Consider the following 71829-nt stretch of genomic DNA (forward strand, 5'->3'; position numbering starts at 1 on the left):
TGCAAATAGGAAGTCGGAAGTTCTACTATTGATGTAGTCGATGGCCGAGCAGACCTATCCGCGGCATAAAAAGGAAAAGAAGTAGACAACCAGGCAGGCCCAGTCACGGTCATAACAGGAACAGATTCCAAAGAAGAAGTAGCCTTCCTCTTACGAAATGCAGTAGGACGAGCCCTCGGTCTCCTCGAAGATCCTCGTACTGAAAAAGGAAGATTAAAAGATTGTCACTTCCTATACAAAACTATAACGAGCAAGCGACCATGAGGATATATATATATATATATATATATATATATATATATATATATATATATATATATATATATATATATAGATAACTCACTGGTCGCGGAAGATGCAGGCCCGAACTTCTTGAGAAAGGCCGGCCATTCATGAATCCCCATTGTGTGAGGCAGAACCTGGCTGACCCAGTCATGAATGTCCGACCAAAGGAGGGGGCGTAGTCTCAACTGCATGAAGAAGGGACGGAATGTCAGACTATGACTAAAACATGCAAAACAAATGCTTGACAAAAAAGAGATACTTACGGGCGTAATTCCAAGTCTGAGGGAATCTGCTCGCGTTGGCCACCACGTCCTCGGTTTTGATGCAAAAGTAGTTGAGCCAGAACTGACGATTTTCCTTGTCGTCCATCTTCACCACCAGATATTAACTTCCTCGATGGCGAAGGTGCAACATCGTCCCCCTATAAAAACTAGGGGCGAAGCGATGCATCAGGTGGCAGAGTGTGACCCCGACCCCGTCCAACTCCGCATATTTCGTAAACATGCGGATAAGCTTGTAGATGTATGGAGAGATTTGGGGCAGGCAAATGACATAATAGTGGCAAAATTCCTCCGCTAACGGGAGAAGAGGAAAGGAATAACCGACGTAGAAAAGATACATATAGAACGCGCAATACCCAAGGTGATGTATTTGTACCACATCGCGCTCCGCTGGGATCAGATCAATATGGGTGGGAATTTTGAACTTTGCCCTAAGCTTAGCGAGATTGACCTCTCTCATCGCTAATTCCGAGATCTCAGGGTCGTTCTCAGGCGTCTTCGAAAAGTCGGACGCAATTTTTTCACTACGAGAGATTATATCCTCCACTGTAGGAAAATTCTCATCTTCAATGGCAAATAAAACACTATCATCATGAGGAGGCATACACACTGCCAAAGGGATAGGGTCGGTTGCCATGTCATAACCAGAGGGTACATTAACCATATTTTTGAGAGAAGATGTTTTAAGTACAGAAGGGTTGGAAGCAACTGGAATCACCAGAATCAAGGGAGTGGATACGCAATAACGAAGTAAAAAGAAGACAAGGATTCGATATGAAGAATAGAGAAGAAGACACAGGGATTCGATGTTAAGAATATGCAAAACACAAACGAGTGGTCTCATGTCCTTATTTATAAGAGTTCAAGCGTCATGACCAAGAAATCAGGCCATCATTACCCAGTGCAGGTATCGAAATGGCATGGGCATGAGAAACAACGCAAAGCAACGGAAAAATACGCCATAATGACGCATGATGTCATGACGTCATTCTGAAACGATACGACCCCAAAGGTTGCGGCTCACGAAAGGTCATGTTGTCACCTCGTCCGAAACACCACTGCTCGACTTGCTCGCCCCATTTTTCCAACCACGATAAACAGAGTCCGCTCATCAAGGCCGTCTGGGGTCGGCCTTAATAAGCGGAGAAACTAACTTATAGGCTAAAATCTGCCCTAAGGATATTTAGCGTAATACGACATTAAGGAAAGAGTCAGTCGAAGTCGACCAGGAAGCAGCAAGATTCATGGTCGAGATGTCAACCATGATCGAGGTCGAGCATTGTGTAAAGAATAGTAACGACTAGTATTCAAAATAGAATATTAGAGAGAATATTCTGTTGAATATTCTATGCACTTATACTATTAGGGTTTGCTAGGGATATGTGTCAAATATACAAGGGAAAAAGAAAAAGGAAGAGTGAGATGTAATATTCATTTGATAAGAACACTTTTTAGAAGAAGATTCTCTCTCCCTTATAAAAATACAAAGATTACCTTTTTAACAAGATTTTGGATCATATTATTCCATAACTTTCCACCATATCCGAGGATTAATCAAGCAAATCTTGGATCTATCTGTCATTCATCATTGTCAGGAGAAACATTCGTCAAATCCATCAATTATTGGGTGAATCATTCCTCTTATTTACTTAAATATCATTTATTATTATTTATTTCTAGTTACACCTCCATTATAAGAACACTTTTCAGAAGAAGCCCTCTCTCTTGTAAAAATATAAAGATTACATTTTTAACAAGATTCTTGCTCATATTATTCCACAACTTTCCACCATATCCGATGATTGATCAAGCAAATCTTGGATCTATCTGTCATTCATCATTGTCAGAAAAAACATTCATCAAATCCATCTATTATTGGGTGAATCATTCCTCTTATTTACTTAAATATCATTTATTGTTATTTATTGCTAGTTACACCTCCATTATTGCTCACACTTTAAGAATATTTTGTACTTATTGTTACCAACCCTTTACGGGATCTGTCTCCTTGTCCCACACGTTTTCAAGATTTGCATCTAGAGTTATTATCTTTAACTGGATTTAACTCATTATTACTTAAATTTAATAGTTTAACCGAAAATTACACTTTTTGATCAAACAAGTTACTGAAGGCATATTTAGCATATTTTGGTAACAACATGGGTAGATTTAATTATCCCAACTATTAACATATGACAATTTTTAAATCATATCGCTAAAGTTTTAAGAAGAAATTTGATCAGTTTCCCTATTTATATTCTTACAGTAAGTCTTCCTTTATAGATAGAGTCAATTGAACTTTTGGCAACAACATGGTATGATAGGGTGGATGATTTCCTCCCCTTTTAATTTGAAAAGTTGAAGTAGAGGAAATCACTTGAGAATATAGTTCAATTCATTTCGTTATTTTGAGACGGTATTGTTGAAGGAAGCAGAGTTTCTTCGTTCTCCTTTAGGTCAAATTAGTTCTTACTCGTTTTAAAAAAAAAAACTAGTTTCTATTGCACGTGTATCTTTTGTTAAAGTATAAAGCTAAAAAATAAATATTGTAATACATAAAAAATAGAATAAAAAGAGAAACATGTAACTTTGCGGACCACTGAATCAACCTTGTTAAAATTGTAGCAATCCTTGTTTTCTTGTTATGGGTAATTTTGTTTCATAAAAGAGGACATAAATATTACCAATCGTGTTTGGTTGCCATTTTTGAGTTCCATATAGGAAACTTGTCAAATTTTTCTGATCGAAGGGTGATCATATAAGAGTAAATGTGCAATGAACAATACAAAAGAACCCAATATACACAATCCTCAACTCGCCTCCCTGACCCTATCTTATCCAGTTTCTTGCATTTTATATTGTTCTTTTTACTCATACAAGAACAGTACTACAATTTTGAAAGATCAAAGGAAATGTAGGAGAGTTCTTGACATTTATTCTAATTAGCAAATATAATATACATACAAATTGTACCTGATTTTTCTCCTCCACCACATTTTATCCTTGCATCAATGTAATCTTGACTTTTCGAACAATCACGCAAGAATCTAAATTACTTCTAACTTTTTAGCCCCGAACATGACTGATTTGTTTCACCTTTTCTTGATAAAAACAAATGTTCTTGCATCAATATATATAGTGGTTTGGGCAAATTAAAGCCGAAACAAAAAGATAAACCTAGTATATGTATGGACAGTTTCTAATTTGCATTTAATAAATGCATTGGTCTTGTATTGAATTAGTCGAATGAATTTAGGCTCTAACAATAACACCTACAATAACTATAGGTAGATGGAACAATTTTCTCATATTACATTCACTTTTTTTAATTTAAAAGTAATCATTTAATGAAGGGTTTTTCTTATTCAAGGACAAAAAGGATCGACTAACTTTTGAGGGATATTTTAATAATTTAATTTTTAACTTGGGGTTTCATACTTATAATATATATATATATATATATATATATATATATATATATATGGGATATGGGAAAAGGTTACGACTTTTAACTTGGGGTTTCATACTTATAATATATATATATATATATATATATATATATATATATATATATATATATATATATATATATATATATATATGATATGAGTAGGTCGGATATATGATGATATATTTATTCCTCGAACGTAAAAAAGGAATACTACTAACAAATAAGTGAAAAATGGCAAAAGGGCCAAATATACCCCTCTACTTTTATCTATTGTCTATATTTAACCTTCATTATACTATCGGGCCAAATTTACCCGTACCGTTATACTATCAGGCCAAATTTACCCCTACAATCAGCAAACTTATAAAAATACCCTTTGATCTGTTAAGTAATCCAAAATCTCCCAAATTTCTTTTATTTAAATCACTTGTTGTTCTTCTTGATCAACTATTTCTAAAATAATTAGTATTTACCTGCTTTCTAAATTAGAGGAAAAAATATTAATAATACAATCGAATAAACAAAGTATAGTAAATTAAAAAATCCTAATTAGGTAATTTTTCTAAATTATAAAAGTATTTACAACATCCCAATTTTAATGAATTCGTTACACCAAATGTATGGAGACTTTGCAAGTATTAGTGATTGAATATGAAGTTCCTCGGAGACTTTACATTGTCTAATTCAACTTTGCTTTAATTAAATACCCACACATTGTGCACTCTTAAGTTAGTCGATCGAACTTTATACTAACGAGACAATGACAAAATATATTTGAATATACATGTACATACATAATGATCAGCTGCATATAATACACAATAAATAGATCCACTAAATTCTACGGTGTGTATATGATTGAAAAATAAATAAAATTCTAAACCAATTTTATTTATTACAAGAAGAGAAATGGGTGCATTGGTAATTAAAAAAAATTATGAATAATTTGTATAGTTTAGTAACTTTAGCATTCACATCAATAGTAATTTTTGAAAATAATAAAGCAAGAAGAACAACAAGTGATTTAAATAAAAAGAATTTGGGCGGATTACTTAACAGATCAAGGAGTATTTTTAAAAGTTTAGTGATTGTAGAGGTAAATTTGGCCCGATAGTATAATGATAGAGGTAAATTTGGTCCGATAATATAATGGAGGTTAAATGTAGATAATATATGAAATTAGTACCGATAATATAAAAATTTGGGACATAAGAAAAATGGGCCCCAGCTGGCACGCCAGGTGATGTAACAATGGACGACAGCTGTGCACGCTTTCTTCCCGCACCGGCAAATCAACAAAATCAAACAAACTTTTTAAGACATCGGCACTTCCGCCCACCATTTCTTCTCCGGCATTTTCACATCTCTTTTCACTAACCGTTTCATCGCCGACGATGTCACGTTTTCTATCAAATAGGGGAGAAACTCAACCACAAAAGGTTCGTTTCGATGACGACACGATTCCCGACGACGGCGAAGTGGGTGGAACTTTGAAGTTGAGGATCTCCGATAGCAACGTCACGGAAGATCAAGAGCCTTTTATGGGAGTCAAAGTCCGTAGAAAAGCATCCATTCTTAGAGATTATGTGGGTGATTATCTTGACGTGCCTTCTCGACCTTATCTCATGAAAATTCTCGAGAAGCAAGGTATTCTAAGATTCTCTTGATTTTATTTTTGGTTATTGTTTCGATTGAATACAAAGCTGTGTTAATTTTGGGGGTTTTAATTTAATCTCAATGCGTTAAGTTTGAGCTTTTATCTTTGACTTGATGTGACCTGTGCTTATGTACTGAATATCAGCCGCATGTTTCTTGCTAAGACCTGTTCTTTGTTAACCTTGTACTGAATATGTGCCTGATACAGCTCGTTTACAGAGTTTAAGGAGCTGAGAAAATCCAAAAATCTGATTTACATCATCCACAAAGTTTAAGGAGCTGCATAGGTTGAGACTTTTTTTCTCACATTGTCCTGTGTAATATAGGCCTCCTGTTAAAGTATCAAACTGAAGCATGCTATGTTCTCTGCATATTTGATTTTTCTGAGTAAATTCTATTGCCAATCTTCAGTTATGCTGTTCCTATTTATAAGGAGTCTTAACATTTTAAACACAGTATCTTCTAGTTCTTGCAACCTCTATTGCCTGCCTTCACATCACACTATTTATGTTCATCAAGTTCGAATACCTGATTTGCTTAGAAGGCTGTCAAAAACTATCTTGGTGGAAGTTATCTTCACTCTCAAGACAACAGGTTCTAAAGGAGATGAATATTCAGGGCTCTTGTATATGATAACTTGGATATGTCTATGTTATTATGTGGAATTTCTTCGGAGTTGGATGATATATCTGTTGGAAAATCAACAAAAACATTATGTCCAATCTACGGTTAACATTTGAACGAAACATAACACAAACTTTTTCATACAGGCCACCAAAACCCCATGTTTGTCCCTGTGTCAAAGAGTAGGTGAAAACTTTAATTCTAGGCCATTCTTTAGCAAGTTATGCATGAGAGTAGTCGATAGTACCCACAGTATTATGAAATCAGCTTAGCTTCTTGTGTGATGAGCTTAGCTCCTAGATAGGTAACCAATTAGACTCAGAGTGCAGCTTCAGCTGCAAAAATTAGCCAACCTGTGTAATTTAATGTGAGAGAATACTGCTTCTTGTGCCCCTTATCAGATTTAACTTGGTGGAATTGATTCTTGTGGATCCTCCATTTTACATATTAAAAATTCTCATTTAGGTTGATCTGTTTGCCTATTGCAGGTGACAAAAAGGTTCTATTTGCAGACAAAGTTCTGAAGTTTACAGGCTCAGGGAAGATGAAGCAGCGGATTCTCCTTATAACTGATTTCGCCGTCTACATTGTAGACCCAGATTGTGGTGCACTTAAAAGGCGGATTGCCCTGGCAGCTGTTGAGAAGCTCTGTCTGAGTGAATTAAGTGATAATTTCTTTGCAATTATTATCCCGACTGAGTATGATCTGCTCATGGCCAGTACACGGAAGACAGAAGTAGTAACAACCTTAGTAGAAGCTACCAAGAGTCAATCTGACTATGAACTTGATGTTCTCTTCTCTAATAGGTAACTTCAATGGTGCAGTGTCATTTTCTAATTCATATTTGAAGTCTAAATTATTCTTTTAGTTGTATCTCCTAATTAGACAAACTTTGGAGTTGCAATGTGGACAGACATCTCCAGATATTGTTATAGATTCTTAGGGCAGTGTTGTTGAAGAAGTGTGGATGATGGGGTCAAGGTTTCTATAGTATGGGATAAAGATTGAAGACTTAGAATGTCTGCCTCAATTTTAGGACCTGCTCATATCCCAGCAAATAACTGTCCACCCTACTATGAATGCTCTCAATAGTTTCTGGTATATCGCTTCTAGACCACTAATATGTCAAACTATCATGATTGTAGATGCTGACCTTCCAATTTGCTTTCTCTAATCAAGCACTTTCAGTTGTGACCATCTAAGAAACAATGTACGATGTAGACCCTTTTTTAACGTTTTAGATAAAATATATTGAGTTTCTCGAGGATGATACATGGGAAAACTGAATCATATGATGAATCTTAAATCAAAGGAGCACCTTTGTAGGTGATGGAAAGGTTGAAATTGCTTGTTCTGGACACAGAAAAAGGAAAAGGGTGTGGGGTCGGACGGGGTTGGAACTATGTTATCACATGATTAGAGGTAGATTAGCATTCTATTGTCTCTAGGCATCCGGTGGGAACTTGTATATCTTTACTTGACACTGAGATGCTTTCTTGTTTGAAATTTTGGTGCTAAAAATTGTGATATTATACACATTTGAATTAACACAGATTTCATATGACATGATCAGTCTAGCATTTGGGCTATGTAATGTTTGTTGCTCGTGATTATTTATTTTGTCTTGAGCACACATGGTGCTTCTTTTCCTCCACCTCTACCTTGGATCTTTTTTGTCATTTCCATCCCCTTAGGTTTTCTTCCTTCAATTACTTAATACTTATATTGTTTCTTATCTTAATCTTGTAGGTTTGAGTACAATGCATCTTCTGTACTCATTAAAGAAGTTCAATTTGAGGAAGTTGAAGGTTGGTTATGGTTTTACAACATTTTTTGTATTCTTTCTGTGTTACTAGCTTTTTCTGCAAATTGTGGTTGGGCTTAATTTGGCAATTGAACTAGTATTTCTCTTGCTGAGTGTATTTTTCCTTCTCAATTTCAGGGGGTGTGAAAACAAGAATTTTGCGGAAATGAGCAACCCTTAGCGTGTAATGGTGTGAGAACATCAACTGCTCACTAGCATGCCTGCAAATGTGTCTTGCTATTTGACGAAGGAGGAGCCGGTTGTATCATTCAATGTGGAAAGGTGATCGATTTTTACTTATCAGAGAACAGAAAAGTAAAAGGGACAAAATGTATTATTTTTATCATATGAGCTAGTTTCATTGCTCTAGCTATGCATGCCCGTCCATTTATATAGCTTGTTGCCGTGTTGTAAAGCTGTAGAAGTTTTCTCCTTTTCGTTTATTTTCTTTTTATACTCTCCAACTTTAGTTTGTAATATTGTAAATTTTCCAATATATAAGATGAGACTGTTTGGTGGCTATAATAGTTGGAAAGCACTAAGTTATTCAGAAGTTTCTGCACCTAAGGGTAAGATTGACTTAAACCGTATAAAACATCGAAGGAGGAAACGACCAATGTGGATTTCTCATATTACAGTAACAAGACAGCCCATGTATTTATAATAAATAATGCTGGCAAGTTGATATTTTAAAAGACAAAAGGTGGAGTGCTCTGGACATAGAAGCCTTCTTTACGGCACAGCAATGACTAATGTGGAATTTAATGACTACATTTTTATACGTTTTAGTATTCTGAAGTCTGCGCAACCATGTGCAAATAAATTCCATCACAAAAATTGTGCCTATTTGACTTGTATTCTCAAAATTATTTTCTGGTTATTTAAATATGTGATTATTCGCTAATTTATCTTAAAAAAGCAACTCTGCTGAAATAATACGGTCATAATGTCTACCATCTCTATTTACTAATACTAAATAGGATTCGTTTGGTTTAAAGAGCAACCTCACAAGTAACAACCCCATACAGTTTGGTATCTGCGTTATTTCACCAATAATTTTTACTTGTCAAAGGACAAAATGACGAGGAGCATGGTTTTGTTGCTCTAGTTTTTCCTGCATATACATTAATCTGGCTGTTGTTGCTTTGTTGTAAATCTTTTTAAGTCTTCACCAATTTTTGCACTCCAACTATTCTTTGTAATATTGCGATTTGCCCGATCATAGGAGATTCTTTGGTTGCTGACTTCAAAAATCTTGAATACGTAATATATACTCAAGGCACATGTTATATACGGACAGAAATTGTATAAACATCGAAGATGAAATGACCGTTATGGCTTTAATATAATGCAGTAACTAGGAAGCCTATTCGTAGTAAATAGTGTACGATCAACCTTTATCATCTATTGCAACTGGGGATTTCAGTACTGCAAAAATGGCCCTGCTCCAAATGTAGAACGGACCACATGCAAGTTGATGTTTAAAGAGAAAAGTAATGACCACTACAGAGATAGAGCAGAGCAGGATTTTCTCTAAGGAGATCAAAATATAAAGAAGTAAATATACGAAGAAGCCAAAGAGATTTAATAAATAGTATATATACATTTAAAACAAATTTGAACTATGTAAATAGTGTGATTTTTCGGCCAAGAGGTGTCAATCAACTCCCTTGGACAAGGGTAGCTCCGCCCCTGAGTAGAAGACTATTTTTGCGACCCAGCAATTACTACTATGGAACTGTAATACAATGTAGCATCAACCAGTTCACATATTATGAAGTCTCCCCTACCATGTGCAAATTCATTCCATTACAGCTCAAAGGTACCTGGTGGAGTATATTTTCCTGTTTGGTTAGTATTATCAAAATTATGACTGATTGATTAAGTAATGATTGATTGATAATTGATTAAAATAATCAATGCTTTTCAAGTACAAACACTTTGGTATTAGCATAAAAATTAGTACTAATTTTCTTGTATTAACTAGACCTAATTAAGTGATTGAATCAGTTATCTTGAAATAATCCAAATCAAACAGAACTGTATACTTTCTGGAAACAAGCTTACTAGGAGAAGATCAAGTAGAGAGAAATTAACTATTTAGCATCACAATTCAATTTGGTAGCTGAAACAATATTTGGCAGAAGCTCAAGAAAGGAAATCTAAGATGGAAAAAAAACTCAAAGAATTACCAGCCATGTCTTTAAACTCGTAACAAAGAAACAATGGACGATAGACAACAGTAACTAATCTCTAAATAACAAGAAATATCAGTGTATAACCGAAGACGACCTTATTTCAGTCATCGGCGGAGTCAGGTTGGGAGTAGAACCTTCAGAGGATGGCCGAGTCCCTGTATTCACTCTTCTAACACCCTCTACCATCTTTACTACTTGTGGCATTTTTGGTCTCTGGTCTGGCATTCTGGCTACACAGGACAAACCTATTTGTAACATCTCTACCATTTCTTCTTCTATATTAGGATACTTCAAAAGCTCCACGTCGAATACCTCTGCAGTCCACTCCTCACGAACGACAGAATGTACCCATCTGACTAAGTGGACAACCTCATTCGTACCTGTGGCGTGTATAGGCGACTTTCCAGTGAGAAGTTCAAGCAATAGGACTCCAAAGCTGTAGACATCGGAGGCTTGGGACACTTTTCTTGAGTCTGTAACTTCTGGGGGTTGATAACCTGCAGCCCGCATGACTGGTGGAACAAGTGGACTCATTATAGTTGCCAAGCCAAGATCAGAAATACAACCGAACCCATGGGAGTTGAGGAATATGTTTGAGGATTTTATGTTCCCGTGGACAAGCTTTCCACTAGACTGTCCGTGTATATGAGCAATGCCTCTAGCTGCACCAATGGCAATTCGTAGTCGGCTATCCCAGTCTAGAGGAATCCGATCAGCAGACCTCTTTGCTGCAATTGAAAAGTGCATTAGATATATACTGATAGGAATACTTGAAGGAACCAAATCTTATTGGCGATTATTTATGATAAAAATGAAATTATGAAATCTCATTTGTCTTCTTTATACTCTTCTTCAAATCTACATACTATGTGGTGCAAGGGATTCCCAACATCTCGTAGAGAAAGAGTATGTAATGTAGAATTCGAATAAGAGTATATGACTTTCACCTAAGACACCATCCACCTAACAAAGATGAGTATGCCAAAGCAAAGTTCTCCCCAGGGCATTATTTCACTGATATAAGCCAATAGCGAAAACCTCTCGACGAACATGATATTCTTGAATTTTGACGAGTTAAAACCAAAGTTGCACTTAAACTGGACCTAAAAATGGCAATTAATATTATGACATTAGGACGCTTATGCTGTCCTATAAGCTATTGACAATAAAAACTATCAATGAGGACTATGACAGCAGATACTCCATCCTAATGGATTCAGTGCTAATTGGTATTACAGCTAGAATTAGCCAGCAAGCAGGGCAAAATGCTGAAAAATTGCAATGCTGCACAAGACACATCATGCCTAGAAATGATATGAATTATCTTTTTGGTCCTGATAATCAATTCTCTAGGGATTGGTTCAAGAACCCAAAAAAAAAAAAAAAAATAGTAGTAGAAGGTGCGTGATTAGCATACCATGCAGCATTAAAGATGCACTCCCTTGGCTGTAAAAATCATAGACCATGAGCTTCTCTTCCTTGGAATAGTAGTATGCCCTCAGTGGAGCCACATTCTCGTGCCTGATATTGCCAACAACCTCCATCTGCTGCTCAAAATCTTTTCTTCCGACACTCTCCTTCAACCTCTTCACCACAACTGTTGTAGAATCCTCCAAAGCTGCCTTATATGCAGTGCCAAATGTTCCCTTTCCAAGCACCTCCGCTGAAGCTCTCAACAGATCTTCAAGGTCAAATGCAAGATTACAACCCTCAAAGAATACAAGATTCCGTTCTCCATGTTGACTGCTGGAAGCTCCTTTCCAGACCGACGCTTCTTTCTTGACTGATTTCTCTATGGTCCCATTTTTACCCTCTTTCTTCGAATATTGCATAATCAGCACTGCAGCTATTACCAAGAAACCTAAAACACATCCTCCAATTACGATCCCAAGTATTGCAGGTTCACGGAGTTTTAAAGATTTCTTTTTTGGCTGGACAGTTGGAGGAGGAACTGGAGGAAGTGAAGGTGATGGATTTGAAGGAGAAAGCCGGTTACCAGCAAAAGCCGAACCAGGAAACCTTTGAAGAGAATTGGGGACATTTCCAGTGAAGTCATTGTTGGATAGATCTAATAGTTGTAAACTAGGAAGATTGAGATCAGGAATATTGCCAGAGAGTGAATTATTAGCAAGAACCAAAGCAGTCAAATGAGTCAAGTTTGAAACTGAAGAAGGTATACTCCCACTAAAATCATTATATGACAAATCCAAAACCGAAAGGCTTTTCCAAGCAGAAAAATCAGCAGGCAATGAACCACTAATATTATTGGACTGAAGATACAGAGAAGTCAAATCTCCAAGGTTTGCAAACTCAGAAGGGAAAGGTCCACTAAGACTATTAGACCTCAAACTCAAGATCTGAAGAGCAGATAAGCGGCTTAGAGTGTTTACAGGAATCGAGCCGCGGAATCCAACTCCAGGTAATCTAACTGCTATAATTCTTGAATTATCATGATTGCAAGTGACTCCGGTCCAAGAATTGCAAGCAGAAGTTTGCACATCCCAATTCAGATAGCGAGAGTGGTTAATATTATCAAGGAAATCAAGAAGCGCTTCTTTGTCTTCAAATGGTTCACTGCTCGCTAACCAGAATAGAGTTGAGCAGAATAAAACTGACAAGAAATGGAACTTTGTGCCCATCTTTTCCTCCTCTAAACTAAATTACAAAAGCATCAACTACTAGTAACGGCCCCCCTTCATTTCTCTATCTGAAGATATAGAAGAAACGGAATCAGAGTTAGAAACGGCATAATGTTCATTATTCAGTATAAATAATTACCATTAAAAATCAGAGAACCGTTTTTTAGCCATAAATGCATGTTTATAAGGTAACTAATGTTACGTAGACACTTAAAAGACTAGTTTTTTGGTCAACCAAAGCAAATTAATAGAGAATATAGCTAGAGAAAAGCAAGAGTTTGGTACAATTTCTGCCCACATTTACTGACTAATAACTCTTCTTCAACTTTTTTTCCCGAGTCTTCTATTTGAGCTGCTAGAAAAAGAAAAAAGGAACTAACAGGCATTTTGTGTTCTTCACCTATGTCCAAGCATAGACACATAAAAAAGATACTAGAATTTTCAATGTTTCTTGATCTTAAAGCAAAGAATGCAGAATTTGAAATGTCGGTAATAACAAAAGAACATTGGAATGAACCTGAATATCAATACCGATGTTGCCAAATAGCATCACACGGCGAGTAATTCCTTCTCAGATAGATTCCCCACAAAATTCAGCCAAGATCAGAACTTGAATAGCAGTTATCAAATTTAGCTTTATTGGGAAAAAAAATCAAACAGCTGGAAGAGTAAACGGAAAGGAAGGAGTAGATGAAGGGTACAGTAGAGGAAAATGATGGAAGTAAATGGTGCAATTAGTAGCTTTGGGCAGAGGAGGAGAAAATGATTAAATGAGAACTGAGGAGGGGGGGAGTGGGTGAAAGGAGACAGAACAATAAATGATTGAGAGCAGTTTGAAGAAGAAAGCAAAAAAGCAAGCAACCAACAAATAAAGAATTTGGTTTTGCAAAGAAGCGAAAAGAGTGGGAAATGCACGTGCAGACAAAAGCGGAACTACTGTATGAACAAGTTATTAACACACAAGTAACTACTCACATTTCTTGAATTTACTACTATACAGTATACAATACTGATAGTCTAGAAAAAAGGAAGAAAAGGGATTAAGGGGGCTAAAGAAGAGGGAAGTTGGGGGGGGGGGGGGGCAGTGCACGTGGTTCCAGTGGGGCAGGGAACACCAGAACAGCATTATCCACCATTTCCGCCATTTTTAAGCTGCTCGCTCAATAAAGAAACACACCTTACAAATGAGAAAATTAAAGGAAACTTACCAATCTTTAATCACGTCCCCCATGTTAGTAAAATCCAATTGGGTGAAGCTTTATTAGGTGAAGAGAGTGGAATACTGCACTTTCACATGACTCATAACTTACTCTTAGGTGATTTCTTGGTTCTCATAAGACATTTCATTTTCTTTGTGACAAACATATCTTATGTAAAAAAAATATTACTACTACTTAATTGGCAAATGGTTTAGTGGCCCTGTTTAATTTATAAAAGAATAAAAATACAAGTGTAAAAGTTTTTCTATTTCAGACAATCAAACAACCCCAGAAAAATTAGACCCATAATGTAACGTTAGTAAACATTTAGAGAAAGGTATATTTTTAGCCACTCCTAAAAAATAATAGTCAATATAATATATATATATATATATATATATATATATATATATATATTATACATTTTTTGGTTAGCAAATAGCTAGTAATTTAATTTGATTAATCAATTTTATATTTTACCAAAAAATTTACGTATCATCTTTACTGAATTGATATGTGTGTGGGCAGCTGGTCTCGTTTTGGCATATCCCCCCCCCCCCCCCCAAAAAAAAATAGTCGGTCCTACATCCTGTTAAATGTATTAACAAACAGTTCATACATTAGTTGAAATGCATGGTTCGAACACTACTACTATATTAGAACGGTAGAACCTTTTTTGTTAATTTTCTACTACTTAATACAACAATTTAAGTGCATTTTTAGTTCTTCCCTAAATTAGTTTAAAGTGCACTAAGCAGGCACTAAACAAATATGTTTACGCGACACCTCATTTTCTGCATATTCGTTGGCCTACCTTTGACAATCGGGCATGTCCCACAAACAATATGTGACATGTATATAGGATGGTGAAGAATAAGAAAATAGAAACAATTGACTTTTAGTTTTTAATTCCCACGCTTCCTTTCCCTTTGTCGTTTATATATAGGTAACACTGACTGATGGAAATAAAGCTTTAAGGATACATTTTTCAGTTTATTTTAATTTTACGGTTTTCTGCTGGTTGCCACTTACTAAAAGAAGGGTTTCATGACATAATTTTGATAATTAGTTCCCATACAAAAACAAATATTTGTCAATTATTAATGTCTGAAAACGAAATACTAGTACTGTACAAAGGCAAGAATCCTAAAGCAAAGTGAAAACAGGTTGAATAGGCCAATCGGCTGTAGAAAGCAAATAATTAAGATTTTATGTTTATAAGTTTGTTTACCCTTAAAAATGGATAACAATTAAATTTATACGCGGTTTTAAGGATACGTGCACTAATTCAATACAAGTGATTAATGACGTTAGATAAAACAAATAAAAGATATAGTAATTAGCCAAACCAGCGATGATAGTGAGTCCGAGCTCGGTTAAAGGCTTAACAAAGAACATGCCTTCGGTTCCGAGCTTGCATTTATGAAGAACTTATGAAGGAAAACAAGAACTTTGAATAACTTTTAGAAAGAGAGAGAACATAAGTATATTGCCTTGGTATGTGTGTTACAGTGTCCCTAATGAATAATTAGATTCCCCTTTATATAGTAGGGGAGTTTTACCCTAGGTACAATTCTAAGAAAGGCAAAAATCTTTCTTTTCGCTAGTCACTGATTTTCTGCCGATACGGGTCGAGATTCGCGCCGTGATATCCGGTTTGGGCACGAATATCACTGCCATTTACTAATCGTGTGCGGTCGTTTGGTAATGCTCTCCGAGGTCGTGGGACTGGAACCGGACCAGGGGCACGTGGTCTCCAAAGCTCCGAGGCCAGGTGCTTTGCTCGGGCCCTGATACGAGAGGCTCGGGGCTTTGATTCTGATTTCTTATAGTCACGTCCTTACTCTGTTTGCCTCACCGGAAAATCGGGGTGCTCATTAGACTTGGTTTTACCCGTATACAGATAGTCCCCTCATTTCTTAAAAAGTAAGTTTGTCGAAACGATGGGAAACGATAAATGTTCTCCGGCTCCTTTCTCCGTACGTTACGATGAAGGAGCCGAAACGTCCCATCAGTCGCGTCGTTCTGACTTCGGATACGTGTCGCTCATCGACTGGTTGCCCCCGAATGCAAAGCGTCACATGTTTCCCTATAAAAGCTTCCATCCTTTGCTCTTATCCTACTTTTCGACCAAGCTTTTACCTTCGAGCTTTCCAGCTATCACCAAACTTCTTCCAAATCTTCATATCTTCATCCTTTTCTTCAACTTTCATAGTGATTTTTCAGGTTTTTACCTAGATTTCCCTCAAATCTTCATACTCTGTTCTTAATCCTTCAAATTCGTCTTCTTTTTTAAAATTATCAAATTTCCCAGATAACTATGGCTAAAACATCCAAATGTGTTCCTCAACAAGTCGCCTCTTCATCTTTCCAACTGATCGCTGGTATTGAGGCGGCTACTCCTGAAGTAGTTGCCCTAGAAACGGCTTCTCCCGATGTGGTTGCCGACGAACCGACCCCCGAGCCTCCCTTGAAAGTGTTTATTCCCGGGGAGCTGCTCAATTGCAGGCGACTTTAAGGTCGAGAAACCCTCATGCAAATAGGACCAGGGTGAAGAAGCATCAAGGTACATATGCTCCGCAACCGAAGACGTTCTTCCCATGGTCCGAAAGGACTGCAATTGGAAAGGCAAGGATGTGGTAGTCCCCGGGCCCGAGGACGCCATTACTACCCATATGGAGGGGTATTTAAGTGTTTACACTTACCCCTTCATATTGGGCCCCGGTGGACCCGATTGTTCTGAATTTTTGCAAGAGGTACGAGGTGTGTCTCAGGCAAATCCACCCATCTCTATGAGGATCGTGATCCTCCTTAGCTACTTTGTGAACAAGAACGAGTCTCGTCGGTTCACGATCGATCATTTACTTCGTCTATATAGTCCCCGAATATTTTGAGGGGGACTAATCAAGTTTACTCGCCGGGCCAGCAAGGCTCCCTTTTCGAGCATTGACGAAAATCGAGACCGGGGCTGGCAGGGATGCTTCGTTCGGGTGAAGACCGAAGACTTGATTCCCCCTGAGTTCATGTCTTTCTCTGAAAAGTGAAACGAATCTCATAAGTGCTGTCTTTTTTTTTATTTTATATTTTTTAATTATTATTATTATTTCTCCCTTCTCATTCATACTTGCAGTTGTGCAGCTGTCGCCCGGGTTCCAAATGCAGTCCCCCGGCTAAAGGAATGGATCGAGGGCATCTGTACACATATGACATACTCTGAACGCGCATGGCGCAGTCTTTCGAAAGGCCGATGGGAGGCCCGTTCTCATGGTAAGGCCTCTCTCTGAATAGTTAATACTATGCTTCTAACTTTCACCATACTGATTTTCCTTCCCCTTTGTTGTTATAGGTTTTCCTAAGACCACCAAACTTAGGCCTTTGGAAGGGGGAGAGGAAACATTCGGGCTCCCCAGGCCCTGAGGCGAAGAAACCAAATAAGAGGGTGGCTCGCAAGCCCATGAAGAGCTCTAGCTCCCGGGTGCCAGACTCTAATTCTCTTCTCCGGCTCAGGGACGAGCCGGAGTAAGATCTCATTTTTGTCACCCACGGGACGACCCTTCCATTGGGTAACAGGCATCCGATGGGGAGACTCGTGAGGCTGACCTCCCTCAGACTCGAGAGGTCGATATGGAGACCCGGGGTGGGACTCTTCAAGATACCGGTTCCACTCCGAAGGAAGCGCCCGGTATAATAGAGATTTCGGGGACGCCCTCCTACACCGAGTCCATGCTCGAGGAGGCCCAAGTGAGAAAGGAGAAGTCCAATGAAGGGGTCCACGGTGCGGACGATCCCTTTATTTCTTTTTTGACGGTGTGGACTCGTCCGCTTTGGAAGATTTCTCCGGGATGAGCGACCTGGAAGTTCCGAAGAAGGACACATCCACGGAAGCTGGCGGATCGAGTTCGATCCCGAAATTGATCAACCAGTTCCCTGCTCCGAGTGTGGAACCCGGTCGTAAGAGATCGGTTGTTCTGATAGTCCAGGAGGATGCCCGTGTCCTGTATGCTCCCATAGGATAGCTAGCTACCTCCGATGCCTAGTGACCGAGAAGGACCAGGAAAAAATGAATGAGGTGAACGTGTCGTGCCTTTTCAATGAGGCGCAGCAAGCACTGAACCGGGTAAGGCATCATTACGTTCCTTTGAACTTTACTTAGGTTTTGATATTTCTCACATTTTTCATATTTTTACAGGCCTCGATACTTCATCATGAGAGCTTTCTTCGGTACCGGGTCGAGGTCAATCAGCTCGAGCTCAAGGTCATGGAGCTTGCCCAGAAAAGGGAGATGTACAAGCTTCTCAGCGAGCAACAAGAAGGGGTCATTAAGAACCTTCAGGCCAAGCTGGATGCGGCTTAGAAAGAAGCATCGGTCGTAAGGCGGGAGCACGCCGACTTGGTTGAAAAGGTAAAGGTATTTGAAGTTAGAAACAAAAAACCGGTCGTAGTGGCTAACGACAATACCCCGCAGGTTCAGCAGAAGATCAACCAGATTGACCAACTCCGAAAGGAGATGGAGAAAATCCAAGTGGTGGCCGAGAGGTGGAAAAACAAGATGGATATGCTGGCCTCGGAGAAGGAAACTGCCAAGGCGAAACTTTCTTCGGTAGAGGTTCAACTTCGGGTGGCGAAGAAGAAAGGTGATAAATGGGCTCAACTAAATGAGGATCTCCAAATACAGTTGGGCTCGGCCATCGCTGTATGGGATGTCCTTGGTAAGGAGCTCGAAGCAATGAGGTTCTAGTTGGAGACAACATCGGCGAACGCTGACGAGATGGTGGCTCAATACAAGGCTGATGTCTAAGTAGCCGAGGCCCGCCTGAAGACTACTGCTGAGTACATAAGGCGGCTATCTCAAATAGAGACCCTCGAGGAAATCCATGCCCGAGGCTTTGACCTGTCTGCCGAGATCGAGGAGGCAAAAAGTCTTGAAGCCGAGGTGAAGAAGGTAGTTGAACCTGAAGGTGAGGAGGTCTTTGAGGGATTCGAAGAATTCGAAGGCCCCGATGGTTCTGGTGACGAATCGGGCTCCGGTGAAGATCAGGCGTGAATGCCTTAGGATTTTTAAATTTTTGTGTTTTGTACATATTTTTTGTTTATTTCGAGGCCATTTTTGTTGGGCCTTTGTAAAGATATTCCGGAATATATAAAAAAAATCCTATTTTGGCAATTTCAACCTTTTTAGCATCTTTTCACAATTTCCATTTTTGCAAATATTTTTGATGCCTTAACATAGAATCAAATGTAGTAATAGGTCGTCTATTTTTCAGAGGTCCAAATAGAACCCGACCTTGACACAAACTTTTGTCTGCTCGAAGCTTTGAAAACTTGGAGTGACCAGAAGTTTTCCAAAAATATTTAAGTGTTCTTAGACGATGCTTTTGCCAAGGGTAACCTTTTGGCAGGTTTTGAATATTTATTGAAGGCCTTACATTTTGATTACGGGCTTCGGACGTCTCTGAGTCGATTTTTAGGGCGGCCGTAGCCTTTTAGGTTTAGGCACTACCTAATAGGTTTTGTGCCTCCAGGTTTTGATAACCCGAGCTGCCCAAACTTATTTCGGACGACAGTCCCCGAGTGGGGGTAGCCCTTGGGCACGGATAGGGGTAGCCCTTGGGCTTGATATTCCCCGGGTAGGGATAGCCCTTATGATCGATGCTTTAAGAGGAAAAAATATATACTAACAAAGTAGAAACTTTCTTTTATTTCTGTGTGTAAAGTACAAGATTGAAAAACATGTAAAAACTTGTATTATGGCTAAGGTGACCTACGAGGGCACGATTTATTTGACCGTTTGGCCCTTACAATAAATCCTAACCACCAAGCCTAGGCTGTTAAGCATAGAGTTTCCTTCTTTCCTTGCTAAGAAGCTTGACCCGAGGGTGATGGCCCCTAGTATTCGAGGTCGATTTTGATAGGGCTCAGATAATGTTAATGAGACCATTGACTCCGATTTAAAATCGGTCTTCGATTCTAAGTTAGCACAATTTATTGTTTTCTCGTTAAAAACCTTGCCGGAAAACCCATTTGGGACAAAACCAGTTTAAGGGGAAAAGAGTGCAACGCGTGCTTTCATATCTAATAGTCACATTCTCCTTTGGTTATTTCCTGCAAGTGTTTGTCCGATTCGCAATATTATAAAAAGGCGAATGAGATTGTACCTTAGCAGTAGTACCGCTTTAAGTGGGTCACGTTCCAGTTGTTCGGTAGCTATACACCATTTCCTGCTTCGAGTTTGTATGAGCCTTTACCGGTAATACCGATAACTCGATATGGTCCTTCCCAATTCGGCCCTAGCTTCCCTTCGTTCGGGTTCCGAGTGTGCAGTGTTACTTTTCTTAACACCAAGTCTCCGATATTGAAGTGTCAAAGGTTTTCTCTTTGGTTGTAATACCTTTCTATCCGCTGTTTCTGGCCGGCCGACCGGACTAGGGAGGCCTCGCACCGTTCATCCAGTAGGCCTCACCATTTGATTCTTCGGTCGCATATCGGAACCTGAGGCTTGGTTCTCCTACTTCGACCGGTATTAGTGCTCTAGTGCCGTAGACCAATGAAAATGGAGTGGCCCCGGTACTAGATTTAGAGGTTGTACGATATGCCCACAAGACTTCTGGCATAATTTTCTTCCATTTCCCTTTGGCATCAGTCAAACTTTTCTTTAGGTTTTGAAGTATGGTCTTATTTGTTGATTCTGCCTGTCCGTTCCCACTAGGGTGATAGGGTGTTGACAAGATCTTTTTGATCTTATGGTATTCAATTTTTTTTACCTTGCGCCGATGAACTGCTTCCCGTTATCACACACTATTTCGACTGGTATTCTGAACCGGCATATTATGTGGTCCCAAATGAAGTCGAAGACTTCTTTTTCCCGGACCTTCTTGAACGCTTGAGCATGGACTCACTTAGAAAAATAATCGATCATAAACAGTATGAATTGAGCCGTATCGGGTGCCCACGGCAGGGGACCGACAATGTTTATTCCCCTCTTCATGAACGACCAAGGTGACAATACTGAATGTAGTAGTTCTCCGGGCTGATGGATCATCGGTGCATGCCTCTGACAGTCGTCGCATTTTCGTACAAAGTTTTGCATCTTTCTCCATGTCGATCCAGTAATAGGCGGCTTTGAGTATCTTACGAACCAAAGATTCTGCCCCCGAATGGTTTCCCTAGGTGCCTTCGTGAACTTCCCTCAAAACATATTCAGCGTCTCCCGGCCCCAAGCATATGGTGAGCGGGCCATCGAACGTTCTTCTGAACAGAGTACCCTCGGGCAGGCTGAACCTGGCCGCCTTCGTGCATAGAGCTCTCGATTCTTTAGGATCCCAGGGCAACTTCCTAGTCTTCAAGTAGTCTATATACTTATTTTTCCAATCCCAAGTTAAAATTGTTGAGTTTATTTCGGCGTGCCCTTCTTCTACTACCGATTTTATGAGTTGTACGATTGTTCCTGAGTTGAATTCATCGTAATTAACCGATGACCCAAAGTTAGCTAGAGCATCGTCCTTGCTATTTTGATCTCGGGGTACATGTTGTAGGGTCCATTCCTTGAATTGATACAGCGTTACCTGTAATTTGTCTAAATACCTTCGCATTTATTCATCTTTTACTTTGAACGTCCCATTGACTTGATTTACCACAAGGAGGGAGTTGTACTTAGCTTCGACCAACTCGCCCCTCAGGCTTTTCGCTAATTTGAGACATGCAATCACTGCCTCATACTCGGCCTCATTGTTAGTCAATTTCACAGTTCTAATAGATTGCCTAACTATATTACCCGTAGGCGGCTTCAACACGATGCCGAGTTCGGACCCCTTTGCATTCGAGGCACCATCCGTAAAGAGGGTCCAGATTCCCGAGGGAGTCCCCGAGGTTAACAACAATTCCTTTTTGACTTCGGGTATTAAGGCTGGTGTAAAGTCAGCCACAAAGTCTACCAAAATTTGTGATTTGATGGCAGTTTGGGGTTGATATTCGATATTGTACCGCTAATTTCTACGCCCCATTTGGCCAACCGGCCCAAGAGCTCGATTTTGTGCATTATGTTCCTTAGTGGGTAAAAAGTTACAACTCATATGAGGTGGTATTGAAAATACGACTTTAACTTTCTGGAGGCGCTTAGCAAAGCAAACACCAATTTTTCTAGGTGAGAATACCTTGTTTCGACCTTGCCTAGAGTTATACTAACATAATAGATAGAAAATTGCATACCTTCCTCTTCCTGTACTAGGACTCCACTTACCGCTACATTGGATACCGCTAAGTACAAATACAACTGCTCGTCCACCTTCGTAGTATAGAGCAAGGGTGGACTCGAAAGGTACCGTTTGAGTTCTTCCAAGGCTTGTTGGAATTCCGGGGTCCAAGAAAAGTTATTCTTCTTCTTATTCAATAATGAGAAGAACCGACGGCTCTTATCGGAAGACCTCGATATGAACCGGCCTAGGGCGGCTAAGCGCCCGGTTAGCCTCTGAACGACCTTGGCACTGTCCACCACGGTGATGTCTTCTATAGCTTTGATTTTATTGGGATTGATATCAATCCCTTAGTTGGACACCATAAATCCAAGGAACTTCCCGGATCCGACCCCGACTGCGCATTTCTCTGGGTTCAACTTCATATTATATTTCTTCAGTATGTTGAAGGTTTCCTGCAAAATTTTCAAATGGCCCTCTGCTCGCAGGGACTTAACTAACATGTTGTCAATATAAACTTTCATTGATTTTCCTATTCGTTCTTCGAACATTCGGTTTACTAGGCGTTGATAAGTGACACCGTCATTTTTAGTCCGAACGACACTACGTTATTAACAATAGGTGCCGAATTTAGTGATAAAGGAAGTTTTTTCGCCCGGGTCCATCCGGATTTGGTTGTACTCGGAATAGGCATCGAGAAAGTTGAGTATCTCGTGACCGGCTACCGCATCGATCATGCGATAGATGTTAGGCAAAGGAAATGAGTCCTTGGGGCACGCCTTGTTCAAATCTTTGTAATCTACGCACATTCTTAATTTATTTTCCTATTTAGGCACTACCATTACGTTAGCCAACCAATCCGGGTACTTAACTTCCCGAATGGATCATATTTTAAGGTTTTTGGATACCTTGTCTTTGATGATTACATGCTTGACTTCGGACTGAGGCCTCCTCTTCTATTTAATCGGGTGGAACTTCAGATCCAAGATTAACTTATGCGTGGTTATTTCTGGCGGGATCCCTGTCATATCAAGGTGGGACCAAGCGAAACAATTTATGTTAGCTCTAAGGAATTTAATGAGTTTTTCCCTGAGCTCGGGAGTTAACCATGTGCCCAAGTATACCTTTCGATCGGGCAAGTGTTCGATCAATATGACTTGCTCCAGCTCCTCGATCGTTGATTTGGTGGCATCGGAATCGTCAGGGGGTGATGAACGACATAGGAACTCCGTAATCATCATTCTCGTCTTCTTATTGCTTCTCCGGTTCGGTCGAGGCCGATGTCGGTGATTGCTATTTAGTTTTTCCTTCCTAACCGGCTCCGAGTTCTTTGATGTCGAGAGTGTGGACATCGGGATCACCTCATCGACCGTGAATATTTCTTTTGCGGCCGGCTGCTATCCTTAAATCGTCTTGATCCTTCCCGGTATAGGGAACTTCAGTGCGTGGTATAGTGTCGAGGGTATTACCATCATGTTGTGAATCCATGGCATTCCTAATAGAGCATTATATCTCATATCCCCTTCAATCACATAGAACTTCATTTCCTGAATGGTCCAGGCGGTGTTCACCGGCAGGGTTATCTCCCCTTTAGTAGTTTCGCATGCCATGTTGAATCCGTTTAAAACCCGCACTGCAGGCACTATTTGGTCTTGTAGACCCAGCTATTCTACGACCCTCGATATGATGATATTGGCCGAGCTACCTGGATCAATTAACACACGCTTAACTCGAGATTTATTTATGATTACAGATATTACCAGTGCATCATTATGCGGTTGCACGATGCTTTCAGCGTCCTCATCATTGAAAAAGATGGTTCCCTCCGATATATAATCTCAAATTTGTTTTTCCCTTGTAATGGACACCTTAGTGCGCTTTAGTATTGGCCCTTGGGGGACGTCGACTCCACTAATGATCATGTTAATGACGTGTTGAGGTTCCTCTTATTTGGTCTGTTTGTTGGAGTCCCTATTACTGAAGTGAATTTTGGCTCGATCACTCAGAAATTCCCGGAGGTGCCCGTTATTAAATAATCGGGCCACTTATTTTCTTAGTTGTCGGCAGTCCTCGGTCCTGTGACCGTAAATGCCATGATACTTACACATCAGGTTATGGTCTCTTTGGGCATGGTCGGACTGCAATGGCCGAGGCCACTTGATATCTTTGATGCGCCCAATGACGATACGATGTTGGCAGTATCGACACTGAAGTTATATTCTAATATTCTTGATGCCTCCCTGGCCCTGAGTAGCCTGTAGAACCCGTTTTTACTCATGAGTCCCCGGCTATTGTGGACCCGATCGCTCCTTTTTTCATTCCTCGCAGTGTTACACCCGGATCTGCTACACATTCGATCTCCGCTATACGGTTGGTACCGATCTCTGTTCGGTGTTGGTTCATGATCGACGACTCTTTTAGACCTGTCATTAGTTCTGATGGGATAAATGGACCCGGAGGGGGCCCCTAGCTGACCATCCCCAACTCTAATTTTCAATTGGTACCTGCTATGGACATCATCCCAAGTTACCGCTGGGTACTTTATCAAATTTTGTTTTAGCTGTTGTAAAGCCAATGAGCTTTGGGGGATGAGTCCTTGAGTGAACACTTGAACTGCCCAATCGTCGGCAATAGGAGGCAGGTCCATTCATTCCATTTGAAACCTCGACATGAATTCCCTGAGCATTTCTGTATCTCTTTGTTTACTTTGAAAAGGTCTGATTTTCTGGTCTCTACCTTGATGGCCCCGGCATAAGCTTTTACGAAGGCATCTGTAAGCATAGAAAACTAATTAATGAAATTAGGGGGTAAGTTGGGATACCATATCATTGCTTCTTTCGACAGGGTTTCTCCGAACTTTTCAACAAAACCGACTCGATTTCGTCATCTTCTAAGTCGTTTCCCTTGATGGAACACGTGTAGGAGGCCACGTGTTCATTTGGATCCGTGGTTCCATTATACTTTGGAATTTCGGGCATAGGGAACTTCTTCGAGATTGGTTTTGTTGTCGCGCTCAGAGGGAAAAGTTTCTGGACAAATTTCTTGAAATCCAGGCCTTTCAATATCGGGAGTGCTCCTCAGATTTGATCAACTCTGGAGTTATAGGTCTCCACTTTTTGGTCGATGGCTTTAATATTTTTTTCCCCTGATTCCACTCGCTTTGTTAGTTCCACAAGCATCTTCATTATTTCGGGGTTTGTCCCGTGTTCAACTTTACCCGGCCTTTCCGTGGTTTGTTCATTCCTTCGGGCGTTTTCCGGGATGGTTTGGGCTCAACTCTACTCAGGGCGCGAGTTTGGTTCTGCAGCTGGGTTATCGCCGCCTGTTGAGCTTGTAACATTTCGAAGATCACCCGCAAATTGATCCCATCACCTTTACCGTCATGTGTACTCCTGGCTATTGATTGGACTCCTCCGCGAGCGCTGTTCTTGGGGTCGATCGGCAGGTTTGCATCGATTGTCACATGTGAGTTGGCATCGATTGGGTCCGCAACCGGGACTCTGTTGGGGTCAACAGGGGCACCTCGTTGTTAGGCACTATATTGTTGTTTTCACCAAGGTGGCCAGGCTCAGCATTAACGTTCAAGTGAGTATATTGAGAGTTTGACATTCTTAAGTTGACCTGAAATTAAAATCTCAAAGAACAAGCGTAAAACAGAGTGCGTTATGGAAATTTATACCAAATTACCACTATTATCCTTAGTCTCATGGTGGGCGCCAAACTGTTTACCCTTAAAAATGGATAACAATTGAATTTATACGCGATTTTAAGGATATGTGGACTAATTCAATACAAGTGATTAATGATGTTAGATAAAACAAACAAAAGATATAGTAAATAGCCAAACTAATGATGATAGTGAGTCCGAGCTCGGTTAAAGGCTTAACAAAGAACCTGCTTTCGGTTCCGAGCTTGCACTTATGAAGAACTTATCAACGAAAACAAGAACTTTGAATAACTTTTAGAAACAGAGAGAACATAAGTATATTGCCTTGGTATGCGTGTTACAGTGTCCCTAATGAATAATTCGCTTTCCCTCTATATAGTAGGGGAGTTTTACCCTAGGTACAATTCTAAGAAAGGTAAAAATCTTCCTTTTCGCTAGTCACTGATTTTCTGCCGGTACGGGCCGAGATTTGCGTCGTGATATCCGGTTGGGCACGGATATCACTGCCCTTTGTTAATCGTGTGCGGTCATTTGGTAATGCTCTCCGAGGTCGTGGGACTCGAACCGGACCCGGGGCACGTGGTCTCCATGGCTCCGAGGGCAGGTGTTTTGCTCGGGCCCTGATACGAGAGGCTCATGGCTTTGATTCCGATTCCTTACACTCACGTCCTCGCTCTGTTTGCCTCATCGGAAAATCTGGGTGCTCATTAGACTCGGTTTTATCCATATACAAAGTTAAACATTATTTTTTCCGAGGACACATATTCAAGTGTAATAACAATTAACACTTGCATGTTACGTTGTTGGCTTATAATAATCTCACTGAGTCAATTGTCAAAAGACTGAGAGAGTACTATGCACAGAGATTATTTTATGTTGCGTGTTGTTCCAAAAATAGGTGAAAAGAAATTCCGAAAACGTTTTTCAAACATCAGGACGAAGAGTTTTTCTGCATAAAATTAATGTAAATGTGTGTTAATTTCAGCTTTTACAAAAATTGAAAAACTTTTCTCTAATAATATTTGCTTAAAATTTTTCCAATATTGAATGTTTTTTCGAGGAAAAAAATTCAAATACTTCTAGAGGCAAATGTCATTGTTAACGTAGCCCTTGTTACCTACTAAAGTATATATGCCGACCATGACGACTGGAAGCCACAGATAATTACTATACTACAAATGATTAAGCTGAAGGAAAAAAAGAAAGGAGACAGGAGGATATATATATATATATATATATATATATATATATATATATATATATATATATATATATATATATATATATAAAACTTAAATTCTTAAACCTCTTCTGTTGCTTCGGTACATTATATATTGAATTCATATTTACTGTTAGGAAAAGTAATAATACATATTCCATATAGCTAGTACTTTGCTCCTTAGAGAGAGGAGAACTTGCATGCATAAGTACTCTCATAAAATCCCACTGGCTGCCTATTGTTTAATTTAATCAACCATGTCAGAACATTTCATTTTCGTTTGTCATCTTAGGCTTTTTCTATGGTTAATAATCATAACTGATGACATTAGTGCTATACTGCTATATATTATTTAATAATTCATTTTATAATATGGTGGTCAGACATCAAATGCATGTTACAGCTAATTGACGAAGGACAATATTTAGTTTATTGTTCTTCACATTCATTGCCTTAATTAACTATCTGTGCTTCTTGATTGATTGTGGTTCCAGCTACGCCAGTCTCTTCAATTATTAAGGGTTTGTTTTAATACTCAATATACATGACGGTCAAATAAAAAAAAAAAGGTACTTCTTCTAAGATGGATAAATATATTTAAGATAATAGTTATAATGCCTTGTGTTAAAAGAACCGAGCTTAAACAGACACAGAGTCAGGATTTGAAAATTATGGGTTTAGTATTCTAATTATTTTAAGTTATTTGGTTCTAAATTAATAATTTGTTCATAATTCAATAATTTTTTAAGACAAATACAAGATTTAAACAAAAGTTACAGGGTTCAACCGAACCCGTATTTGAAGGACTAGCTTCGACTCTAAGCTTAAACTAAAATACGTATCCAATTAGTATTATTTTTCTCTCGAATTTAGTCATATATCTGCAGCCATTTTTCATAATCTACTTCTAAAGCTAAACCTCTCATTCTTTGGAAATAAAGAGAAGCCTTTAGATGAGAATACAAAAAGAAAAAGAGTACGGTGAACCGATTAATCAACAATATAAAAACATTGCTTCTTCTTTCCATCAAATCAGAGTGGCGCAGCGGAAGCGTGGTGGGCCCATAACCCACAGGTCCCAGGATCGAAACCTGGCTCTGATATGAGTTGGCTTCCACTGTATCTTTTCTTTCCTGAAATTCTCTGTCTTTACGACGTCACTTCGCTCTGGCCGAAAATTTGAGACAAATACGAAAAAAGAGAAGGAGATTACTACTCCATAATTATATTGTTTTCCAGCAAAAAAAAATTCTTATGAAAATAGATGAGATAATTGAACGAGAAGGAGAAGATAAATAAAAAGATGGTGAAAACTCAGGAAGTCCAAGAAATCGATACGAACTAAATCCTAGACTCATAACAGGCCATTAGACCACAAAATATCGCGATAAATCAAACAGATCCCTCTTCTCTGCAACTGTACGTTATCTCCTCCATTGATAATTCGTCTCTTCACTTCTCCATGTGAGTTTTTTTCTTTATTTCTCGTCTACTTTTTCTTCATATCTATTCCCTCCCTTTCGATTTCTGTTTCGTTATTCAAAAATGGTGAAAATCAACACTGTAGACTGTCGAAGAATTTCATTTCCGTGGAACTTTCAGCTGGTTACTAAAATTATCGAGTTCAATCTTGTCAATTCATTTTCTATGGCAACTGCAACTAATAATTTCATCTTTTACTTGGAAATTGAACTATCGGATGAAGTTCTAATGGTGATTATTTAGCAATTACTTTACTGATTTATGCTGTATCCGTTCTTCTTAATTTAACTGAATTGCTATTGCTTGTTTAGGTTTGTATAGCCCCGCTCTACTGTGAGGCGCCTCCATAACTAGTAAGTCACTGGAACTATGGGTTTCATTCATGCCTTTGTTATTTCAATTTATGTTAATCTATGAAATGTTAATTTAGTTAATTCAGACCTTACCATCGGGTTATTTTAGAGAGAGCTTGGAGTAAACTACTCCAGATAACTCGTCTTCCCTAAATAAAAGTAAAATAAAAATAAAAATTATCCGCAGTGTTGTCAAAGGCTCATTTGAGCGCGCTTAAGCCCTGAAGCTCAAAAAAGCTCACGGCATGCGCTTCGCCTCACTTAGGTTGCACTCTGTGTAGGCAAGGCACTAAGGCATGCGCCTCATTGCCCATAAATTCCATCTTGAGTAAAGTGGTACAAAACAATAAATATATTTGGCAAAAAGGTATCTTAATTGTTATGGAAATCATTATGAATGAAATCCTTAATTATTTCTTGCATTACACATATATTTTTATTTTTTTGTCGTCGCGCCTTTTTTAACTAAAGCTCACACTTCAATCGCGCTTTGCGCTTAAAGCTCTGATAGACCTGGAGTGCTTTTTAACACTTTTCGCAAATAATCCGTTGTTTAAGGCACAATTACCTTGCTTCGTTCACTAATTGCAGAATTCAAGTGGCTTTTTTGCTTCTTGAAAGTAATGCAGTAGTACAGAATTTAACCATCGGAAGTTATCTTTTTTGTTACAATGTTGTACCTGATATAAAGTAGAATAAAAAGGGTTTAGAGCTCTAGAAGAAGAAAAGAAGAAACTAAAGCTTTATATAGCTCTTACGTCTTTTTTGGCCTGACTTGGAAAGGGAATGAAACATGATTATGAACGGCAGATAAACTCGTTAATAAGAATAATTAGTAGTATGATGAAATTGGAAAAAAAAGGGGAGTATGTAGTCTTAAAAAGATTAGGGTTGATTTCGTTGTTGGTTTAATTTGTCACTAGGTGGAAACAAACCATCTACTCTAGATTGCTTTTTGAATATTTGTGTCGCTTGCGTTAAGCTTACAGTTCTATAAAGCATAGGTGAACTAGTCTTTTTGAAAGCTTAGTAGTTGTGCGGCCTATCACGTTTCCACTTGATCGTGCAAGTCTATACAATAATCTTTAATGGTAGTTTTATGTTAAGCCTAAATTTCTTTAACTTAAGAAATATTTGTCATTTATTAAAAAGAAATCGTGAAAAATTGTTTTCCTTTTTTAATTAGAGTTTCTTAAATTTAATGTATGATAAATATTGTACATGTTAGTCACTCTGAAGCATCTAAAATTGCAAAAAATGTTTTAGTTATGAGTAGTCATATTGTGGTAGGTAAGTTTACTGGATGTCAATTGCAGTTTCCCACTACAATGTCGCAGATCTAGTAAATGTTGGAAGTACTGCAAATGAGATGTTGACAATCAAGGACATCTCAAAAATTCTACATCACAAATGTTGTCCTTTTGAGCTTGTTATTGAGGAATGCAAATGGTATACATATATCCAACCCCAAAGATACTAAAAATGAAAAAGAGAGAAAGAAAAAGGAGTATAAAAAGCTTATTGTCATTCACCACTGTTGGTGTTATATATACCACTTAAAAGTAATATAGTGCCAAATTGAAAGGGAACAAAAGTTTAAATAAAAGGGATAACTACAACTCTTGACCAAGAGACAACAAACTGATGTTTTTTTTTTGGTTGGTACACCATATTATTAGAAGGAATTTAGTTGATCAGTTTAACAAAATAGAAACCTAGCTTTAATTTGGGGATTTTGAGTGGAACCACTTTAGTTTCCTTCCTTTTGTCTTTTTACAGAGATTGAAATTCGATAATAGCGCTTTCACATAATTGATCAGTGGTAAAACCACCGTGTGATTCTCTTGTGCTGCTTTTCCAACTTAAATACTGGCACTTTTTAACAGAATGGCGATTGTAAATAGTTGAGTTTTTTTTATAAAGTTGAGGTTTTTAAAAAGTATATTGGTATATGATTGAAGCCTATGCAAACGCATTACGCTTTGCTAGCGAATTAAGATACATCCTTGTTGCATGAGTTGAAGATGATTGACATATAGTAGGTAGCATTTGTTTGAGCTTATCATTATTAACTAACAAGATATATATCTACCTTAATAGCAGATTAACACTTGACTTTATCATTGCATTCATTTCAAATTGTTAAAGAGATTTCCTAAATGACAATTTTGTTTCATTATTGTGCACCATATACAGTCTTTCTTTATCCCCACTTGTGGGATCACATTGAGTATGTTGTTGTTGTTATTGACTACAATCTTTCTTTATGTTAAGAGGGGAAAAGATAATAGAATGAATAAGAAAAACCATCTAGGATGAGTCATAAAATTATCTAACCGATATTTTTTTCTGGCAGTGGTTCGAGAAAAAGATGTCTGTTGGGAATATGCGGAGAAGTTAGACGGAAATAAAGTGAGATGTAAATTCTGTCTTAGAATTCTCAACGGTGGCATTAGTAGGTTAAAGCACCACTTATCCAGACTTCCCAGTAAAGGTGTGAATCCATGTACTAAGGTGAGAGATGATGTTACTGACAGGGTAAGGGCAATAGTAGCATCAAAGGATGAGGCAAAGGAAACTCCTAGTACTAAAAAGCATAAGCTCATTGAGGCTAAATCTCTTGTAAATATTTCTCCAGAAAAACCCCTTTTGTCTGTGGAACCAATAACTCCAATTGCAAGAACTTTTCCACCAATTGGGCAGGCTATCTCTTCACCTGGAAATAACCAAGAAAATGCGGAGAGAAGTATTGCATTGTTCTTTTTTGAGAACAAAATTGACTTCGGTGTTGCAAGATCTTCCTCTTACCATCAAATGATTGAGGCAGTAGGGAAGTGTGGCAGTGGGTTTTTAGGTCCTTCTCCTGAAACTCTGAAAGCAACATGGTTGGAGAGGATCAAGTCTGAAGTAAGCTTACAGTCAAAAGATGTTGAGAAAGAGTGGGCAATGACAGGTTGCACTTTAATTGCAGAAACATGGACAGATAACAAAATGAAAGCTTTGATCAACTTCTTGGTTTCATCACCCTCCAGGACTATTTTCTACAAATCTGTAGATGCATCTTCATATTTTAAGAATCTAAAATGCCTCTCTGAGTTGTTTGATTCAATCATTCAAGAATTTGGCCCAGAGAATATTGTGCAAGTAATTGTGGATAATACACTTTGCTGCACTGGTATAGTGAACCATATTTTGCAGAACTATGGGAGTGTTTTTGTGTCCCCTTGTGCTTCACAGTGTATAAACACAATCTTAGACGAGTTTTCGAAATTAGATTGGGTATATAGATGCATTTTACAGGCGCAATCAATCTCGAAGTTTATATACAATAATTCCTCATTGCTTGTTCTCATGAAAAAGTTCACTCTAGGACAAGAGATCATCAAGACTGGTATCACAAAGTCCGTTTCACACTTTCTCTCCTTACAATGTCTACTGAAGCATAGGTCAAGATTGAAACTTATGTTTAACAGTCCAGAGTTTGCTGCCAATTCTGCTTATACAAATAAACCGCAAAGCATTAATTGTATTGGAATTCTCGATGACAATGACTTTTGGAGGACAGCTGAAGAGTGTGTTGCTATTTCTGAGCCCTTTCTCAAAGTAATGAGGGAAGTATCTGGAGGAAAGCCAGCTGTGGGCTCTATATATGAACTATTGACCAGAGCAAAGGAGTCAATACGGACATACTATATTATGGATGAAACAAAGTGCACGACATTTTTGGATATAGTAGATAAGAAATGGCAGAATAACCTCCACTCTCCTCTGCATTCAGCAGCTGCCTTTTTGAATCCTAGCATCCAATACAACACAGAAGTCAAGTTTCTTGGGTCAATAAAAGAAGATTTTTTCAGAGTGCTGGAGAAGCTATTACCGACTCCCGAATTGAGGCGAGATATCACCACTCAAATCCTTTCATTTACAAGGGCATCAGGAATGTTTGGTTGTAATCTGGCAAAGGAGGCAATTGATACTGTTCCTCCAGGTATGACTGAAGCTTTAGATTCAAATGTTTTGTGCATCCCCAGTACATATACTTAAATTGAAGCGATCCTAAGAAAATTCTTGTCCGTTCATTCTTCTTTCTTCTCCTTGAGATAGTAGGAAAGCTGGCTAGCACCTTCTTCTAAATTGACATGTCATAGGTCACGTAGTGATATCCTGCATTGGCAGAAAAATAATTCCTATTAGACTAATGGGTTCCTTTGGTGTTCCCTGGAGATCTCTCTCCCTTTATTTTTGTGGACTTAGGTGGAATGGGTATAACCTATTTGAGACCCTTTGGGTTTGCCCAGTTGGTTTGGAGGGCGGTCATCCACACGGATGACCTGGGATCGAATCCCCCTCAATGCCTTCTGGGTTGAGCCTGTCGCACATGGCTTGCCTAGTGCGGATTACCTCCCCTGTGTCTGTGTGGTTTGCAGGCTATTACACAGGGGGAAGTTTACCCAGTGCGCACCAAGTGTAGCGGCTGCGGGTTTCCCTCTTAACAAAAAATAAAAAATAAAATAAAATATGGGTATAGCCTATTTGCTTATGTTACTTTTTACTGGCATAGAGATCTTTATTTCCAAAAGGTATAAATGCTTTTTAAATTCCTCTTGGAAAGGTGAAAAACTCGAAATTTTGTTGCATTATTCTGACCAACTATAGAAAAAGTAAAAGAAGAGAAATGAAAGATGTGTGATATTTCTTTTGTATCTTTCATGTGGTATCCACTCAGGCACTCACAACTAGAGAGAACCTTATCAGAACTCAGAAGGAGATCATAAATCCTATTTCTCTTGGCCTTGCAGAATAGGTTTTCTTTTTCAAAAGTTTCACTTGTATTTCCTTCATTTTACTTACACCTGGAAGTTTCATTAGTTGCCTATATGATTTTCAAGAAAAAAAATGATATTTCCAACGAAAGCTTTTCTTTTAAGCTTCGTGCAACTGCAACTCGTAGACTCCATTTTGGATATAGACCTGAAAAGATTATAGAATATAGTGTTCTAAATGCTCTTCTCCTATAAAATGAACTCTCTTTTTCTTCCCTTTAGCATGGAGAAAATGATGGTTGCAACACATGGTCAAAATGCGGAAACCCAGTAATATCTGGTCATTAGAACTTGCAAGTGTTCTGGGATTCAATTTCTAATTAGTGTTTTTATAGTGTTGTGAAGGTTCGAGACTAGATTTTAAGTTTTTCTTTTCCTGAAAGTTCTAGGCTTCAGAGTTAAGAGTACTAAAATTAGTTCCAGACTCTAGTTTGAGCCTTAAGTTATATCTGGATAAAGCAGTAGTGTTGCAAGCTGATCTTTTGAGTTATCTATAAACTAGTTTGAGTTTGGTTTTTTGTCTGAATACTTTGCGATCTAGTTAGATCTACTACCTTACAAGAAAATAAGAAAGAGAGGCACCAGCTTTAAGAATCAGTCATGAAGGTCATTTAACGTTTCATGTTTAATTTAAGCAAAATCCAATGTGAGATTTAAAATTGTTAGAAACAACTAAGCTATTGTTGCCTGTGCTTGTTGTGCTTGCTACCTCCTAAGTTAAGTAAAACCATGAGCTAATAAAAGGAGATGTACTTGGGTTTTTATTTCTCATTTATTAAAAGAAATAAAAAAGAGATGTACTTGAACGGCAATTCTGCCTCGAAATACATACCTATCACTTCCTGCAAGACTAAACATTCAGGAAGCAATGAAGTCAGTGGAACTTTTGAACCTAAAAGTTGTAAAAAAACATTAATGACTCGGTAGATATTAACTGGTAGTAAGACTTCCATAAGACTGGCTTAAAATACTGACTAAGCTGAAATTATGTCTAGTTGATCGCTAACCTTGAGTCAAGTCTCCTCTGAATGCATCAATTGTATGTACTTTCTCCAGCATGTCGTAAATGACTTGAACTGTTCTGTTATAATTTTCTATCATCTTGCTTGCATCTCAATTCATAGATTCATGCTGTCAGAAAAATGACTGCTGCCGACACTTCATGCTTTTTATACAAGCTTTCGTCATTGCCTAACTAACTCTCAATGGACTGATACGAAGGAAATGCATTGTAGGTATTTGGTGGGAACAGTACGGTGATGCTGCTCCTACGTTGCAGAGAGTCGCCATTAGAATACTTAGCCAGGTATGCAGTACATTCACTTTTGAACGACATTGGAGCACATTTCAACAAATCCACTCTGAGAGGCGCAATAAGATTGATAAGGAAACCCTTCTGGACCTTGTTTACATAAACTATAATCTGAAGTTAGCACGGTATTTGGTTTCTAAACCTACCGAGGAGGATCCCCTCCAACTTGATGACATAGATATGACATCTGAGTGGGTAGAAGAGGTGGATAATCCTAGTCCAACTCAGTGGCTTGATAGATTTGGTTCTCTGGATGGAAATGACTTGAACACACGACAGTTTACCGCTGCAATATTTGGTGCTAGTGACCACATATTTGGTTTATGACCAGGTTGTCGTCCACCCCCAACGTGCAGGGATTTAGTCGTCATAATGTAGTGTCTTGGAATCGTGTGGTACTTTTAGCTCTTCTTTTTTCATGTAAAAACGTAGTTAGGAGTAGTGCAAGTAGCTGTTCTGATAGGCCATCTAAACGCCATTCCTACCCAGAAATAGAGGGGGATGGTAGTTGGTAAACTGGCCATGTATGTTACATACATTAGTGTATACATTGTGCAGTACGTGAGAAAGGTGTTCCGTTTATCCTCTATCGAAATATTTGGGTAGTCAGGGAAATCTAATTATACTTTTGACACCCCTTTGGAATAAGTTGCAACAAAGGTCCTATCAGACACATGGGAGACCAAACTACTGTTTCCTTGTGGATGCCCAGAACATTTGCGCCAAGTTCTGTAAATTTTCGGCTAAGTCTACCAACGCAAAAGGGAAGGCAAGCCAACTGTCTTATATGAAAGTTTACTGGCTCCGAAGTTGAATTGGTATCGTGTTTGGACAAAGCACGGCAATAGTAATTAAAAAGCTAACTAGAATGCCAGGACGCAAAATTGACATGGGAGAAGAATAACCTCTACCAGCCTACTTCGCTTATTGCAACCTTGCAGCTATCATATCAATGCCAAACATCACTTATCTAAAGTTAATAGGACTTATCAGAAAATATCTATCTGCACAAGCATAAAATACATTTACAATGACATTATAATGTACTGACACCTTCATTACATTCTCAAAAAATTTATTTTATTTTTACAGAAGACGTGATCATAAAAACTATTATGATGAATTGCCAATCAAATGAGATATCGCCTTGTCTGTATCGTTGTCATTCAATAGTAAGGCATCTGCAACACTGTTTGGTGAGAATCCCATCTCTTCTTTCAAGCGAGTATATCTCTCGGCAAATTCCTTGACCTGATTAGTTGATGAAAATGTTAGAAAAAGCTAATGAACGGTCACATTTACTATAGACAAGTGCTCCTTAATGCTAGTGGTCAAATTTTTGTATAACACTTCCTTGTTCACTTCAACATTCTACAATCTCGGTCGCAAATTAAATGTCATGTTTGGCCATTCAAAAACTAAAATTCAATTTTTGTTAACATTACTGTCGAAGTGGTTTTATGATGGAAAAAGATGCATCAAGTTGTACCTTCATGCAGTTTTAAATATCTAATTCTCTTTACAAAACATAATGTAATCATTTTCCAATTTCAATATAAAAATTAGTTAACTTGACCGTCGATGAATTAAATTTGAAATTTGACTTAAACGGGAAGAAAATAAGAAATGGAAGTCTTTGTAGAGAAATGTCTTCACAAACTTAATTTAAAGTAAGTTTTGTAGATAAGCTAATTTGACCGTGCTCCTAGTGCTACATGCAGGCATAGAAATGTAAGAGAAGCATATAAAAGATATGTATACCTTGATCGGGTTGTCTCCATAATTTGCAACCGCTATGGCCACAGCCTCTCTGTTGAAACCAAATGAAGTGTATTTGTTTATAACAGAATCTCCAGTGGATCCCTATATTCAAGTAAGAAAAGACTCATTCAAATATCAACAAAAATTAAGTCTCTGTTGATGAGCACCAAATCAGAAATCACATTGAGTAAACTGCAAAATATTTGATGTATTACACATTCCCAAACAAAGCACATGATGTGCTCTTGGCAATCAATACTTGATGTTATATGTGTGTGTGCGCGCGCGCACATACACATATATTTAACGATGCTAACTACCTTTGTTCATAGATTTAATATTTGACATCCTAAAAATGTCAAAATATAAATGACATGTTTAGAGACATGAATTTTTCCTCCTTTGCAGTATATAAACCATATTTGGATCCACAAATTCAAAATGAGGGATCCAACTTGCGGATTTACTTGTTACGCTAATTCCTAGAAAGGAAAAGGACAAACTTATTCTTTCTTAGGTCAAGTAAGCTATGCATAATAGAATATGTTGTTTAAAGAATAATCCTCACCGTAGGAAGGTGTTAGGTAGTTAGTGTATGTAACTTCAATGTTCCACATTGGTTAGTAGGTATTATGTATTGTGTAAAGTCTGTATAAGATAATTAAAGTTACTCATCTTGATAATACTTTCCCTTGCCTTCATTTCTCACAGAAGGATTTAACCACGTTGAAAACTTAAAAGTAGTCTACCTGAGCCAAGGAAAAGGAAGTACAAGAACCAACACTTGCACCATTATCCTCAAGCTTAATTGTGGTAAACAGGGCAGAACAGTAGCATTGCTTATTAGCATCTCCTCAATTATCCAGGAGTCCAACCCAGAGAAAGAGCCTGAACAGATATTAAAATAACGCCAGATTTGTCGCCAACTATGAACTGAATGACTGGAAGCCGCATCTCATAATCTTCAGTTTCAATGTAGACTAGGAATACGTAAAGATATGTCATTGGAAGTAATTTCCTACTCTAAAAAAAATAAAAGAGTTACATCTTAAAGATTCAGCTCTTTTTTTCAAATTTGGACCTTCCTGGAAGCAGCAGTGCCACAATCACATTTTGTAAGATCAAGTGATGATAAAAAGAGACTAAAACATCTCAAGGCTCAAACTACTTTACATATTTGACTACCTCCACCATATGCCAGAGTACAGGTGTCTAACTTTTGTATATTTCTTTCGCTTGTTGATGAGCTTTTTAATCTCTATAGTTTAAGACCAAATTAAATAAAATAGATAGCAATAGAAATCCCCCAATTAAGATGTTAGTCTTATGACCCAGCCACTGCCCTAGCAGTTAAATATAGAAATGCATATGGGTGCAAACCAAAGAAGTACTCTCTCTGTTTTCAATTTCTATGACGCTCTTTTCATTTTGGGGTGCTCCAAGATGTTTGTCATCACTCCATGTCTAGCCAACTTTCACAACTTCCAAGAATGCAAATCCAGTAAACTACACAAATTTGAAGCTTTGATGTGATGTTTTCTGTATCAAACCAACTTTTTCAATTGTTTCTTTATTTATTTCTTCCACTACCACTAATAATATACACAAGTCAAAATGAATATCTTTAACACCATGATCAGTCAAGCACCGTCATATAATTGAAATGGAGGAGAATTTCAGCTAACAATCAACTACACCTCAATTCTAAACTAGTTGGGTGGGCTATATGAATCCTCTTAAGCCCTTCACTCTATTCAAGGGCCAACATAGTGTTGTCCTAGGTGGGTACGTCCCAACAAATTCACTATTCAGGGGATTAATTATACTTGGACATTTTCATTCAGATACCGGACTGGATACGCTTAGAGATACTTATGTAAGTAGAGTTTAGAACTACAGTTAACAAGATTACAAGAAATACAAAATACCGTGTTAGTTTGTTCTGGCAATCTAGATGGAAGATTTTCCAGCCCTAGCCTGCTCCAGTTCTGGCTTTCCTTTTCTGCTTCGGCCAGAATCTTTTTCTCAAAGTCAAAATCAAAGTTGAATGTGCTCCGAGGAATGTCTCCCACTTGTGTTGACAGCGGAGGCTGCAAGAAACCGAAAATAATATATTGTTCACATAAACGACTTAAGTTATGCATCTGATACAATACTAAATTAATAGTATACAAAATCTAGTTATGGAAACAAACTGATGAGTAGAATTATATTGAGTTTAAGTCCTATGCACTGACAATGTAAAAGTATTTTGACAATCAGATCATTTATTTAGGTAATTACAAGTAAATCTCTCAATAAATATTAGGTTATCATTAAAAATGATAACTAACCTCAGGTTAAAATTCACTGATAATGTAAGAAGCTTTTAAAACGATCCGTGTATATAACTTAAATTTTATATTTGCAAAAGGTCCTATGAAGCACGGTTGTATATCACAGTCGGAAGCACGTCCAGCATATAAGCACCTCAGAACTTGGACTACATGTACAAGACTACAATAGTATATATTAAGCATAAAGGATTCGTACCGGAGGTGTAATCCGATATTCAGGTTTAATAGCAACTCTGATGCCAATTCCAGCTGCATAAAAAACAGGTGAAAGATCAAAATTGCGCTAATTGAAATTGACTCCGAACAGATTAACCTACAACGCTTACATAAATGAGAGATCAGAGATCGAGGAAATACATACTGTTGGAAGACGGAGAAGAGGTGTGATGAATAGGAGGGTTACGGCCGCCGCCGGAGGGTTGACCAACCCTAGGATATAGTCCGGGAGCTTGTTGACCGTACATGGGATGTGGATGTGGATGTGGAGCGCCAGTTGCTGGTCTGCCGTACATCGGCGGCAATTGTGTATCGTAAGGAGATCCTGTTCTGTTCCTGTAATCGTATTCCATGGCTGGCTAGATGGCAGGAGAATTTCTTCGAACCCGGGAATTTGATTTCCGTCTGTAGCACGCTTTTGTTAGGGCGAAGTGCATCATTAGCCAATTTTAAGCCCGCTATTTAAAATATATCCATAATTTATAATATATTTAAAGATTAGTTAATTCACACACTATAGGATTAAGCATCATTTTTTATCTGCTAATTTTAATTTCAGGAATAAGTGTCATGAATTTCTGAATTACTAATTTAAAATTCAGGATATAAGATTCGAACTTCTAGACACAATTTTTGAATTTTAGGACATGATGTAACGAAGTTTGAATTTTTAGGTTTAAATTCTAGGATGTCGTGTCCTGAAATTTGAGTAAAATTATCTAATATTTAAATTATATTATAAAATATGGATATATTTTAAACATCATTGCTTAAAGGTGGCTGCCTGATGTCATTTCCACTTTTTGTTACTGATTCTGAGTTTTGGGCTTTGTGCCTAAGCCGTGCGGGCTTCTTATGATCCAAATATGTATTGGATTTGGATGGGTGATCCAAACACGGATACACTTCCTTTTTCTATTTTTTCCCCGAAAGAGGAAAATATTCTTATTTTTTTCTGAAAGAGGAAAATATTCAATGCAACTATTTACTTAATTTTAAGTGGAGTAATAAATTTTGTACCTTTATTGATTTAGTGTATGCGTCAATGCAGGTAAAGTTACATCATCACATTGTATATGAGTAAATATTTAGATCTAAGTTTATACAATTAGATTTGTTGTGAAAAAGGGTTAATCTTAGTCAATATTAATATCCAAACTAGTGAATTTATCCGCGCTTCGCGCGGTTATAAAAATATATTTGATTCATAAATAATATTTTATAAATTTAATTGAAATAAAAGAGATAAAATTTGACGTACATATATAAATAAAAAATAAATTATACATATTGATTGAGGTTAGATGGACAATATTTTTCATAATCTGATTTTTTCAAGAAATGAAAAAAAAAAATATAAGAAAAAAATTCACTTATATACTTCATGTGTTTGTGTATGCGCATCTTATTCCCTTAGTCTAAATCTAATGCATATCTAAAACATACCCATTCTTTCATTAGATAGTACAACTTTTGTTTTTCTTCACCTTTTTTTTAAAAAAAAAATCTTCTATTCAAATCATAGAATTTGAAATGAATGCAATGCAACTAAAAAATAAAAAATAAAAAGTATTGAATTGTATTCCCAATATCTATTTGTTTTCCTATTCTTTTTTCTTTCATTATTCTTTTTTTCTTTTCCTAATATATTTTTCAAACTCCCTCTCAATTCTCCTATTCTAGAAAGGCCATTGAATCTGCTCGATCATTATTGATTTCCTTCCTCTTCCCCTATGTTGAGAAGCAAGCGGCTTTGTCTTCTTTCAAGATTTTTCACAATAGCTCTTAAATTTCCTGACTCAAAAATATTTTTACGTAGCCTCCTTTGTTATGTAAAGACATGCCGGTTCCATATGGTATATTTCCAAGTACGTATCAGCCACAAAAATAATCCAAATTAAACACAAACTCTACTAATTTTGAATTTTCAGTACAATTATATAGTTATTCATACAGAAGAGTACCTAAATTCATTTCAATTAATGTTACAACTACATGAGTCATGTCTCTTCGAGGACATCCACAAAAAAAAAAAAAAAAAAAAAATTAAAAATTATTACTACTATTAAATAAATAATTGTTTCTTGCCTAAGAGAATATCGTATGGACACATTGTGAATCCTCAATTAGTCATTAGCTATTGTCAGGGACAGTGAGTATATTTCTGAGAAAATTGTTGTTTTCCATCTTTCCTTCCAATGTAGTGATCCCACTTCAACCTTGCTCCTTCAAATGAGCATCTGCACAGCGAAAACAAAATATCTATATTTTTTCTTGTTCTTCTTGTCTTAAACTTCATATAACCTCCGGAAGGAAAATAGAAAAATCAAAATAAAGATACGCAACCAGTATATACCGTAATATGGCCAAATTTTCATGACATTTGCCATGACATAATATCCATTATAACAAATTTGTGGTTCATGACATTTGCCATGACATAATATCCATTATAACAAATTTGTGGATCATGACATTTGCCATGACATAATATCCATTATTAGGCCAAGGATTTCTTGCTATAAATAGAGGAGTTTCTCCTCATTTGCAAACACACCAATTCAACAGCTTTTCACTCTTGTCTTTCTTTCTCTTCCTTTATTTCATTATAGAGTATTTTGTAAGAGAGTGAGTGTTGGGAAACACTTGTGTGAACCCTTTCTTTGGAGTGATCTTGTGAGGTTATTCTCTTGGGGTATTTGGGATTAATTAGAATATTTACTCTAATTTTGTACTCTCTTTTGTACTCTTGTTGGTATAGTGAAATTGCTCATCTCCGCTTGTGGACGTAGGTCACCTTGACCGAACCACGTTAAATTTGTGTCTTCTTTATATTCTTTAATTGCCGTTATTATCAACTTCTATTGTCTTTTTTATTGTCATTATAACGTTGTTTGGCTAAATTCCGCACTACTCGAATTTCTGATCCTAACAAATTGGTATCAGAGCCAGATCTAACCAGGTTATTTTAAATAGCCAAAATGACTCTAACAAAGTCTTATGTTGAGAAATTTGACCGAAGTGCAAATTTCGGAATGTGGCAATTAAAGATGGAAGCTATCCTAATTCAGGATGGCTTAGATTTGACACTGCAAGGAAAGGAGAAGATGTCGGATAAAATGACGGACGAGGAGTTTGTCGTCATAGATAAAAAGGCAAAAATAGGTATTATTTTAAATCTTTCAAATGAGGTTTTGCGTGAAGTTGCAGCAGAAAGCTCAGCCAAAGGCATATGGAAAAAGCTTAAAACCCAATATATGAAAAGAACAGTACAAAACAGGCTTTACCTAAAGCAAAAACTCTACACTTTTCGTATGGCTGAAGGTACCTCTATACTTACTCATCTTGATACTTTTGATTCTCTTCTTATGGATTTAAGTAACATAGATGCTGAAATCAAAGATGAAGATCAAGTTGTGTTATTGCTTGTTTCCTTACCCCAGTCGTTTAAACATATAAAAGATACTATGCTTTATGGAAAGGATAATATCTCTTATAAAGATATCAAATCTATTTTGAAATCAAAAGAACAAATAGATAGAGATATTACTGGGGAAACTAGTGGGAACTAAGGAGAAGGCTTATTCATAAGAGGTAGATCCAATAAGAAAGATTCAAGTAGTGAGAAACCTAAATCAATGTCAAAATCCAGATACAAAAATGTCATGTGCAAATATTGTCATAAGAAAGGTCACATTATTTCTGAATGCTTTCAATTGAAAAACAAAGAAAAGCATACAGAAAAGAAAAATGAGCACAAAAATACTAACACTGCCGAAGCAAGTGTAGCTGCTGATGAGACTGAGGGAACTATTTTTTTAACAACTAATAATAGTTTCAAATCTAACAATGAGTGAATTTTAGATTCGGGTTGTTCTTATCATATGTGTCCCAGTTAGGATTTATTTACCACATATGAATCTATTGGAGGTGGAGTTGTCTTGATGGGCAACAATGCTGCCTGCAAAGTTATTGGAAAAGGTACAGTCCGAATCAAAATGCACGATGGTGTGGTGAGAACTCTCACCGATGTTAGACATGTTCCTGACTTGAAGAAAAATCTCATCTCTTTGGGCACTCTAGAATCTCTTGGGTGCAAGTACACAGGTGAAGGTGGAGTTCTGAAAATTTCTCATGGTGCTCTTGTGATCATGAAAGCACGCAGATCTGGTACGTTGTATACTCTTTTGGGATCTACTGTTACAGGTGCTGCTGCAGTTTCAATATCAGATAAATCAGATTTTGACATCACCAAATTGTGGCATATGCGATTGGGGCATATGAGTGAAAAAGGTCTTTCCATCCTCAGTAAAAGAGGTCACTTATATGGCCAAAGTACCGAAAATATGGAGTTCTGTGAACATTGTATGTTCGGAAAGCAGAAAAGAGTCAGCTTCAAATCTCCAACGATTCATAGAACAAAAGGTACTTTGGATTACATTCATTCAGATCTTTGGGGTCCTTCACGTACCCTATCAAAAGGTGGTATCAGGTATATGTTAACTTTCATTGATGATTATTCAAGGAAAGTTTGGGTTTATTTCCTGAAAAATAAAAGTGATGTTTTCTTAAATTTCAAACAATGGAAAGTTTTGATTGAGAAGCAAACAGGAAAACAGGTTAAACGGCTTAGAACAGATAATGGCTTGAAATTTTGTAATGATGAATTCAACAAATTTTGCAAGAATGAAGGAATTGCTCGACATCGTACTGTGAGAATGACACCTCAACAAAATGGTGTGACAAAAAGGATGAATAGAACTCTTTTGGAAAGGGCTCGTTGCATGATTTCAAATGCTGGGTTGACAAACGCCTTTTGGGCAGAAGCTATCTCTACAGCTTGTTATATTGTCAACCGAGCTCCTTTTGCACCTTTGAACTTTAAGACTCCAGAGGAAATATGGTCAGGTACTCCTGCTAATTATTCTGATTTAAAGATATTTGGTTGCCCTGCATGCATGCATGTAAATGATGAAAAATTAGAGCCAAGGGCTAAAAAGTGCATTTTCCTTGGGTATGCATCTGGGGTAAAAGGATACCGACTATGGTATCCTGATCCCACGACACCAAAATTTATAATTAGCAGAGATGTAACCTTTGATGAATCCTCTATGTTACATTCTAGAAAAGAGTCTTCTAGTTCTTGTAATACAGATAAAGGAAAGAGTACATAGAACCAGGTGGAGATTGAGATTGGCATTCCTTCTGAGCCAAGCTCATCAACTTTGGAGCAAAATACAGTTGAAACTCCTAAAGTTGAGACAGAAGCTGAAATTCCTGAAGTTGAGACTCCTGAAGTTGAACCAGAAGAAGAGGAGTATTCTATAGCCAAACATAGACCAAGAAGAGAAGGTAAACAACCATTAAGGTTTGGAGATTATGTTGCATTTGCTTTTTCAGTTGCACAGGAAACTGAAGAAATTGGAGAACCATCAAAATATTCAGAAGCAGTTTCTGGTGCTGACTCAGCCAAGTGGCTGATTGCAATGAATGAAGAAATTGAGTCTCTCCACAAGAATGGTACTTGGTCTCTTGTGAAGCTGCCATCAGGAAAAAGAATTGTTGGTTGCAAATGGGTCTTCAAGAAAAAGGATGGCATTCCAGGGGTTGAAGATGCGAGGTATAAGGCACGATTAGTTGCAAAGGGCTATAGTCAGGTACAAGGAGTTGATTTTAATGATATTTTCTCACCTGTTGTTAAACATAGCTCTATTCGTGTCTTGCTTGCCTTCGTTGCCATGTATGATTTGGAATTAGAACAACTTGATGTTAAGACAGCTTTCTTACATGGCGAACTTGAGGAACAAATATACATGCATCAACCCGAAGGATTTGAAATTGAAGGAAAAGAAGATCGTGTTTGCTTGTTGAAGAAATCCTTGTACGGATTAAAGCAGTCTCCAAGGCAATGGTATAAAAGGTTTGATTCCTTTATGTTGGGTCATGGTTATTCGAGGAGCATGTATGATAGTTGTGTTTACTTCCGGAAGTTAAATGATGGTTCATTTGTGTACCTATTATTATATGTTGATGACATGCTCATTGCTGCTAAGAATTTAACAGAAATTCACAATTTGAAAAGTCAGCTGAAAAGTGAATTTGAGATGAAAGATTTGGGAGTAGCTAAGAAAATCCTTGGCATGGAGATCAAAAGAGATCGAAAAGCCAACATGCTATTTCTGACCCAGAAGAAGTACTTGGAGAAAGTCTTGGAGAGGTTTGGCATGAAAGATGCTAAACCAGTTAGTACCCCTCTTGCTGCTCATTTTAAGTTATCAGCTGCTTAGTTCCCGTAGTCAGAGTAAGAAGAGAGGTACATGGCACAAGTTCCTTATTCCAGTGCAGTCGGCAGTATTATGTATGCAATGGTTTGTACACGTCCAGACATTTCACAAGCAGTGAGCGTGGTAAGCCGGTATATGGCTTGCCCTGGTAAAGCACATTGGCATGCTGTGAAATGGATTCTCAGATACTTGCGAGGTACTTCAAACACATGTTTGGAGTTTGGGAGAAATACTAACACTTTAGTTGATTTTGTAGACTCAGATTATGCAGGTGATCTTGACAAAAGAAGATCACTGACATGCTATGTATTTTGCATCGGGGGTTGCGCTATTAGTTGGAAAGCTACATTACAACATGTAGTAGCTTTATCTACTACCGAAGCAGAATATATGGCAGTGACCGAGGCGATCAAAGAAGCTTTATGGTTGAAGGGTCTATTTGCGGAACTCAGTTTACACCAAGGTGGTATTACCATTTTCTGTGATAGTCAAAGTGCCATTCACTTGACTAAAGATCAAATGTATCATGAGAGGACGAAGCACATTGATATAAAGTATCATTTCATCCGAGAAACCATTACTGAAAGAAAAGTCTCTGTTCAGAAGATCAATATTAGAGACAATCCTGCTGACATGTTCACAAAACCTCTTCAAGTATCCAAGTTCAAGCTTTGCATGAACTTGATTGGCATTTATGAAGAATGATTTTGTCCATTGGGTTTTTTGCGGAGAAGGTGGAGCAAATTTACTATAAGCTAAAATTAGGCCAAGGTGGAGATTTGTAATATGACCAAATTTTCATGACATTTGCCATGACATAATATTTATTATAATAAATTTGTGGTTCATGACATTTGCCATGACATAATATCCGTTATAACAAATTTGTAGATCATGACATTTGCCATGACATAATATCCATTATTAGGCCAAGAATTTCTTGCTATAAATAGAGGAGTTTCTCCTCATTTGCAAACACACCAATTCAACAGCTTTTCACTCTTGTCTTTCTTTCTCCTCCTTTATTTCATTATAGAGTATTTTGTAAGAGAGTGAGTGTTGGGAAACACTTGTGTGAACCCTTTCTTTGGAGTGATCTTGTGAGGTTATTCTCTTGGGGTATTTGGGATTAATTAGAGTATTTACTCTAATTTTGTACTCTCTTTTGTACTCTTGTTGGTATAGTGAAATTGCTCATCTCCGCTTGTGGACGTAGGTTACCTTGACCGAACCACGTTAAATTTGTGTCTTCTTTATATTCTTTAATTGCCGTTATTATCAACTTTTATTGTCTTTGTTATTGTCATTATAACGTTGTTTGGCTAAATTCCGCACTACCCGAATTCCCGATCCTAACAAATTGGTATCAGAGAACTGTGTAAGCACAGATTAGATGTTCTTAAAGCGGTATATGTCTCTCATTCCACACCTAGAAAAGAGAAACTGAAGTAAACATAGTTAACAGTTTATACAATAATAGAAAATTTTAATCTTTTTAAGAAATGAAGCAACACTTTCTGGAATAACAATTATCGAAATGGAGGGTCATAAAATTATATGTAGATAGAGAGTATCAGTGAAAACTGCTAACCAATAACAACTATTGGCGCTTCGAATCCGAAGGGGCCGCAACTATGCTTTGAGTTGGAGTTGGAGATGGAGAAGTAGTTTCTTTGTCTGCAATCGGTATCAGTTTGATACTATAGTTATCATGTAATTTTCTATTCAATTGGTATAATTGCTATGGAGGAGATGTAGGTGTAATTTAGATACTTTTAAAAGTGACCTTGTGATGGAATCTGATGAGGCATTTAGTTTGGGGCTTTAATGATAAAAAGAAACGGTTGTCTATAATTAGGCTTTATTACTATCGAAGCAAAACGGTTAGTGATTACTGAATTAATGGTAGAGACTTTTAGGCTTCTAAACTGAAAAGAAATGAGAGAAAAAGAAGAGTAATGGAGGGAGGTATAATTAAGAGAATGTAATTAAGAAGTGAATTTTGGATTTTCTAATGTAGCACATAAATAGAAAAATGTCAAAAATTTGGGAAAAAAGATAAGTGTGATTCTTGGCCAAAGAGACATGCCACATCACTTTTTTAAAGCCCTCATATATATATATATATATATATATATATCAAGTGCATTTATGGAAAATATCCCACGTGTGCTGTTGGATAGCAATAAATAATATCAATAATGGAGTAATGAATAACTCAAGAATATGAAAGAAAACAATAAATAACAATAAATGATATTCAAGTAAATAAATAAATAGGGATCACCCGATAAAGGTGAGATTCCCCTATAATTCTTCTGACAATGATAGATAATGATAAGTCTTTGAATATTCGGTTCCTTCTTGGATCAGGGAAGAAAAGATAGACAAAGATGTAAAAAGGTAAACTTTTTATGTATGTGATAAAGAAAGAATGTTCAGAGAATGTTAATATGTTGTTCTTTACAATGAATGTCCAATCCCCTTCTATAACTACATATCTTTTTATTTATAAGGGTATATGGGCCACAAAAACCTAGATAGTACAACTGAGAAGAATATTCACTGAAATATTCTTTAGGGAATAGTAATCCTAGAACTAGCCGTTACTGCTTTCCGAAAAGGAGAGCTTGTCCTCATCCCCGTCTTCTATCGTGTCACTTCGACCTCGTCGACGACGCGTTGTCTTTTCGTGACGACGACCCTTTGAGGTCAGGTCATTGTATCTTATTGACGACATGTGACAGTCTCCGAAGTCTTCCTTCATGTTGACTTGGTCAATATGTAACGTGATATTTTTCGCCCATACAGTTAGTCCCTCCGCTTGTTGAGGCCGTCCTCGTGGGCGAGTTCAATGAGCGGATAACAACGGTTGTGGTCGTTGTGAAAAGCGGGCGGCGTGGCATTTCGAGGACTACATATTTCAAAATCTTAATCTTTCTGGGTGATTCAATGGAACCATCTTGTCAAGGAAAAGATGTGACGTCATGATGTCATTCAGCATAATGACGTATGTTCCCGATACGCTGCATTGATACACTTGCGGCTTCTGATTGGTTCTGCTTATGACCGAGGCCGGGAAGGAGGGGATGGTGGAGATCAGGGTGGCGATGGCCACTAAATTTTTAGCTTTTTGTTTTGCTCAACTTTTGTATTGTACCTTTTGTTAGCGTGTTTGAACATCTTTGTAAAAACTTTTCTATAAATACAAAAGTTTATTTTGGTTTCATATGTAAGTTTTTGTCTTTGTGCATTCTCATTTTCGTACTTGCGTTTTTCTTCTGTGCTTTCTTCATTGTTATCTTCTACTCGAGCTTAGGCCTAGGACCGATAGGTGTTGTTTGAACGGGTCAAACATACCGTTGAGTTAGGTTGAGGCAGAAGGCCAATAGGAGTTGTTCGAACTGGTCGAGCACCTTTCGTCAAGTTGTAGTTGAGGACTGATAGGTGTTGTTCGAGTTGATCGAACGTACCTTTCGTTAGGTCGTGGCTGAGGGCCGATAGGTGTTGTTCGAGCTGATCAAACGTACCTTTCATTAAGTCGTGACCAGGACCGATAGGAATTGTTCGAGCTGATCAAACATACATTTCATTAAGTCGTGGCCGAGGGCCAATAAGAGTTATTCTAGTTGGTCGAACTTACCTTTGACTAAATGTGGCCGAGGGCCGATAAGAATTGTTCGAACTGGTCAAACTTACCTTTGATTAAATGTGGCCGAGGGCCGATAGGAGTTGTTCCAACTGGTCGAACTTACCTTTGATTAAATGTGGCCAAAGGCCGTTAGGAGTTGTTCGAGCTGGTCGAACTTACCTTTGATTAAGTTGTGGCCGTGGGCCGTTGGGAGTTGTTCGAACTTGTCGAACGTGCCTTTTTTAGGAGAGCAGTTTCAATGAACGTATGTCTTATTTATTTCAATATCATTGATTTGACTACATCATTTTTCCCTGAGGCAACCTTTGGAGAAAATTACAAGTTTCGGGTGCTGGCTGGCGTCCCAGTCCCAGTATACCTAGTCCTTTCGTTGTCCGACTTGGAGATCCTTGATAAGTTGGGCAATGAAAAATACTTCTTCTCTTGCGTACTCCAACTCGAAGTGTCCCGCTCGTCGCCTCGTTAAAAACCTCCTTGAGAAAATCTAATTGGGACAAAACTCAAGTGACGGAAAAAAGAGTACGACTTACGGGGCATTTATTGTATTTCAAAAAGTTGAAGTATTTGAGGTGGCTGATATTTCAATTGTTTGGTAGGAGCTTCCCTTCCATATTTTCTAGTTAGAATGAACCCTTGTCCGCTTTGCCTATGATTTTGTATGGTCCGTCCCAGTTGGTTCCTAATTTGCCTTCTTGCGAATCTCTACCTGCCTGGGTCTTGTCTTTGAGTACGTAGTCCCCAATCTTGAGTAATCGTACCTTCGCCTTTATGTTGTAGTAGCGTTCTGCATACAGTTTCTACGTGACCATTCTTATGTATGCCATATCTCGTTGCTCTTCGACCTCGTCGATATCTTGTCTCTTATTCTCGTCATTGCTGGTGCCGCTTTCATAGGAGTACCTTAGGCTGGGTTCTTCGACTGGTATGACCGCTTCCGTCCCGTAGACCAGAGAGTAAGGTCTTTCTCTGTGCTCGTTTTTGGGGTTGTTCTGTACGCCCATAATACTTCTGGGAGTATTTCCGGCCACAATCCCTTAGCCTCCTCGAGTTTCTTCTTCATGATGTTTAGGATAGATTTATTGGAGGATTTTGTCTGCCCGTTACCGGTTGGGTGGTAAAGAGTTGAAAGTATCCTTTTGATGCGCTATTTTTCGAGAAATTTCTCTGGTTTTTCTTCTCGTGAATTAGGGCCCATTGTCACAACTTATCTTTTTAGGTAGGCCAAATTGGCAGATGATGTTTTTTCATATAAAGGCGATTACCTCTTGCTCGCGAACTTTGGCGATTGCTCCTGCTTCTACCCACTTAGAGAAATAGTCAGTTAAAACTAAAATAAAATTTACATTACCTAGTCCCGGTGGAAGCGGTCTTACGATATCCATCCCCCATTTAATAAATGGCCATGAAGAGGTGACATGGTGGAGGTGTTTGCCTGCTTGGTGGATTATTGAGGTGTATTTTTGACACTACTCACATTTCTTCACAAATTCTAGGGCGTCTTTCTTCATGGTGGGCCAATAGTATCTGGCTCGTATGAGGCACCTGACAAGTGCTTGGTCACCGAAATGACTGCCGCAATGGCCTTCGTGAACCACCTCGAGAACGCATTGTGTTTGGTTCGGGCCTAAGCATTTTGCTAAGGGGCCGCTATACGTTCTCTTATACAAGTCGTTGTGAAGGAGGTTGTACCTAGTGTTTTGCATTCTTAGCTTTTTGGCTTCCTTTTTGTCATTATGGAGGGTTTCGTCCTGCAAATAATTTATAATACAATTGCGCCAGTCCCAACTTAGGTTTACAAATTTTACCTCGATGTGGTTTTAACACCGAGCTGAGGAGGTGAACTAACTTTTATCTCCCGGAGTTATGCTTTTAGTGGAGCGGCCATCTGCTTTGATGTTTTGAGTTAGTGAAATCTGGTCGAGCTGGCATTCGTTGAAATTGGGCAGCAATTTGCAGATCTTGGTCTGATACCTCTGCAATCTCTACTTTTTGATTTGGAAATTTCCAGTAACTTAATTGACGATGAGTTGGGAATCGCAATGTAGCTTCAATTGCTTCGCCCCATACTTGAGTGCTAGTCTCAATCGTGCAATTACGACTTCATACTCGGCCTCGTTTTTAGTCATATCTGGGAATCTTATGGATTGGCGAACTATTTTGCCGGTGGCAATCTCGAGCACGAGTCCCAGTCCGGACCCGCAGGCATTAGATGTGCCATCGGTATGTAGGACCCAAAGGTCATATGTTTGGAGAGAAGCTTGAGTGGCTTCTTTCTCGGCCTCGGGCATTACTTTTGCGCTAAAGTATGCGACGAAGTTGGCAAGCACTTGCGAATTTATTGCCGCGCGAGGCTGATAAGTGATGTCGTGCTCACTTAATTTAATTGCCTACTTGGCCAGCCTCCCAGATAGCACGGGTTTGTGCAATATGCTTCTTAAAGTAAATGTGGTGATGACCGATATACGACGGCATTGAAAGTATGGCCTAAGTATTCGTGAAGCTACGACCAGGGTTAGAGCTAGTTTCTCGAGGTGAGGATACCTCATCTCAACGTCGACAAGTGTTTTACTGATATAATAAATTGGAGATTACGTACATTTTCCTTCTCGAACTAATACTGCTACTTCTGAAACGGCGAGGTAGATGGGAAAACGTTCCCCGGGATCGGGCTTTGAGAGAAAAGGTGGCGACGACAAGTATACCTTAAGCTCATTCAACACTTGTATGCACTCAAGCGTCCACTCGAGGTCATTATCCTTTTTGAGTAAGTTGAAAAACCTGTGACACCTATTAGATGACCGCGAGACGAACCTGGATAGGGCGACAATTTGACCTGTCAGTCTCTAAACTTGTTTCTTTGTGGTTAGATGTTCTGGTATCCTGTCGATGGCCTTAATATGATCTGGGTTGACCTCGATTCCTCGCTGTGATACCAAGAAACCCAAAAACTTTCCTGAGGTTATGCCAAACGCGTATTTTCGGGGTTTAGGTTCATCATGTATTTTCTCAGTATGTCAAATGCTTACTTTAGGTGGTCGACGTGGTCCTCAGCCCTCACATATTTGACCAACATGTCATCGATGTATACCTCAATGATTTTGCCGAGCTGATTTTTGAACATTTCGTGACCAACCTTTGATAAGTAGCCCCCGCATTCTTCAACCTAAATGACATGACCTTGTAACAATACGTTCCTCTATGAGTGATGAACGTAGTATTCTCTTGGTCATCTTCCTCCATGATTATTTGGTTGTTGCCTGAGTAGGCGTCCATGAAACTTAGTAGCTCATGTCCTGCTGTTGCGTTAACTTGGTGGTCGAAGTGTGGTAGCAGGAATGAATCCTTTGGGTATGCTTTGTTCAGGTCGGCGAAGTCCACACACATCCTCCATTTCCCATTTTTCTTTTTGACCATTACCACATTGGCAATCCACTTAGGGTACTTTGACTCCCTAATAGAGCCGTTTGCTAATAACCTTTATACTTCTTCATGGACGGCCTCGTTGATTATGGGGTTGAACTTTCATCGGAACCTGTCTTACTGGGGGTAGTAGGGGTCGACGTTTAGCCTGTGCGTGGCTCTCTCCTTGGGGATGTCGGGCATATCTGCATGGCTAAAGACAAACAAATTTGCGTTAGTTATTAAGAATTGACAAAATTTACCTGGGTCTCGGAGTTTGCAGCCGATATAGGCCTTTTTGCTGGGGTCTCTATGATCTAGCTGGACGTGATCGAGGTCTTCTATGCTTGATCCTCCGGCTTCGGCCGTCTCTAGGTCCATAATGACTTCTTTGGCTTCGACCTGTGGTGACCTCGACCCTACTGATTGCTATTCTTCTTTTTTCTTTTCTTTCTTCTGTTGAGTTGTTGTGCCATCCATGGCGATTCGATAACATTCCCGGGATGTACATTATTCCCATCGTATGCTAAATATTCCCCAGGGTGTTGGAAATTTGATCACTTGGTACAAGCTGGAGAGGATTGCACTCATGGGGTGTATCCATGGTCATCCCACCATAGCATTATATGCGGTGTCCTAATCCATGATATGGAATGTTGTTTCCAGAGTCATCCCGCTGGCGAGAACGGGGAGTATGATCTCTCTGAGGTCCATTCAACTACATTGTTAAAATCGGTTAGTGTTATGCAACGCGACACTATCTTATCTTTGAGTCTCATCTGTGCGAGGACTCGAGGATTGATGATGCACGCCCCGCTTTCATCATCTACCATGATTCTTCTAACATCAGTTTCTAAAATTCGTAAAGTAATGACAAGTTCATCATTGTGAGGGAAAGTCAAACCATCGGCATCTAACTCGTCAAAGATTATACTCTCTTCGAGTCCGTCATACTGTTCGTGGGTGACGATCTTTTGAGTTTGTGAGTGGCGATGAATTTGATGCCGTTGATGGAGGCGCCGTCACTGTCATGAATAATCACGTTGATGGTGCGAGCTGGTGAATGCGGTTTTGGTGGGCCTAGGCGTTCTTGACCCCTTGCTAAAGTGTTCCTGCCTTTGTCGCTGAGTAATTCTTTGAGATATCCTTGCTACAGCAAGTTTGCCACTTCTAGTCGGACCTCATCTTTGGTGGACACTTCACTTTCGTTCCGAGCTTCTCTAGGGCGTAGAACACCTCTGTAGGTGACACACAAATTATGAGTAGATAGCAAGGGGAGTACCTCGATCGTTCCTGTGGGTGTCTGATCTCGGCCTAGAGGGGCCATCTTCGTAACAGAAAGAGTGGACGGGTTCCCTGACATAGGGTTGATGTCGTTCCCTACCTGGTCGCGATACCGGATGGTCTTTCCTTATGTTGTTCTTGCGTTCCTTTCTGGGCTCATACTGTACCGAGGTGAGTTGACGTGTTGTCCTATTGAGGTTGTCATCGTATGCCCTGACCTCGGCACAGTAGGCATTGTGGATTTCGTCCTAGGTGGCTGGTGGGTATTTTATTAACCCATTCTGAAAGGATGACACTACCATCCCTTCTGAGACGTTTGGTAAGGTCATCCTCACTCTGTTGAATCGGGTGAGGAAGTCCCTTAGTCCTTCTCATGGGAATTGCTTAATGGAGAAGATGTCGTTCACCCTTGTTTCAACTTTCTTGGCCCCGACATGCGCCGTTACGAACTTATCGGCCATCTCTTCAAATTTTTCTATGAAATAAGCTGGCAGCTGTGAATACCACGTCAACGCCCCTCCATTGTGGGTTTCACCAAATTTTTTTAGCAAGATGGGGGACACCTGCTCCTTGGTGAGATCTTTGCCTTTCACGGCGGTGACATAGTGAGTTATATGATCCTCGAGATCGGTTGTTCCGTCGTAGATTCTGAGATGTGAGATCAACTCAAAGTTCTTTGGTATGGTATGTTGGGCCGCTTCTTCCATGTACGGCTGTTCCACGAACCAACCGGCATCTCTTTTTGGCAATAATTTGGGAGTACCTGGTATTTTGTCTACCGTTCCTAGTGCTCCTTCATCTGTTCCTTGAGCGCCTTGTTCTCGTTTTTCATTTCTTCCATTCTTTTCAACACGGCAGCGAGGACGCTATCTCATGCAGTATCAGTAATCGCATGAGTATTACCTGGAATAGGGGGTTGGGTTGATCATCCTGTTCATTCCTGCGCTGTGCTGCATGATCCCTCGTGTTTTTTGCAGTCTTGCACGAGGCTTGTTTGCTAATCACACTGACTAGAGTGTCAGTCAACCATGTTTCGAGGAGCTTTTTTACAGCGGGTGACGCCCCTTCTCCCGCGGACGTAGACGCCCTTTTCCTGTTTGATTTTATCGTGCTACAGAAAGGCGTAGGCGACTTCCCTCGTCTGGGGGAGGCCGTTGGAGTCACCTCCTCATCTTGGGTGTCATACCCTTCGTTGATGGCACTCATGAGGTTGAAAGGAACATTGTCAGTCGCCTTCATTCCGCTTCCTTGGTTATCTACCATGGAATTTATTTATATACACAGAGAAAACAGATAACCTTTGTGGTTTGTTAGATTAGTAGGTCACGTGAGTTAGAGATCCAATGGAAACTAAAAACTTGACTGAGAAATCCCCACATACGGTGCCAAACTGTATGACCCAAAATTTAGATCTAAATTTATACAATTAGATTTGTAGTGAAAAATGGTTAATCTTAGTAAATATTAATATTCAAATGATAGATCAAGTGCATTTATGGAAAATATCCTGCATGTACTGTTGGATAGCCATAAATAATATCAATAATGAAGTAATGAATGACTCAAGAATATGAAAGAGAGCAATAAATAACAATAAATAGCATTCAAGTAAATAAATAAATAAATAGGGGTCACCCGATAAAGGTGATATTCCCCAATAATTCTTCTGACAATGATGGATTATGATAAGTCTTTGAATATCCGGTTCCTTCTTGGATCAGGGAAGAAAAGATAGACAAAGATGTAAAAAAATATGAACTTTTTATGTATGTGATAAAGAGAGAATCTTTAGAGAATGTCAATATGTTGTTCTTTACAATGAATGTCCAATCCCCTTCCATAACTACATATCTTTTTATTTATAAGGGTATATGGGCCACAAAAACCTAGATAGTACAATTGGGAAGAATATTCACTAGAATATTCTCTAGGGAATAGTAATCCTAGAACTAGCCGTTACTGCTTTCTGAAAAGGAGTGCTCGTCCTCGTCCTCGTCTTCTATCGAGTCACTTCGACCTCGTCGACGACGTGTTGTCTTCTCGTGACGTCGACCCTTTGAGGTCAGTCACTGTATCCTATTGACGACACGTGGCAGTCTCCAAAGTCTTCCTTCACGATGACTTGATCAACATGTAACATGAGGTTTTTCTCCCATACACACATGTCATAAAATACAATTATTGAAGATTTTATTAGAATAGAAGGAAGATTTTACTAGAATAGAAGATTACTAACTTGTAATCAATTGTTATTGAGCCAAAAAAAAGTGACCTCCGAGGAATAGTTACGCCAGATGCATGTTGAAGTGCGGATTTTTAGATGACTTTCACTTTGCAAAAAGAATTTTTTTGGAACTTGTAAAACCATTGAGTAAAATGGTCTATGCCCTCCATGTGAGAAAATCCTTTCTACTTCAATTCACCCATGAGAATGATCAGAAAGAAAAATTTTCCCAAAAAAAAAGGAAGAAAGAAAGAAAGAAATACTGCTGCCGTCAATCTTAGCAAAATTAACTTTATTATGAAGTGAATGGGAAGGACTTCGATTATTAAGGCTAATATGAAAGGAATTTGAAAACATCATCAAAGTCGCAGTTTAATGATGCAGTCTCAGTGCCAACTTGATAATTAACCAGTTGCATCAGACGACAGATAGCCTTCAAAATAAGAGGGTGTTTGGCTAAGCTTATAAGCTGGTCAAACTGTCTTATAAACACCTTTTGGCTTATTTACGCGTTTGGTAAACACTCAAAGTGCTTATAAGCCAAGTGCTTATAAGCTAAAATCATTGGCGGACCCAGAATTTTATGCAAGCAGGTTTAATCTTAGAAGTATATAAATATAGTCGTAAAATAGTAGTTGTCAAGTGGGTTATAATAAAATATTTATGCAAAATTTAAACAGTTTTAATCCTAATCTATACATATACATATTATTATTTTTTTGTGAAGCGGTTGAACCTGCTAGCCACCACTTGGGTCCGCCACTAGCTAAAATCAGCCATAAGTCATAAGCTGGTCACCCCAAACTTATGCCTTTTCAGCTTATAAACACTTTTAGTTTGACCAACACTTTTACTAATTTATCCTTAATAATATTTTCTAATTCACAAAATACTTTTCCCAAAATAATTTTCTTGACTTTCTCTTCCTTCCATATTCGTTATTAATTATTTTCTTTACAAAGAAAATTTTAATTTATAATCTTTTAAAAAAAAATTCAAGGGTATTTTAGTCATTTTAACAAAAGAATAACTTATAATCACTTTTTAATCAAACACATCAACTGCTTATTATCAGTTTCAACATTTCTATCCAAACGCGTAAATGCTTATTTTAAAAATCAATTTCAGCACTACAAACTTATCAACTATTTACAATTAGCTAATCCAAAGCGGCTCTAATTCCATAAAGCTACAACAAATAGTGCTAGCTCGCCTAGCATGGACAAGTTATCGATTCTCCAAACTCAATATAAGCTGTAGACAACTTGATAATTGTAGACTGGCTAATGATTCAAAAACAAGCAACTATGAGAGTGAAAAAAATAATAAATGGTCATTTTCTTTTCCGCAATTCTCTCTACATGAACTCCTCATGACAAGAAAGTATATTATCCCAAAATTCACAGATAAATTCAAGTATACATATCCCCTTCGCTTCTCAAAGCAAGAATACATATCCCCTTCGCTTCTCAAAGAATAAGCAATAAACAATATCTTAATATGGTAAGATTAGTGTCTGTCCCTCACAAACCGGGGGTTGGGTAAAACAATATACTAGACTTCCTAAAGGATAGAAGCCTATATATCAGATGTACTTTGGGTTTACTTATGTCAGAAAAGAATCCTCACAATTTCAGCAGCTCCGCAGTCTACATATACTTTCTGATTAAGGAATGAAAACCCGAAGAACCCCAGACAGATGAATTGACAAAACCCAACTGTCATGAAGCAATGGCTTCAATCAGGAAGCAAGGGATTCAACAAGTATGCCACTATAAACGTCTTCTGCACTTCTCAGTCACGTTAAATCACACTCCTGAACAAATGGCTCCTGCAAAACACATCACAGGTTACATCAAGGAGTCCAACAAATTGGTCCATGAAAAGAAACTTCATTCCACTTCCCCTGCTCCAACGAACTCAAACATCAACTTTCAGCTAGCTAAACAGTATATTTCATAGGAGATCATGGTGTAATCTGTCCAAGAATATACTGGTATAAACAGAGAGATATAGAGAAACCTGATGACCAAGACGAGCAGCAGAACTTCCTGTCATCTACATGTTTGACATCGGCACCGATAAACCAGGACCCAACACTGACATCATCATGTGCATAAGTACGGAGTAGGGATCTGCAATTAAAACCAGGCCTTACAATTCGATGAACGGGTCATCCACGCTCCATAGTGCCGAATGCAATGGTATGAGAACTCACCTATTTATTGAAATGTATCTAGCCAACGCTTGGGATATTACAAACAGCTCTGTGGAAGCATGACGGAAGTACCTACAAGAAAGAAGCAGAAAAGAAATTTGCCATTTCAGTAATCTTCTCATAATAGATAAATAATTTCCCAACTTACAAATACTAGGAAAGTTTGAAACAGATAAAAGTACACTGGTAAAGAGGGGGAAAAAAGAACTTCAGATTTGCGCAAAAACAATTATGGTACTTGAAAGTTGGCTTCAGCTCCAGGAAATACCATGATTAAGGTCCTGAAGCTAGGTTTTATGCATGTGTTCCCTCCCAAACCCCAAAAGAAAAAGAGTGTGTGTGTGTGTGTGTGTGACACACACACTTTCTTTTGGGGTTTGGGAGGGAAGTATGCATGGAGGCTTCAGATGTCCTGAGAAAATGCACAACCACTGAATTATGTTGATTTGAAAATTTTGGCCTCGCAAGCAAATCAAGTAACTTCCCCAGACCCCACGGTGTGGGATATTACTGGGTATATTGTTGTTGTTGTAAGCAAATCAAGTAACTGGAAAGTCAATTTCTGCAGTCTAGCTTCAAGGGAAACATACAGCAGAGCAGGAGCAGTTCTAATAATAAACAAAAAGGATATCAACCCTTTTCCAGTTATACTGATAGTCCTCTCATATGAGGAGTACAGCAAATAAATTAGAACTAGTGTAACACAGAGACGAGTGAATGCACTTCCTTAAGGGCAGCAGAAACTTACGTTTTCCCATCTCCAAATTTCCACCAATCTGGTTCATACCATTTCTGGCCCCTGTCAAAATCAAGTAAGATTGATCGTATTCATAAAAGATGATCTCAAGCACCTTTATGCAACTGTTTCAGTTCAGAAGAATATTACCAATAGGCTGAGTTGTTCAATGACACTTACTTCTCAGAGAAAACTTCGCCTGATTTCATGCACCCAATATATACACGAGGGGCACTCAAATATGACGCAAGTGTATTTCCCAAGGAATCTGCACCATATTCGCACTTTATTGAAGCTTATATTAACTTGTTGACAGACGTTAAGAACAAGTATTTGCATAAGAATTATATTTTTTTTTTTTGATGAAAAAGAAATTCTAGCAAGTTCTTTAGGTGGTCTTAGTAGTTAGCTTATAGTGCTTGCTGATCATTGTTCATACCAAGGTTTACAAAGACATTGTCATTGACTTTGGCATAGAAGTCAGCAGTCCAACTGTCTGCTGCATGTGCAAAAAATAGCTTTGTTTTCATTGGGAGTTCCTCGGGAGCCTCGACATGATTTTCCTGTCCAGAAAAATGCTATTGTCAGCTAAACACCACTATGCCTGACTGCATTTCTCAAGCTGGGAAGACTATTTGGAGCTTAACCACAAAATTTTGCGTTTCAGACTTGTCAAAAAAGTATTTGGGTTTTATAGGAAATAAAGTTGCTGCTCACGTTATCCGTGCTGGTCATTGAACTATTCGTAATTGAAACGAACAATTAAATCAAGGGAAGATGAACGCATCTCGAGAAAACATCTTTGATACTGCCAAGTATACAATAAGAAAACACATATTTCACTCATTGGCTGGGAACCAATAACTGCCCCCATTACCAAGCACGAGGAAAATGAACTTACTGATTAAAAACAGAATGTACTGGTTTAACAACTCACAAGAATAAAAAAATCATTAGTTTGACTGTTTTCACTGTCAATGCTCCTGTCCAAGCTGTCTCCACGATTAGCACTGCAAATTGAGTGCAAACGAATGAACAAATTTGTGCATACTCACAACAAAAGAGGTAATAACCATAAAGGAAATACCTTCTGCCAATGACAAAACGTGCAACAATGCCCTTCTCTTCCTCCATTTTTTTCAGAGCTGCACCTGAATGTATAACATTATTGTGATAAGAAATACTTCGAGCAGATATGCAGATTCTAAACCTATAGGACCATGACATCAAGAATCTCACATGGAATTTCCAATAAATAACTTTCAAGTCAAACTGGAAGTGTTGGAATTATAAGTTCCCTACTCTGGAAAAAATTGTTTCTCCGTCATGAATTCAGTATCCCACCTTTTCTTTCTAAGTCGTCCAAATATAGTTTCCATGTTACTAAAAGAGAAGTTCTACCTTGTTATATGATTAAACCAAAAAATTATATTGACAGGGGCGTAGTTATCCACTTCTCAATACAATGTTCTTCAACTATATTCTTGAAATTTTGGAAAGCTACTAGGGACTACAACAAGCTCTCTCCACCCACTTCTCTCCTTTGGAAGGATTAAACAAATGCCCATTTTCATGTATCCTCTTACTAATCATGCCAAGACAAATTGTGGCATTTCATTTCTGGTGGAGGGGTAGAAAAAAACACAGTATGAGAATTCAGAACATCATGATCTATGTGAAGATTGAGCAAGAAATTAGCAAGATACGTAATAAAAACTGATACTCTACCAGTTGACATCCATGCCTTCCTTATAGCGTCTCTCTCGTTCTTGCGCCCAAATCTTGTGAAAATTCCTATTACTATTACTGGACCCTTTTCATTAGTTCTCTTCATATCTGATGATTGTTTGGAGACAAATCCTTCCTGTCTAGCAGCTGCCAGTTCCATCTCTAGGGCAGATAGTTTCTTCCTTTGCTCCCTAATAACCAAACATTCTTAATTAAACTAGTACACAATTTGTCAAATGCTACATCTATTAACACCAACAGAGAGGAGAAGACTTTGGAACCTGCATTCTATGATCTTTAATGTGTCATCCACAGATATTGCAGAGTGTCCCTGGAAATTAAGCAGAAATATTAATTTTCACATAAAGCGCAAAAATCAAAATTGAGCATTTGCTCAAGAATGGACGTCAACTGATGCTAGTAGAAGAGCATTTACTGAATTCATTGCAACCCAGAGAATACGACTGCATATCTATCGCTAGATATTACTGCCTAAAATGCCAAACCAAATCACACCAGAAAAGCTCTTTCTTTGAATTTTACATAAGTTGAACACTAATCACATAGGCAGTTGGACAGTAATGATCTTTTCTTCACAAGCCTCCCAGTGATCTGCTAACTAACACGTGCCAGACAAACTATTCTTATGCAACCAAATTGAGATTACAGCTCAAAGTTTACATCACAATCGAGGATCTGCTCAAGAATGGATGTAAACTGTTACTAGTAAGACATTTACTGTATTCATCGTCCAGAGTGGAAGTCTGCACATCAGTTGCTATATATATTACTGCCTAAAATTCCAAACCTAATGAAAGCAAGGAGGTGTTTTCTTTGAACTTTACATGTTGAACACCATCACATTGGACAATAATGATTTTTCACTACAAGCTTCCAAGTGATCTACCAAATGACACTTATTCCAGACAGGTTCTTCTTATGTTACAAACTCGAGGCTGGATGAGACAATAGGGCAGTTGGTGCAATCACAACTACTATAATCAATTTGAACCATATGAATTATTTTTTTCTTCAGAAATAGATATCCATACTAAGTATGCACTCAATGCTACAAAGTAATAGCGTGTGTTTAGTAATTAAGATCCTGGATCCGCCAAGTGGATCCTAATTAAAGAGCCATTACATTGACAAAGTACAATCGACAATCGACATAACTCACATCAGTCCAACATAACACTAAATCCAAAAAATTAAAATCACTCCATGTCCAATAAAAAAATACTAAGAAATTATTAAAAAATGAAGTAAAGATTAAACATACCTGACCGGTTATTCTATCGAGCTCTTTTGTTAAGTAAACCCTGTTTTGTGCGTCTTGCCATAACCTGTAGCATTAACAACAATGTTAAATCAGTGCACTCAAAAAACATTATAGCGAGAAAATTGCCGGTGAAGTCAGGAAACTCACCGGCCGGCGACATAGAAGGAAGCCATGGTAGCGAACATGGCAAGCATGAGGGATGAAATTGGGGATCGCGCCCCCATTCCTGAGAACCGGGCATTGGATCCCCGGCTCTGCATTTTCCTTCTCAAATCTCAAACCCGGCAAAAGAGTTTACAAATCTGGACAATCCAACCGAACAGTAATGGAGTCCAACTGGTTCATTTACATTGACTCAGTGAGTCATGTTGTAGCTGAGGTTTCACGTGGCGTCTAAGGAAAGTTTTCAGTTCGGGTCTATGTTCATTTCAGAGCCAAGGGGGCGGTTATGTTCCGTTTGGTAGGCGGGTCACATTAGGACTACATTTATCTCATATTAATTCCGTTTTAATTTATATGAATCTATTTTCTTTTTGGTTCGTTCAAAAAAAAAATGATCTAAGAAACTTTTATAACCATACAAATTGGGCCCCTTTTTAAATTGTTTAAGACCACAAATTTTAATTTTTTTTATTTTTTCTTAAACTTTGTGCCTAATCAAACAAATTCACATAAATGAATTAGAACGGGAGGGAGTACTTTTTTTAAAATAGTTTTTCTGGGTGGAAAGCTCCATTATACTACCTGCTTTCTTGAATTTTCTCAAGATCACTAGAATTGAAAGAAATTTCACTGAAGTATTTTGAAAATATTGCCTCATTTCACTCGTTTAGACAAAAGAAAAAGGAGCTTTTTTTAAACAACAAATATAATATAAGTCTCAGTTCCAAGTAAATTAAGTAAATTTTTTCCTAATATTGGGAAAATGTTGCATTGAGCAAAAAAAAGTACTCATACTATTTCTTTTTGAAAAAACAAAAAATGAGAAAAGTAATTACTTGAATGTGTAAATCAAGAACCTCAATTCTTCTCAATCTTTGACATGTACACAAAATCGTGCTATAAAATCAAGGTGTACTTATTATTTAAGCTAACTATAAAATTAAGTAGGCGTTTGACCATAAGTTTTGGAAGTTTTTTTTTTTCAAAAAAAATTCAAATATGTATTTGCTTATAGAATTACTTTAGTTTTTGGAAGTTTTTGAAAACCAAAACTTCAAATCCCAAATATAGCGTAAGGCCTCTTTTTGGGCCAAATCATGAGCATTTAAGATTTTTTGGTTAAAAAACAAAAAGAAAATTAAACATGTCAAAACTTGTCCCAAAATTCATATAACATATTTTTAATTTCAAATCAAACTTCACTCAAATCAAATTTCTCAAAAAATATTTGGTAATCTATGTCCAAACAGGTCATAATTCTCTTAAATATCAAGGCCCCCCAATTAAGCTTCGATACTTGAAGCCACTGGCAAGAATTCTTGTCAATCTTCGACATTACACAAAATCGTGGCTGATATGCAATGAAATTGTGAAGTCGTCACTTTTGTCACATCGGATAAATTGAGACATTACATGTTATAATTTATTATTTAAACCGCTTTCAACTTTTTATAGCTCGAGACTCGAGTAAGTGAAAATGAGCTGCTCATATATATGCTTTATTCTGTTATGTAAAGCTTAATTTGAGTTAACTTATATCATATTCTACCTAAAATTATATGGAAATTAAAGATGAACTACTTCAAAAATTCAAGCCTTTGGAATAATAATATTAAGAAAGACTAAACAAGAGGGTGTTTGGATTGGTTTTAAACTAGTCAAACTAGCTTTTAAGCTCTTTATAACTTTTTTTTAGTGCTTGACAATATCAAAAAAATGCTTGAAACGAATTAAAAAAATACTTAAAATAAGTTAAAGTCATAAGCTAAACAATTCAACTTATGACTTTTTAGCTTTTTTCTGCTATTTTTTGTATTCCTTATAGTTTGTTCGTAATTTCAACATTACCCTCAATTAATATTACCTAATTTACTTTTTTCTTCTTCTTTCTTCTCCAATCAGGGGCGGGTTTACATGGACCTAAGCGGTGTCACGACACACCGCTTCATCGAATTTTTTTAATATATATATATATAACACAAAAATACAACCCAAATTCACAAAAGTGACACCATTTGAAACAAAGGGGCTCACTAGTCCGACAGTTATTAACTTCAGGTTGTATTAGCAGAGGCGAAGCCAAGATTTGAACCTTATGGGTTCGGGATTGTAATTCGTTCAAGTTACTGGGTTCTAAATTAATAAGTTTTACATATCCAATAAATTTTTTAAGACAAATACATGATTTGAACAAAAGCTATTGGGTTCGGCCGAACCCGCATCCCGTACTCTGCCTCCGCCCATAAGTTTTGACTCTTTCACATAATTTAAAACCTTACGGGCCGCTAATAATTTAAAACCTTGAATTGTAATAATATATTTGAATTGTGTTTTGTTAATATGATTTGAGTTGTCTTTTTATAATTCGATATATATTATAATAATTTATTCATTTGTTTACTTTTTTATATGTTGATACTGTTGGGTTTAAGCTTGGTTAGCTTAAAATAAAGAGTGAATGGGAAATGGAGGAAAAATAAAATATTTGAATTTTCCTCCTTGTCAAAGGGATATTGTCCCATATTGGAGAAAGAAAAGACTTTTGATGGGTATATATGCAATTGCTTTTCTTCTAGCTCTTAAAGAGTTAAGAAGAAGGCAAGCCTAGCGTCATCGTCGTCGTTGCTCGCTCGGCTTGGCTCGGCTTCGGCTTCGGCTATGGTCAAAGATTGATTGATTAATCTTTTTGGACAAAATTTCTTTAATTATTTAATAAAAAATATTAATTAAATTAGCTGAATATCCAATCTGAACCGGATCCGTGCGCGACCCGATTCACTTTCTTCCCGAATTTTTATTTAAATTTTCCTCCCGCTTTTAAGTGATTGTTCTGAAAAGTTGTAGACTTTCAGAAACAATACTTCCATTGGCTATAAATTCGTTTGATTCCTCAGATTTTTCCTTACGAATTTTCTGAACTTCAAGACTTCTTCTTCTTCTGCACAAATCTATTTCAGTGTGATTTACCATCGTTGAGTGGTTCGCTGACACCGTAGTTTTTGGTACCAATACACCGGTGAGTTAAATCGGTCTATCCTGGGAGGATAATATTCCAGCAGCTCGGGTACTTGAGGGAAATAATTTTCTTAAGGACACACTGTATATTCAGTGGGCTCGATTTATTCCGAAATTAATTTTTCCAGATATTATTTCGACTTCCAGTTGCTGCTAACTTTCTGTTTCTGTTTACTGTTTCAAAAAGATTACCGTTTCGTTATTTATTATAGTAATACAGATACCTAACAATCTTAAGGAAATTATTTTTTATTTGTTATCTGTATTCTCTTTTTTTTTTGGAGATTAAAACCTGTGCGATTTTCTACTCCTTCTGAATTTTTCTATTCTGATTTGAAGATATAAAAATTTCATCGGAGTATTAAAATTCAGAAACGATTTGAAGAACATAAAAACTTCATCGTTTTCTGTGAAACAATATGTAAAAACTTTGGTTTTTATTTATTAAAACGTACTGTTTATCGTTAATTACAATACTGTTTATTGTTTTATTTTTTGCCATTAATTGAACTTTTCTGTTGTTGACAGTGACAAATGACAATTGATAATCCTTCTGCGACTGTTGCGGCAACGACGATAGCCTCGTCAAGCCGAACTGTTGTTCCACCGGCCGAGAAACCGGGAAAATTTTCTGGAGCCAACTTCAAAGGATGACATCAAAGGATGTTCTTCTGGCTTACCACACTTGGTATACAGAAATTCACTAGTGAAGAACCTCCAGTTCCTACGGCGGACATGCCGGACAACGAGAAATTTATGATCGTTGAGGCGTGGAAGCATGCAGATTTTCTTTGCAAAGGCTATATCGTAAGTGCTTTGGAGGATGACTTGTACAATGTCTACAGTGCTATGAATACTTCGAAAGAATTATGGGACGCACTTGAGAAGAAGTACAAGACTGTAGATGCATGGTTGAAGAAGTTTGTGGTTGCCAAGTTTCTAGACTATAAAATGATAGACAGCAAAAACGTTGGAACCCAAGTTCAAGAACTTCAACTTATTTTTCGCGACCTTATTGCTGAAGGTATAGTCATGAATGAAGCATTTCAAGTGGCTGCAATGATTGAAAAATGCCTCCTTCGTGGAGAGATTTCAAAAATTATCTTAAGCACAAACGCAAAGAAATGAAGTTGGAAGATCTTGTGATTCGTCTCAAGATTGAGGAAGACAACAAAACAGCCGAGAAGAAGTCTCGTGGAAATTCAAAGATTATGGGAGCTAATATCGTTTAAGAGACTGCTCCAAAAAGTAAGAAGAGGAAGAGGTCTTCTCGATAGACTAAGGAGCAGAACAAAAAGAAATTCAAGGGCAACTGCAACAATTGTGAAAAAGCTGGTCACAAAGCCCCTGATTGTCTGTCACGACCCAAAATCCCACCACAGGCGTCGTGATAACACTTAGTCTCTAAGACTAGGTAACCAATTACAATTACAATTCAAGCTATTTTTTTAAAATATATAATTTAATACACGTGTCGAAACCAATATCGAAAATAATTATAACACCTTCCCAAGACTCGTAATACTGAGTCACGAACTCTAACTGAATACATGCAATGAATCTCAAAGATCGAATATACAATACTGTTCGAATAAGAGTTGATAGTACAATAAAATAGAAAGACTCCAAGGGACTGCAACAACCAAACAACTCTATCTTGAATCCTTGCGATTAACACACTAACTCTGCCCGAGTCCGATATCTCCAATACCTGGATCTGCATAAAAATGTACAGAAGTATAGTATGAGTACACCACAGTCGGTACCCAGTAAGTATCAAGACTAACCTCGGTGGAGTAGTGACGAGGTACAGTGAAGACACTCACTAGTCAAATAACTTGTGCAATATAGTATACAAAAATAATAGAAAATAACTAGCAATGATAACAACAAAATCAACCAGTGATATAACAGCAAGGCAACAAGAACATCATAATTATTGCTCAGACGAATAAGGAACACAAGTACAACTAATTAAACATGTCCTTCAAATATAAATCTTTCACATATAATTCTTTCGAATAAATACCTTCCGAATATAATTCTTTGAAATAATATTTTGAATATAATTCTTTCAAATAAAAGTCACCTTGTGATACCTCATTTCAAAATTATAAACATACGGGTCTCAGCCCACTTCTATATTTTCACGGCATCTCGTGTCCATATTTCTATCACAACTGCACGGATAATTCACGTGCCAATAATATCAATGTATATAAGATCCACATGATCAATTTATTTCCACTAAAGTGAGTTTACAATTTTTAAATCAAGTAAGAAATCAACAAAGAAATAAATTTATTTTAGAAATTATTTGGGTGAAGAAAATAATATTTCACTTAAATTAAAGCATCAGATAAACTACTGACTTGGATGTAAAACTATTTAATTTAAAATATAATAATAATTTTTTTTATTTAAATCAACCCAATCATCAAAAATCAGTAAGAAAAAAACACAAATATACTTCTTCAGAGTCTCGTGCTAAAAAGCCAAAGCCAACACAATATAACTAGGAGCACAAAATACATAATAATAAAGTCAACTATTACATCACGGAAGAAGACAAGAATTTACATATTAAATGAAACAAAATCACCCAAGACAAGAACATAAATAAAGAAATATCAACAGGGCACTCCCGAGGTACCGTCTCGTAGTCCCAAATCATAAATAAATTCACAATATCTCATTTCCTAATATCACCGTGGGAGCCTTCACATTTTAGTTTTTAAAGAAATCATTTTTTCCGAAACAACATCCCGCGTTTTAGCCACCCTTATCACACCGCATGACTTCTAGTAGTTCCTCTACTAGGCACGCATTTCAAGCCACCCTTATCTCACCGCATGCGTTTCAACACCCTGGCCTTATATCACCGTATGCATATCAATATCACAATATTTCACAAATCGCACCTCAAGTGTCCAAATATCACACCATAATACAACTAGCACCTCAAATGCTCACATATCACAACATATCACAAATTGTACATCAAGTGCTCAAATATATAACATATCACAAATTGCACATCAAGTGCTCAAATATTACAACATATCACAAATTGCACATCAAGTGCTCAAATATTATAACATATCAACAATTGCACATCAAGTGCTCAAATATTACAATATATCACAAATTGCACATCAAGTGCTCAAATATTATAACTTTCCACAGAAATTAACAATATATTATTTTTCCACAATAAGGAGCCCACGACTCGATCACAATGTATACAACATCTTAATAAAATGTTCGGGAGTGAACAACTCAACCGAATTAATATTTCACAATTTGGCACTTTGCCTCAATATGATTCACGGCCTTTATAATTCAATTCCAAATTTTCAACAACGTGAACTAAAAAGTAATTCATCAAGGAACAACACCTCTTTTAAATCACAACTTCAAGAAATAAATAGATTTATTTATCTTATTAACTAAAAAATTTCATTTGAATTATCTATAGGTAAAAATCAATAATGAAAGTGTTTTCCATAAAAATGACAACTCAAACAAACACAGAGTTCACATAAAAGTCAAGTGGCAATCACACCAAATTATCATATAAAAACAACCTCGACAAACAAGGAATGAGGCATGAAAAATACGAGATTTAATAAGTTACAATAATTTTCCAATTTAATACTTAAGGGCGTCTACGAATTTCAACCGATATAATATGTACATATAAACCAAGTACGCACTCGTCACCTCGCGTACATGGTTTCAATTACATAATTTCCACATAAGACTCAATGCCTAAGGGGTAATTCCCCCACTCAAGGTTAGATAAGATACTTACCTTTTTGAAGTCAGGCCGATATTCCAAAACCACCTTCTTGTTTGAATTGACCTCCGGAAAGCTCAAATCTAACCAAATTAATTTAATTTAGTGAATACTAATTATAAGAATTAATTCCATATGAAAATACTAATTTTCCAACAAAATCTAAAATTTAACGAAACTCACAAAATATCGGAATCTAACGAAACTCACAAAATCCGATAACCCATTTAATTATGAGTCCACCCATACCAATTTTATCAAATTTCGATAACAACTCGACCTCCAAATCTAAAATTTTTGTTCTTGAAAAGTTTTGCAAAAATCTTGTTTTCTTCCATTTAAATCCAAAATAAATGATGAATATGACCATGGATTTATGAAATATAATCACTTTTGGATATAAGACACTTACCCAAGTTGAAGTCTTGAAGAAATCCTCAAAATCGCCCAAGAACCGTGCTCTAAAAATCCAAAATGAAATGAAGGAAATGACCATTTTTGGTCCTTAAGTTTCTGCCCAAAAAACACTATTTTGGTCGCTACAAGTCCAATCCCGTCGCTAAAAGTGTCAAATCTGGTCGCTAAAGGTGCGCACCAGGACTGTTTACACCAGCAATTTTGTTTCACTAAAAAGGCTCTAACTCCATCATACGAACTAGGAATTCGACGATTCTTGTCCCTATGAGCCACAAATAAAAAATACGAACCTACTCGTTCAATCGAAACTCAATTCGGAGCTCATTTGCTCAATGCGATACCAATTTCGCTCGTTAAATAATTAACTCATGTTTCGCGCTAAAAACTCAATCGCGACTTGATGAAATTAGACCAAACTTTCTAGATCACTCATATAATTCATTATCAAAATCTCGAAAGTCTCGAAATCGAATTTTGATTTCTAGAACTAAAAATGGACCTTTGGATCATTACATGCTTATGTTGAAAACATCAAACTCTTCCTCGATAGCCTGCAGTGTATAAACCATAACTTCTTGTACTCAACTCCAATTGCCAAACGGTTTAAAGTTATGCAAACTAGATACAAAGGGCTACAACTTTTCTGTTTTGCTCATTGCCCAACTCCTTATAGATTGCGAGATATAAGCTCCCAAATTCAGCCATGTGCAGCAGACATTTCTGGCGATGCACACTGCTGTAGCAAAAATCTGCAGTACCAGCTTCAGTCAATCGATCATAACGTTTTGTACAAATGTCCGAATGATTAATGGTTTATCATTCTGGAAACTAGAATCAAAGGGCTACACTTTCATGTATTGATAATTTTCAGATTTATTATATATTTCGTGATATAAGCTTCCAAAATCGGCTCCACGCATCAGAAATTTCTGGCAAAATTGCTTTACGGCCTTCATTCAGTCGACCATAACTTTCTATACAAATGTCCAAATGATGTATGGCTTAACTTTATAGAAACTAAAATTAAAGGGCTACAACTTTAGTGTTTTGATAATTTTTAGATTCCTTATAGATTTCAAGATATAAGCTTCCAAAATCAGCTCTACGATTGCACCAGTTGATGTCCAAAAACAGCTTCTGTAGCAGAACAATTCAAGCACCTCCTTCTGTCCGAAATCCATTCCGTTAACCTTCCGAAATCCACCAGAGGCCCTCGGGACCTTAACCAATTATACCAACATGTTCTAAAATATAATACGAACTTAGTTGAGGCTTCAAACCATGCCAAACAACGCCGAAATTACGAATCGCGCATCGAATCGAATTATGAGTTTTCAAATCTTCCAACTTCTATATTTTGCGCCGAAATGCATCAAATCAATTCCGATTGACCTCAAATTTTGAACAAAAGTCATAAATGACATAACAGATCTATAAAAAATTTCGGAACTGAATTCGACTCCGATATCAAGAAGTCAACTCTCTCATCAAACTTTCCCAAAATTCAACTTTCTCCATTTCAAGTAAAATTTCACTACGGACTTCCAAAAAAAAAAATTCGGACATGCTCCCAAGTTCAAAATCACCATACGGAGCTATTTGAATCATTAAAATTCCATTCCGGGGTCGTTTGCTCAAAAGTCAACTCTCCGGTCAACTCTTTCCATTTAAGCTTCAAAAATGAGAATTGTTCTTTAAATTAAATTCTGAATCTTTTGAAAACCAAACTCGACGGGTCATAATACAAATTACGAAACTACTCGAGACCTTATGTAGATGAATGGGGCATAGATTCTTAAAATGACAAGTCGGGTCGTTACATTCTCCCCCTCTTAAACATACGTTCGTCCTCGAACATGCCAAGAATTATTCTGATGACATTAAATTAGTGAGTGCATTAATTCACACATACTCATGGGTGATTCTACGCCACCGTAAATTTAACAGGGGTCGGACATTATCATTTGTGTGGAGATTATTTCTTTTATTCATACTTATAAGCTTTAAAGCCAATTCCTTCCACTCCAATCAATTTCAAATTCCTTACATCAACACACGGTATTAGTTTCAACTGGCTGTAGCAACTCATGATTACGCACACATCATACGTATGTCCATAACCATATCTCTGGT

General features: G+C 37.7%; 5 protein-coding genes across 8 annotated transcripts; 2 read left to right on the top strand and 3 right to left on the bottom strand.

Annotated features, from left to right (window-relative positions):
• Window positions 1-5298: 5298 nt before the first annotated feature.
• LOC107823343 (uncharacterized) lies at window positions 5299-8627 on the top strand. Its single transcript, XM_016649970.2, has 4 exons — window positions 5299-5664; window positions 6786-7104; window positions 8048-8106; window positions 8241-8627. The coding sequence occupies exons 1-4, from the start codon at window positions 5412-5414 to the stop codon at window positions 8270-8272; spliced, it is 663 nt and encodes a 220-aa protein (XP_016505456.1). The 5' UTR covers window positions 5299-5411; the 3' UTR covers window positions 8273-8627.
• A 1557-nt stretch (window positions 8628-10184) lies between these two features.
• Window positions 10185-14286, bottom strand: LOC107823342 (putative inactive receptor kinase At4g23740). 2 transcript variants are annotated; one of them, XM_075251949.1, is made up of 3 exons: window positions 14148-14286; window positions 11718-13007; window positions 10185-11028 (listed from the first exon to the last, which is right to left on the bottom strand). In XM_075251949.1, exons 2-3 carry the CDS (start codon window positions 12937-12939, stop codon window positions 10373-10375), a joined length of 1878 nt encoding a protein of 625 aa, XP_075108050.1. In that variant the 5' UTR covers window positions 12940-13007; window positions 14148-14286; the 3' UTR covers window positions 10185-10372. The 2 variants fall into 2 exon arrangements, with proteins under 2 accessions (XP_075108050.1, XP_016505454.2); XM_016649968.2 differs by lacking the exon at window positions 14148-14286 and adding an exon at window positions 13457-14014.
• A 14181-nt stretch (window positions 14287-28467) lies between these two features.
• Window positions 28468-35778, top strand: LOC107823341 (uncharacterized). 3 transcript variants are annotated; one of them, XM_016649965.2, is made up of 4 exons: window positions 28468-28677; window positions 29007-29048; window positions 31405-33036; window positions 35107-35778. In XM_016649965.2, coding segments are annotated over exons 2-4 (2037 nt in total). In that variant the 5' UTR covers window positions 28468-28677; window positions 29007-29047; the 3' UTR covers window positions 35511-35778. The 3 variants fall into 3 exon arrangements, with proteins under 3 accessions (XP_016505451.1, XP_016505453.1, XP_016505452.1); XM_016649967.2 differs by having other exon boundaries at window positions 28468-28632; XM_016649966.2 differs by having other exon boundaries at window positions 28668-28926.
• Window positions 35779-36128: 350 nt separating this feature from the next.
• Window positions 36129-39948, bottom strand: LOC107823339 (uncharacterized). The gene is made up of 5 exons (XM_016649964.2): window positions 39642-39948; window positions 39477-39529; window positions 38873-39034; window positions 36945-37046; window positions 36129-36434 (listed from the first exon to the last, which is right to left on the bottom strand). The coding sequence occupies exons 1-5, from the start codon at window positions 39847-39849 to the stop codon at window positions 36297-36299; spliced, it is 663 nt and encodes a 220-aa protein (XP_016505450.2). The 5' UTR covers window positions 39850-39948; the 3' UTR covers window positions 36129-36296.
• A 17714-nt stretch (window positions 39949-57662) lies between these two features.
• LOC107832579 (hydroxyproline O-galactosyltransferase HPGT1) lies at window positions 57663-62758 on the bottom strand. Its single transcript, XM_016660438.2, has 12 exons — window positions 62451-62758; window positions 62304-62367; window positions 61303-61352; window positions 61022-61212; window positions 60381-60444; window positions 60231-60303; window positions 59733-59856; window positions 59474-59561; window positions 59306-59356; window positions 58558-58629; window positions 58362-58474; window positions 57663-58170 (listed from the first exon to the last, which is right to left on the bottom strand). The coding sequence occupies exons 1-12, from the start codon at window positions 62561-62563 to the stop codon at window positions 58148-58150; spliced, it is 1026 nt and encodes a 341-aa protein (XP_016515924.1). The 5' UTR covers window positions 62564-62758; the 3' UTR covers window positions 57663-58147.
• Window positions 62759-71829: the final 9071 nt, after the last annotated feature.

This window comes from Nicotiana tabacum, chromosome 4 (assembly GCF_000715075.1).
Source record: "Nicotiana tabacum cultivar K326 chromosome 4, ASM71507v2, whole genome shotgun sequence".
Classification (NCBI taxonomy): Eukaryota; Viridiplantae; Streptophyta; class Magnoliopsida; order Solanales; family Solanaceae; genus Nicotiana; species Nicotiana tabacum.

Bases quoted from the DNA above. Each gene is read 5' to 3' on its own strand.
- LOC107823343 (XM_016649970.2), top strand. From the start codon at position 5,412: ATGTCACGTTTTCTATCAAATAGGGGAGAAACTCAACCACAAAAGGTT. The intron at 5,665-6,785 runs GTATTCTAAGAT...TGCCTATTGCAG, and splicing joins GAAAATTCTCGAGAAGCAAG to GTGACAAAAAGGTTCTATTT. The intron at 8,107-8,240 runs GTTGGTTATGGT...TCTCAATTTCAG, and splicing joins TCAATTTGAGGAAGTTGAAG to GGGGTGTGAAAACAAGAATT.
- LOC107823342 (XM_075251949.1), bottom strand. From the start codon at position 12,939: ATGGGCACAAAGTTCCATTTCTTGTCAGTTTTATTCTGCTCAACTCTA. The intron at 11,029-11,717 runs GTATGCTAATCA...TTTCAATTGCAG, and splicing joins TGCATCTTTAATGCTGCATG to CAAAGAGGTCTGCTGATCGG.
- LOC107823341 (XM_016649965.2), top strand. The intron at 33,037-35,106 runs GTATGACTGAAG...AATGCATTGTAG, and splicing joins AATTGATACTGTTCCTCCAG to GTATTTGGTGGGAACAGTAC.
- LOC107823339 (XM_016649964.2), bottom strand. From the start codon at position 39,849: ATGGAATACGATTACAGGAACAGAACAGGATCTCCTTACGATACACAA. The intron at 39,035-39,476 runs GTACGAATCCTT...GGTTTCTTGCAG, and splicing joins AATATCGGATTACACCTCCG to CCTCCGCTGTCAACACAAGT. The intron at 37,047-38,872 runs GTATTTTGTATT...ACTTGAATATAG, and splicing joins TGCCAGAACAAACTAACACG to GGATCCACTGGAGATTCTGT.
- LOC107832579 (XM_016660438.2), bottom strand. From the start codon at position 62,563: ATGCAGAGCCGGGGATCCAATGCCCGGTTCTCAGGAATGGGGGCGCGA. The intron at 61,353-62,303 runs GTATGTTTAATC...CTTAATTTCCAG, and splicing joins TCGATAGAATAACCGGTCAG to GGACACTCTGCAATATCTGT. The intron at 59,857-60,230 runs GTGAGTTGTTAA...TTTTCTGGACAG, and splicing joins CTAATGATTTTTTTATTCTT to GAAAATCATGTCGAGGCTCC.